We start from the raw sequence: 72,089 nt of genomic DNA on the forward strand, positions 1-72,089 counted from the left end.
GGTGGGAGTAGTAGGGGTCGGTGAGGCCTCTGAGGCATCACAGCCGGCCACGGGAGGCAGGAGCACGCGGCACGACCGGCGCTGGTTTGGGCGGCTTGAGCAAGAAGACCAGAGGTTGAAGAAGAACTACTGCCGTTGGATGAACATCGTACGGTAACTGGAGCTAGAATCGTTCATATTGACTAAGTTGACAAAGCCCTCCGTCCCCGTCCACCTGGTAGGCCCACAAGTCAGCCTCCCACGATGTTGGGTTCTAGCTGGCAGGGGGAGTATTCATTTATTTGTGCGTAATAAGGAGGCACTTCCTTGCGTGCAAAGATAGCTGGTGGTACCGACCTGTCAGCGGGGGGCACATTTTTTCGCGAAATACAGAGGCCCTTCTGGTGGGTCCCAGATGTCAGCTGGAGGAATCAAAGACTTGAGAAGGCATACAGAACAAGCTAGTGTACCAGTTGTCGGTGTCAAAACCGGTGGATCTCGGGTAGGGGGTCCCGAACTGTGCGTCTAGGCGGATGGTAACAGGAGGCAGGGGACATGATGTTTTACCTAGGTTCGGGCCCTCTTGATGGAGGTAAAACCCTACGTCCTGCTTGATTAATATTGATGATATGGGTAGTACAAGAGTAGATCTACCACGAGATCAGAGAGTCTAAACCCTAGAAGCTAGCCTATGGTATGATTGTTGTTCGTCCTACGGACTAAAACCCTCTGGTTTATATAGACACCAGAGAGGGCTAGGTTTACACAGAGTTGGTTACAATGGTAGGAGATCTACATATCCGTATTGCCAAGCTTGCTTTCCACGCCAAGGAAAGTCCCTTCCGGACACGGGACGAAGTCTTCGATCTTGTATCTTCATAGTCCAGGAGTCCGGCCGAAGGTATAGTATCGCTATCCGGACACCCCCTAATCTAGGACTCCCTCAGTAGCCCCCGAACCAGGCTTTAATGACGACGAGTCCGGCGTGCAGATTGTCTTCGACATTGCAAGGCGGGTTCTCCAAATTCCGTGTACCTGTTGAAAATGTCCGGTTTCTTGTAGCGCTCCTTGGCTTCTACGCCCAATAATGGCCGTCTTCCACGTGTCAAACGAATACGAAAAGTCAGGGTGTTTTTTTATATTTACACCCCTAGTCGCGTGAATGAGCCGCCTATTTAAGGGGACGAGGATTTAGATCCAAACCACACCTTCCCCCCCTCCGCGAGTATTCATCAGAGCGTATCCGACAGAGGTCCATTCTATCATGGTCGGCCGCCGCAGCTCCTCTCGCCCTTCCAGCCCTCAGCCTAGAGATTGGACGAGGTGCTCCATCCCGCACAGTGAGCTAGCGACGCTCCAGACCAAGGGATTTCTCCCCCCGGTTCGAGCCGGACTTGTGTAGCGACCAGACCTCAAACAGTCTGATCTCTGTGCTCCGGTGTCATCCCTGGATTAGTAATGCTGACACCACACAGTACTCGGAGGATTTATATAGCAATCACACACTTATTACATCGAGTGTCTCAAAAGAGAACTTATTACAATAAATATGGCTTAAGGCCATCTAATAACGATAACAGCGGAAGGCTTGGAAGATAAGTGAGTCCATCAACTCCAACGGCATCACTGAGTATAGAACCACGACCTAAAAACTCCTTAATTGTCGTCCGAAAAGTTTGCAACATTAACATTGCAGCCCGAAACGGGTCAGCACATGGAATATGCTGGCAAGGTAACACATAGAGAGTAATGGAATGATACGGCTATACTATATGCATATTTGGCTGGTGGAAAGCTCTATGGTTACAGTTTTGCGTAAAGCCAATTTTTCCCTACTTCAAAGGAATAAAATTTAATTACTATCATGGTGGTTGTTAAACATTGAGAATGGTTGACAGCATTCTCAATCCCAATTAAGCATCATCATTAAACATAACCCCACAAAATTAATTTAGAGTAACATGTTGAGATTCACATGATAATCCAGGTACTAGATACTCAAGATGTCCATAACTGGGGACACGGCTAACCATGATTAGTTTATTACACTCTGCAGAGGTTTGCGCACTTTTCCCCACAAGATTCGATCGCCTCCGTTTGGTTTCTCGCACTACAGGGTGTTTGAGAAGACGGATGACCGAGACATAGTCTTTCAGAGGCGCTAGCACCTTACAATCGGGTAGACCGTACCACCTACATCCCCTACATCTGCTAGTCTACCACTGTAAGAGTTTGCACAACTTAGTCAACTATGCTAGAGCCCATAATAGCTTGTGGCTGCACACGGAAGTTTCTAGTATGAATAGTCTCATGATCCCTTTGAGCCTGGGTGGCGGTCCAAAAGAAAACAGGCAAGTCCTGGAATACCCAGGTGCCTCAATCCACCCAGATGTGTGTTTAAGTTGCCACCTTAGATAAACCATTAATTAACAATCTCTCACCTTTCATGGATATCACTCACCCAATCCACGTCTACTAGCATAGCATGGCATAATAAGCAAACGTAGAAGTAACTCCCAAAGGTTTGATAATAACAGGTAATAGGTACTACCTCATCTACTTCCCATCCCACAATTTAATTAGGTCCTAATCATGCAATGTGTGAGGATTGATCTAATGCAATAAAACTGGGTAGTAGAAAAGGTATGATCAAAGTGTTACTTGCCTTGCTGATGATCCGTGAAACCTAACGATTCGAAGTAACAGGCGGCGCACTCCGGGTATTCTATCGCAGACAAACAAACAAGCATACAATAAGTACTCATCTAATGCACAGGTAAAACTCAGATAAAAGATCTAACCAGAAGGTTCAACTTAAGAACTCCGGTTGGCAAAAAGAATCAAATCGAACGAAGCAACGAAAGTCAAACGGCGAAAGAAAACAAATTCGTTCTAGTAATCTGGATCTAGGGCAAATTTTACAGTAGCAAAATCTTGTTTAAGTTTGTTGAACGGATAGAGGGGTTCGAGACGAATCTCTAGGCGCTTGAATCGCCTGATTCCAATAAACGAGCGAAAAGTTATACTAAAACGAAAATCGGATCAGGAATCGCGATCAGAAAAATCGCGGATTTAATCCGAGAAAAAGAAAAACGACGAACACTCGCTAGAACGAACGAACGGACGAACGCTCGCTATTGAAATAAACCGGAAAAACCGATCTATTTAAAAAAACGAAACTTAAAAAAAACCCGACGAAAATAGATTTTTTTACAAAAACATTGGCACGGAAGTCGAGGCGGCGGCGGCAGCGCGGGGCGGCGCGGCGGCGGCGGCGGTGGCTAGGGCGGGGGCTAGGGCGGCGGCTGGCTAGGGTTTCCCCCGGGGTGGGCTGCCCCGGCTTATAAAGGCCCCCCCTCGGGCCGGAGTCCTAGTCGGACACGGCTCGTAGGTCGGTTCGTTTTTTTAATTATTATTCCGCTCGGAAGAAAAATAAAAAGAAATACTAAACAGACTCCAAAAATTCCGAAATAAATTTTCACGGGCTTCTAAAATCAAGCCGCACAAGGTGAACATTTATTTCGGACCTAAATGCAATTTTGGAAAATGCACATTTTTCCTAAATTTAAAATAAAACACCGAAAAACTTCGAAATAAAATCTTATTTGATTTTATTATTAAATCCTCAATATTTCTTTATTTTGGGAAAGTCATTTTATTCCCTCTCGCATATTTTTGTAATAGAAATAATTGACGATAAAATAAATAAAATCAAATGATCCTATTCTCAAAATTTGAGAAAACTCAAATATGAAAATAACGAAATCCCCAACTCTCTCCGTGGGTCATTGAGTTGCTAGAATTTCTAGGATCAACCAAAATGCAGAATAAAATATGATATGCATTGATGATCTAATGTATAACATTCCAAATTAAAAATTTGGGATGTTACAAACCTACCCCCCTTAAGATGAATCTCGCCCTCGAGATTCGGGTTGGCTAGAAAATAGGTGAGGGTGGTCCTTGAGTAAATCTTCCTCTCGTTCCCAAGTGCCTTCATCCTCCGTGTGGTGGCTCCACTGAACTTTGCAAAACTTGATAACCTTGCTGCGGGTAACTCGGCCGGTAAACTCGAGGATCTTAATTGGTTTCTCCTCGTAGGTCAAATCTTTATCCAACTGAATAGTTTCCAATGGCACTGTGTCTCTCAAAGGTATGTCAGCCATCTCCGCGTGACACTTCTTTAACTGAGAAATGTGGAACACATCATGAACTCCTGACAATCATTCGGGTAATTCCAACTTGTAGTCCACTTCTCCCATACGCTCCAAAACTCGATATGGTCCTACAAATCGTGGCGCTAACTTCCCTTTAACTCCAAAACGCTTTGTTCCTCGAAGTGGAGATACTCGAAGATAAGCTCTGTCTCCAACTTCGTAAACTGTCTCCTTACGTTTAGAATCTGCAGAACTCTTCTGTCTGGACTGGGCTACCTTGAGCCTATCGCGAATCAACTTCACCTTCTGTTCAGACTCTTTAATCAAGTCAGGACCAAACAACTGGCGGTCTCCAACTTCGTCCCACGATAACGGTGTCCTGCACCTCCGTCCGTACAAAGCTTCGAAAGGGGCCATCTTTAAACTGGTTTGGTAACTGTTGTTGTAAGAAAACTCTGCATATGGCAAATTATCGTCCCAACTAGATCCATAATCTAGCGCACAAGCTCTCAGCATATCCTCCAAAATCTGATTGACTCTCTCGGTCTGTCCATCTGTCTGTGGATGAAAAGTTGTACTGAATTCTAGCCTGGTACCCAAAGTTTCGTGCAACTGCTTCCAGAACTTTGAGGTAAACTGGGTTCCTCTATCTGATACGATACTCCTCGGGACTCCATGCAGACATACGATCCTGGTCATGTATATCTTTGCCAACTTAGCACTGGTGTAAGTGGTCTTTACTAGGATGAAATGAGCTACTTTTGTCAATCGATCGACTACAACCCAAATCGAGTCATAGCCTGAACGAGTCCTGGGAAATCCTGTGATAAAATCCATGCCTAGCTTATCCCACTTCCATTCGGGTATCGGCAATGGTTGTAACAATCCTGCTGGCTTCTGATGCTCTGCCTTTACTCTCTGACATACATCACAAACTGCTACATACTCCGCAATATCCTTCTTCATTCCGGTCCACCAGAAAATATCTTTCAAATCCAGATACATCTTGGTATTTCCTGGGTGAATCGAATACGGTGGATCATGTGCCTCTTGCAAAATCAACTTCCTGATCTCTGGGTCATTGGGCATATAAACACGGTCTTCAAACCATAGGGTGTTGTGCTCATCCTCACGAAATCCTTTAGCTTTTCCTTTGCTCAGTTTCTCCTTTATAGCGGCAATCTCTTTGTCAGCTTTCTGAGCTTCTCTGATTCTATCCATCAAAGTTGACTGAATCTCCAATGCTGCTACATAGCCTCTCGGAACTATTTCCACACATAGTTCGCGAAGATTTTCTGCTAACTCCTTTGGTATTTCTCCCGTCATTAATGTATTGACATGGCTCTTACGGCCTAATGCGTCAGCTACTACATTAGCCTTTCCGGGGTGATAATGCAATTTCATATCGTAATCCTTGATAAGCTCTAACCATCTCCTTTGTCTGAGATTTAACTCCTTCTGTGTGAAAATGTACTTCAAACTCTTATGATCCGTGTACACCTCACAATGATTTCCAATGAGAAAATGTCTCCATGTTTTCAAAGCATGCACTACGGCTGCTAACTCCAAATCATGTGTAGCATAATTCAACTCATGAGGCTTCAGTTGTCTTGAGGCATATGAAACAACTCTCCCTTCCTGCATAAGCACTGCTCCAAGTCCTCGACGTGAAGCGTGGCAATACACCTCATAATCCTTGGTCTGGCCTGGCAAAATCAACACTGGTGAGGTAACCAATCATTTCTTCAACTCCTGGAAACTAGCCTCACATTCCTCTGTCCATATGAACTTGGTATCCTTCTTTAACAACTCCGTCATAGGCTTCGCAATCTTTGAGAAATTCTCAATAAATCTTCGGTAGTATCCTGGGAGTCCAAGAAAACTCCGGATCTCTCCAACTGTTGTTGGGGCTTCCCACTTGGTCACAGTTTCCACTTTAGCGGGATCTACTGCTATACCTTCTCCGGATATAACGTGTCCGAGGAATCCTACTTCCTTCAACCAAAACTCACATTTGCTGAACTTGGCATATAATTGATGTTCTCTGAGCTTTCCAAGTACCAAACGCAAATGTTCCTTATGCTCCTCTTCATTCTTCGAGTAAACCAAGATATCATCAATGAACACTACGACGAACTTATCCAAGAACTCCATAAACACTTTGTTCATCATGTTCATAAAATAGGCAGGTGCGTTAGTCAGACCAAATGACATAACAGTATACTCATATAGCCCATACCTGGTGGTAAAAGCTGTCTTCGGAATATCCTGTTCTCGAATCTTCAACTGGTGGTATCTTGATCGCAGATCGATCTTGGAAAATACCTTAGCTCCTTGCAATCGATCAAATAGATCATTGATCATTGGTAGTGGGTACTTGTTTTTGATCGTTACTTCATTCAATCCTCGATAATCAACCACCATCCTCAACGATCCATCCTTCTTCTCCACTAGAAGTACTGGCGATCCCCAAGGTGAAGAACTTGGGCGAATATATCCCTTATCCAGTAACTCCTTAATCTTCTTCTTAATTTCCACCAAATCCTTTGCTGGCATCCTATATGGTCTCTTTGATATTGGCCCTGTGCCTGGCAATAGCTCAATCAAAAACTCAATATCTCTATCCGGTGGCATGCCTGGCAACTCCTCTGGAAATACATCAAGGAAATCCCTTACCACTGTTACTTCCTCCTGCACAACTCCTGTTAAGCAATTTACTTGAGTCCTCTTTGGCACATGTCGGGATACATACTTGATCCTTCTCCCTTCTATGGTGGTAAGCAAAATTGACTTACTAGCACACTCAATATTCCCTTCATACTTTGATAACCAATCCATGCCTAATATCACATCCAATCCTTGAGATTCCAATACAATTAGGTCTGAGGGAAAAACATAGTTACCAATCCTTAATGGTAACCGATCACACCATAGACTAGCCACATACTCTGCTCCGGGCGAGGTTACTAACATGGGTGACCTAAGGGCTTGGGTTGGTAGGTTATACTTATCCACAAATCCCCTTGAGATGTATGAATGCGATGCACCAGTATCAAAAAGAACGAGTGCAGTAAATGACTTAACCAAAAACTTACCTATTACTGCATCGGGCTGAGCTTCAACCTCCTCCACGCTAACGTGGTTCACTTGTCCCCTGTTGAAAGGGTTCGGCTTCTTCCAGAACTTCCATTGCCATTTTGGCCTTCAGGACATTCATTGGCATAATGTCCGGTCTTCTGACACTTAAAACAAGTGACTTGGCTTAGGTCCTTCTTGGCTGGGGTTGGTGGGTTGGTGTAGTTCTGGCCGTTGCTTCCTCCATTGCCATTACCATTCTTGGTGCCATTGTGATTGTGCGAGCTACCTCCTCCATGGGTATGCTGAAAATGTCCTCCCGGTCTAGGGGTAAAACGTGGCTTCTGCTGAGCTCCTGAATTGTACTTTCCTTGTCCATACTTCCTCTTGCGATTCTCAATTTGCTGCTGCTTCCCTTCAATCATAAGAGCACGATCTACCAACTCCTGGTAGTTGTTGAAGGTTGCTACCATCAACTGCATGCTCAACTCATCATTCAGTCCTTCCAGAAAATTCTCCTGCTTAGCTGCATCCGTAGCAACGTCATCTGCGGCATAACGTGCTAGATTACTAAATTCCTCCACATACTGGCCAACTGTCCGTCCTCCTTGGCGCAAGTTGCGAAACTCACGCTTCTTCATGGCCATAGCTCCTGCTGAAACATGTGCAGTATGAAAAGCCTGCTGAAACTGGTCCCATGTGACAGTGTCGACAGGGAAAGTGGCTGTGAAATTCTCCCACCATGATGTTGCGGGTCCTTCTAACTGATGTGCGGCAAACTTCACCTTCTCCGCATCTGTGCATCCTGCTGTGGTTAACTCCCTAGCTGTCTTGCGGAGCCAATCATCTGCTACTATCGGCTCGGTGCTACTGGAAAACACCGGCGGATTCAGCCTAAGAAAACAGGCTAAGTGGTCAACAGGTGGTGGTGGTGGTGGTGGGTTGTTGTTGTTGTTCCCCTGATTCTGATTCTGGACTAGCAACTGCATCAATGTGTTCTGCTGCTGGATCAACTGGGTGAGCTCCGGTGGAAAGGCAAATCCGGGGTCACGTCTCGGAGGCATCTGAGGGTTTTTAGAAAAGATGAGATATAAGAATAGAGGGGGTCTAAAGAGAAAACACTACACATATGCACATGAGGCAAAAGCAAACAATTCACTTCAATCAATCAAACAAAGACATACAATCGATCTAACTATCGCAAAAGTGCTCAGACTACTATATTTACATGGTGGACTACTACTACTAATGGGGTGGTCTACTAGAAATATTCTTCGGTTGCAGACTCCATGATATCTGCTCCAGCTTCATCAACATAGTCATCATCGCTACTATCTAGTTCCGAATCGGTGCCGTCGATGATGATGTAGTCTTCTGGGCTAATCTCCTTGGGTTCTTCATCTTCATCTACTGGCGTAGGGTCTCCCATAAATATTCCAATCTTCTTGATCAGGTCGTCATTTTTTCTCCACCAATACTACAATTTCCTCTTCATAATCTTCACGTGTAGCCTTGAGTTCGTCCTCCAGTTCCTTGATTCTAGTCTTAGCCTTCTTCAGATCTATCATGTCGGCGCACATCTGGTTCTCTTGTCGTCGAATGTGCTGATTTAACTCCTGGATAAAAGCTACGATTGATCCATCCTTCCTGGTGCTGATCATCTCCCAGTGCTCATCTCGGCGCCCACAAATCTGGTAGATATTATCCTTGAGATCCTTGCGGTAGACTTCTCCAATGCATCCCATGGCGATGTGAGCTGCCATGCTCATTCCTAGACTCCAAGTTGGTGCATCAAAAGAAAACTCTATGGGCTCGGTGACTGGCATGAGCGTCCTTCCTGGAACTTGAACTTGAATCATCCAGCGCTCTTCTTCAGGTAAAGTGGCGTTGTAGGTTCCCGTGAAGCTTGGTACTCCTATGTTCAGATATCTAGTGACTTCCTTCAAGTGTCATCCAAAGGGTGTATCTTCATCCGGTTGTGTGAACTTGTTCCTTGCATCCGCCATCCTAAAGAGTAGAAAAGACGAGAGGTCAGAAGAGAAGAGAGTGAATAGTGATCTAGGTCTCTAACTTAGTGGTCGTGTCCTACAGTCAACCTGGCTCTGATACCATTCTCTGTAGCGACCAGACCTCAAACAGTCTGATCTCTGTGCTCCGGTGTCATCCCTAGATCAGTAATGCTGACACCACACAGTACTCGGAGGATTTATAGCAGAGTAGCAATCACACACTTATTACATCGAGTGTCTCAAAAGAGAACTTATTACAATAAATATGGCTTAAGGCCATCTAATAACGATAACAGCGGAAGGCTTGGAAGATAAGTGAGTCCATCAACTCCAACGGCATCACTGAGTATAGAACCACGACCTAAAAACTCCTTAATCATCTTCTGAAAAGTTGCAACATTAACGTTGCAGCCCGAAACGGGTCAGCACATGGAATATGCTGGCAAGGTAACACATAGAGAGTAATGGAATGATACGGCTATACTATATGCATATTTGGCTGGTGGAAAGCTCTATGGTTACAGTTTTGCGTAAAGCCAATTTTTCCCTACTTCAAAGGAATAAAATTTAATTACTATCATGGTGGTTGTTAAACATTGAGAATGGTTGACAGCATTCTCAATCCCAATTAAGCATCATCATTAAACATAACCCCACAAAATTAATTTAGAGTAACATGTTGAGATTCACATGATAATCCAGGTACTAGATACTCAAGATGTCCATAACTGGGGACACGGCTAACCATGATTAGTTTATTACACTCTGCAGAGGTTTGCGCACTTTTCCCCACAAGACTTGATCGCCTCCGTTTGGTTTCTCGCACTACAGGGTGTTTGAGAAGACGGATGACCGAGACATAGTCTTTCAGAGGCGCTAGCACCTTATGATCGGGTAGACCGTACCACCTACATCCCCTACATCTGCTAGTCTACCACTGTAAGAGTTCGCACAACTTAGTCAACTATTCTAGAGCCCATAATAGCTTGTGGCTGCACACGGAAGTTTCTAGTATGAATAGTCTCATGATCCCTTTGAGCCTGGGTGGCGGTCCAAAAGAAAACAGGCAAGTCCTGGAATACCCAGGTGCCTCAATCCACCCAGATGTGTGTTTAAGTTGCCACCTTAGATAAACCATTAATTAACAATCTCACACCTGTCATGGATATCACTCACCCAATCCACGTCTACTAGCATAGCATGGCATAATAAGCAAACGTAGAAGTAACTCCCAAAGGTTTCATAGTAATACAGGTAATAGGTACTACCCCATCTACTTCCCATCCCACAATTTAATTAGATCCTAATCATGCAATGCGTGAGGATTGATCTAATGCAGTAAAACATGGGTTGTAGAAAAGGTATGATCAAAGTGTTACTTGCCTTGCTGATGATCCGCGAGTCCTAGGGTTTCAAAGTAACAAGCGGCGCAATCCGGGTATTCTATCGCAGACAAACAAACAAGAATACATATGTACTCATCTAATGCACAGGTAAAACTCAGATAAAAGATCTAACCAGAAGGTTCAACTTAAGAACTCCGGTTGGCAAAAAGAATCAAATCAAACGAAGCAACGAAAGTCAAACGGCGAAAGAAAACAACTTTGTTCTAGTAATCTGGATCTAGGGAAAATTTTACAGTAGCAAAATCTTGTTTAAGTTGGTTAAACGGATAGAGGGTTTCGAGACGAATCTCTAGGCGCTTGAATCGCCTGATTCCGATAAACGAGCGAAAAGTTATGCTAAATCGAAAATCGGATCAGGAATCGCGATCAGAAAAATCGCGGATTTAATCCGAGAAAAAGAAAAACGACGAATGCTCGCTAGAACGAACGAACGGACGAACGCTCGCTATTTAAATATACCGGAAAAACCGATCTATTTAAAAAAACCAAAACTAAAAAAAACCGATGAAAACCGAATTTTTTTAAAAAAAATGTTGGCACGGAAGTCGAGGCGGCGGCGGCGGGGGGGCGGCGGCTGGCTAGGGTTTCCCCCGTGGTGGGCTGCCCCGGCTTATAAAGGCCCCCCCTCGGGCCGGAGTCCTAGTCGGACACGGCCCGTAGGTCGGTTCGTTTTTTTATTATTATTATTCCGCTCGGAAGAAAAATAAAAAGAAATACTAAACGGACTCCAAAAATTCCGAAATAAATTTTTCCGGGCTTCTAAAATCAAGCCGCACAAGGTGAACATTTATTTGGGACCTAAATGCAATTTTGAAAAACGCACATTTTTCCTAAATTCAAATAAAACACCGAAAAACTCCGAAATAAAATCTTATTTGATTTTATTATTAAATCCTCAATATTTCTTTATTTTGGGAAAGTCATTTTATTCCCTCTCTCGTATTTTTGTAATAGAAATAATTGACGATAAAATAAATAAAATCAAATGATCCTATTATCAAAATTTGAGAAAACTCAAATATGAAAATAACGAAATCCCCAACTCTCTCCGTGGGTCATTGAGTTGCGTAGAATTTCTAGGATCAACCAAGATGCAGAATAAAATATGATATGCATTGATGATCTAATGTATTACATTCCTAATTAAAAATTTGGGATGTTACAACTTGCCACCTACAATGGCGGAGAGCAAGCGGAGAGCGCCCCCAATCCCTCCAAAGGAGAGCGGGTATGCCTTGTCCCTTACTTAATAAGAGGGCTCGGATTTCTGATTCATCCGTTTCTCCAGGGGCTCCTGGAGTTCTATGGCCTCCAGCTGCACAACCTCACGCCTGCCTCCATATTGCATATCGCGGGCTTCGTAGCCCTTTGCGAGCTGTTTTTGGGCTGCGAGGCTCATTTCGCGCTGTGGAAAAGCCTATTCTGCCTTGTGCCCCGTTCTAAGAAGGGGTCAATATATCAAGTGGGCGGAGCCGAAGTGTGGCGCATCGCCGGGACCGGATATCTATCCGGAACCCCAAAGATGGAGTCCGAAGACTGGCCTTCGGAATGGTTTTATATAGAGGACGTCCCGCTGCCGGATCCTGTTCGGATCGGCCTCCCTGAGTTCGACAGTGCTCCCCTAAAGAAGCGCCTCAGCTGGCGTCCACGGAGCCCTCAGAGGGAAAAACGACAAGGACGGTCTTTACCTGATGGGCCGGATAAGATTGTTAGCTCATTCCGGACTTACCATGATCGGGGTCATGGCCGCATGCATCATGCGAGGGGTGCAGCCACTTCAGTATAGAGGCCGCCCCATGTGGGACTTCAACGGGGAGGACGACGCCACCCGCCACGGCCGAAAGGGGCCGGATTCGGCTGCCACTCTAATAAAGATCTTGTAAACTTTGTACAAGGGAGAAGAGGAGGAATTTCTCCGCGTCAACCCTCAGGGTGGATTTTCTATGTACAATCCCCCAAGTTGGGTAAGTGGACACTTTTACTGGACCATCCGTTCTATATTCCCATTGTTAAATATTCAGTCTAATGACTTCAACGCAGGAACTGCGCCAGGTTGTTAAAGAAATAAACAGCCCTCCTCCACAACCCGAGGATCTGGGACGGTTCCTCGACCCGGCCTGTCAAGAGGATCCAGACTTGTCTGTGGAGCTGATTGATGGGGTGTTCCATCAATTGAGCAAGGACAACGCCTTGGTGGCCATTACGACCGATTACCCAGGGCTACTCCCAGCCTCACAGGTAACTGAGACCGAAGTCCCAGCACTTTGAAAAGAGATCTATCCTCACGTGTTTTCGATTGCCGTATGACAACCGTGTTTTGCAGGGGAGGTCCTTGAGACGGGAGGCCGAGCCTGCGGCGACTAGCCAACGAGGGGCGGCAAGGCCCCGCGGGTTGAAAAGAAGTGCGGTCCGGACTGAGACGCCGGCGCAAAGGCATAGCGCGCCATCTTATTCCTAGGTGTTATTCCTTCAAGGCATACTAACGCTCGTGCTCTCTTCAGGACGAAGAGACCTCGCCGGACTATATCCGGAGAGGTTGGCAATCACGCCTCCACCAACCAGGCTCGAAAGCCTAGTCCGGACGCGGAGGCGAACACGAGGCGCGCCCCGGACGCTTCTCCGATAGAGGTTGCGGACAGGCTGTCTGCCACTAATTCCGAGGTGGAGAGTGCCATGAACCACAGGCGTCGCCGGACAGTTCTTCGCGACGCTTGTTTCTCCCAAGAGGCATTGGATGCCTTCAATTCAGGAGATGCGTACCTCCGTGCCGCTCAAAATGGTCTAGCCAGAGCCACGGAGCAATATGTAAAAGACATATGGGTAAGAAAATTTTGGTAATTATATATATACCAGTAGCCCCCGAGACTTGAAACAGTTAGAATAACTGATTTAAGGATCATTTGTTATGCAGGTTCTTACAGAAAAGAATACCCTACTGTCCCAGGAGCTGGAAGAGTGCAAAGCCCAACTTGAGGCCGCACTAGCCGCGGCAGGGGAGCCCAAGGAGACCCCCTCTGGTAATATACGCTTCGAAAGATAAGTATTTTGCGAAGTGTGGCGTGGGTGCAAATCTAACAAATGAAATTGCAGATGGGGCCGGATTAAATCCGGAAGAGCAACAACTCCGACGCCAGCTAATGGCTGGTGAGAGCGTGCTGACAAAGGTCAGGCGGGAGAAGAACGATCTCCAAGATGCCAACACCAAGCTGGGCGTTGAACCGAAGGATGTTCGTGCCCAGCTGTTGGACTCCGTGAAGGAGAATCAACGGTTTCGACGCGTCATATATAGTAAGTGCTTAAACGAACTCTGAAAAAAGAGTTCGGCGAGGAAGTCGACTAACAGAGTAATGTGTGTAGGTATGCTAACAGGTCGTCCTGCGGAGGAAATGCCCGATTCTATGGGTGACCTTCTTCCCGAGCTCTCACAACTGCACGAGCGAGTTCGGCAGGTGATGCAAAGCGTCGCCCAGGCCTTGTGGCCATCCGTCTCCATGCCCGAAGGCCTTGGAGAGCTTGTAGAGAAGCTGAAGGGAGCGTGGCGGCGCTTCCGATTGTGGAAGATGTCTGCCTGCCATCAAGGCGCCAGGGAGGCCTGGGCCATGGTGAAGACGCGGTACACGAAGGCTGACCCAAACCACATGGCCGAGGTCGGACCCGTGGGGCCCGATGGGGCCCGATGGGAAGGAGATCCCTGTGAGCTTAGTATACGGCCAAGTAGAATTGGCCGCAAAGTATGCCCAACAAGATTGTAAACTAGACAGCCTGTTAGATGGTATTGAAGAGGAATACAATCAGTCAGATTGACTATGTAATTATAATTGACATGTGTAATGCCTTCTAGCCAGATTGTAGATCGTTTGTCATGGCCGACCTTTTCGCTTCAACCTCGGGACCTGACGGTCCGGAGTGTGTCCGAATACCCTCGCGGTTATATAAGAACCGGGGTATGCATGGAGACCAGGCGTAGGGGTCATTAGTGCTTAACAGACAAGTGCCCAACTAGTTATGTTATATTACATGGTTAGTAAGAAACATCTTCCAAGGAGAATAGTTCCGTTAGGGGTTCCTTTCCCTGGGAGGCATGCCCTAAAGTGCATGTCCATTCTGCGGAAAGAGACGCGGGAAAAACATATGGGGGCATATAGATAAATAAGTGAAAAAAGGATCATCTTTAGTTCACCGACCGAATATTCCCTTAAGAACGCTATCTTTCGGCTTCACCCAGTCTGAGGTACACATCCGGCTGACCCGGCAGTAACAATCGCAGAGGTGCTCCCTTTACCACCTAGCCGAACAATCGGGAACGTAGGGGTAAGCACAGGAGCCAGGCAACCCAGCTTGGCCAAAACTTAAGTCATATCGATGCATATAATGGTGAATAAAAGGTACATGCGGAAGTGTGACACATGTGTTGGGCATGAAGCCCGTATAAATAAGCTTTTGTTTAAGGAAGCCCCCAGGTTTAATGAGTGTGGATAGCGCATCACTGTATGAGCCTTTAAAGGCTATAAGAGAGAGAGAGAGGCGAAGGAGAGAAATGTAAGACAAAAAGTATATAAAAAATGGACAGAGGAAGGAGACGAACACAGAGTCCGGCGCTAGGCTTAGAATATTCGGAGACGGGATGCGTTCCATGGGTTTGGCTCGAGTCGATTATCCGATGCATCTCGCAGGCGGTACGCTCCACCAGTCAGGACTTGGTCAATTATGAAGGGACCTTCCCACTTGGGCTTGAGTTTGTCCTTTTTCTTATCCAACAGGCATAGAACTAATTCGCCACTGTTGTAATTTTTGGCCCGTACTTCTCTGCTTTGGTATCTTCGAGCCTGCTGTTGATAAAATGCGGAACGGGCTTTTGCCACGTCACGCTCTTCCTCCAAGGCGTCCAAACTGTCCTGCCGATCGAGCTTGACTTCTCTTTCTTCGTACATGCGCACTCGAGGTGAGTCATGAATTATGTCGCAGGGCAAAATTGCCTCTGCGCCGTACACCATGAAGAATGGTGTGTATCCGGTGGTGCGATTCGGCGTGGTCCGCAGCCCCCAGAGTACGGAGTCGAGCTCCTCTACCCATTGCGTATTAGATTCCTTAAGGGACCGCACTAATCTGGGTTTGATGCCGCTCATGATAAGACCATTTGCACGTTCGACCTGACCATTAGTTTGTGGGTGATAGACGGAAGTATAATCGAGCTTGATGCCCATGTTTTTGCACCAGAGTTTTACCTCGTCGGCCGTAAAGTTCATGCCGTTATCAATGATGATGCTGTGGGGGACGCCGTAACGGTGTACAACCCCGGATATAAAGTCTATCACCGGTCTGGATTCGGCCGTCTTAATAGGCTTGGCTTCTATCCGTTTGGTGAACTTATCCACCATGACCAGTAAGTATTTTTTCTTGTGGGTTCCGCCTTTAAGGGGTCCAACCATGTCAAGCCCCCAGACCACGAAGGGCCAAGTGATGGGGATAGTTTGGAGGGCGGTGGGTGGCATATGGCTTTGGTTTGCAAAAGGCTGGCAACCGACGCATCGTTGGACTAAGTCTTGGGCGTCTGCCCGGGCCGTCGGCCAATAAAAGCCTGTATGGAAGGCCTTGCTTACAAGGGACCGAGCTGCAGCGTGATGACCACCGAGTCCGGCATGAATTTCAGCCTGGAGGTTCCGCCCTTCCTCTTCGGAGATGCACCTTTGAAGGACTCCGGTAGCGCTTTTCTTATAAAGCTCTCCCTCATGGACTTTATAGGCTTTAGATCGCCGCACTATGCAGCGTGCCTCATTTTGGTCCTCGGGGAGTTCCTGCCTAGTAAGGTAGGCGAGGAATGGTTCTGTCCATGGGGCGATGACGGCCATTATTACGTGGGCTGAAGGTGTTATTTCATTGGTAGAGCCTCCAATTATGTCAGAGTGTTCGGTGTCGGGCAGTGCGGTTGGGTCCGGGCTGTTATTGCCGGGTTCCCCTTCCCATACTACGGATGGCTTGAACAGCCTTTCCAAGAAGATGTTGGGGGGGGACTACATCGCGTTTTGCGCCGATGCGTGCTAGGACATCTGCCGCCTGATTATTTTCCCGGGCTATATGGTGAAATTCGAGCCCTTCGAACCGAGCTGACATTTTTAGGACGGCGTTGCGATAAGCTGCCATTTTTGGATCCTTGGCATCAAAGTCTCCATTTATTTGGAATATTGCGAGGTTCCAGTCCCCGCGCACCTCTAGGCGTTGAATGCCCATGGATACTGCCATCCGGAGACCATGTAAAAGGGCCTCATATTCAGCTGCATTGTTGGAGTCTGTGTACATTATCTGGAGTATGTATTGAACTGTGTCTCCTGTGGGGGACGTCAAAATGACGCCAACCCCTAGACCGGCCAACATTTTGGAGCCGTCGAAGTGCATGACCCAGTTTGAATATGTGCCGTACTCTTTAGGGAGTTCGGCCTCCGTCCATTCTGCGACGAAGTCAGCCAAAACTTGCGACTTGATAGCTCGTCGTGGCTTGTAAGTTATGTCGAACGGGAGGAGCTCAATGGCCCATTTTGCAATCCGGCCCGTCGCGTCGCGGTTCCGAGGCTGCTGTTATTGAACACTCTTGAAAGTAGTGTCGCAGCTTTCGGGATGCCATAAATACCGCGTACGCAATCTTTTGATAATGCGGGTACCGTGACTTGCACGGAGTAAGGACAGTGGACACATAGTAGACCGGCTTTTGAAGGGGGAATTTGTGTCCGTCCGTTTCTCGTTCGACGACGAGCACTGCGCTTACGACCTGATGGGTTGTTGCGATGTATAATAGCATTGGTTCGCCAGTGTTTGGCGCGGCCAGGACTGGGTTAGTTGCCAAGATGGCTTTTATTTCGTTGAGTCCGGCCGTGGCTCCATCCGTCCACTTGAAGTGTTCGGTGCGCCGAAGGAGGCGGTAAAGGGGTAGGGCCTTTTCTCCCAAGCGGGAGATAAAGCGGCTTAGAGCCGCCACACATCCTGTTAATTTTTGTATTTGTTTGAGGTCCTTCGGGATATCCAATTGTGATAGAGCTCGGATCTTGGCTGGATTTGCTCCAATTCCTCTACCGGATACAATGAAGCCCAAGAGCTTTCCGGCTGGAACGCCGAAAACACATTTTTCTGGGTTGAGCTTGATGTCGTATGTTCGGAGGTTACCGAATGTTAGCCTCAAGTTGTCTACTAGAGATTCGACATGTCTTGTTTTAACAACCACATTATCTACGTATGCCTCCACCGTTTTGCCGATCTGGTTTGCCAGACATGTCTAAATCATGCGCTGATATGTTGCGCTGACGTTTTTGAGCCCGAAGGGCATTGTGTTGAAGCAGAATATGCCGTATGGTGTGATGAATGCCGTTGCAGCTTGGTCTGACTCTGTCATCTTTATTTGATGGTAGCCGGAGTATGCGTCGAGGAAACACAACGAATCGTGTCCTGCGGTGGCGTCGATAATTTGATCGATGCGGGGGAGAGTGAAGGGATCCTTTGGGCAAGCCTTGTTAAGGTCTTTAAAATCAACACACAGGCGCTAGGATTTGTCCTTCTTTGGTACCATCACCAGGTTTGCTAGCCAGTCCAGGTGTTTTGTATCTTTGATGAATCCGGCCTCTAGTAGCTTGGCTAGTTCCTCTTCCATGGTCTGTCTCTTAGGTCCGGAAAAAGGCCGAAGAGCCTGTTTGACTGGCTTGAATCCTTTTAGGATATTTAAGCTGTGTTCAGCCAGCCTGCGTGGGATTCCTGGCATGTCTGAAGGGTGCCAGGCGAAAATTTCCCAGTTCTCTCATAGGAACTCTCGCAGTGTGGCGTCTACATCAGGGTTTAACTGTGCTCCGATGGAAGCTGTTTTATTGGGGTCCGTTGGATGGACCTGGAATTTGACTATTTCAACCGTCGGTTTAAAGGAGGTGGACTTGGATCTTTTGTCGAGTATCACATCGTCCCTATTCACCATGGAGCGCAGCGCATTCAGTTCCTCAGCCGCTAGGGCTTTGGATAGCGCCTCGAGGGCCAGTGCGGCTGTCTTGTTTTTGGCGCGGAGTGCTATGTCCGGATCACTAGCGAGAGTGATGATTCCGTTAGGCCCGGGCATCTTGAGCTTCATGTACCCGTAATGGGGTATTGCTTGGAAGATTGTAAACGCTAACCTCCCTACCAGAGCGTGATATCCGCTACTGAATGGGGCCACTTGGAAGGTGACCTCTTCGGACCTGTAATTATCCGGCGTGCCGAACACCACATCTAGTGTGATTTTTCCTGTACAGCGCGCTTCCCTACTGGGGATTATTCCTCTAAAGGTTGTGCTGCTTCGCTCAATGCGGTTCCAGTCTATTTCCATTTTTTGAAGGGTTTCCTCATAAATGAGGTTCAATCTGCTGCTGCCATCCCTGAGTACCTTGGTAAGACGAAAGCCGTGCACTATTGGACTGAGGACCAATGCGGCTGGTGCACGCGCTGTTTGGAATTTAGGTTCATCACTGGCATTAAAAGTGATAGCCGTGTCACTCCATGGGTTTATTGTTACTACTTGGTAGACTTCGGCAAGGCCGCGGAGTGTTCTTTTTCGCATATTATTTGATGCGAAAGTCTCGAAGACTGTTGATACCGTACTGGTGTCTCTGGGATGGCTTTCTGTGGCTTCTGGAATTAGAAGATCTTCGCCAATTTTTGCCACCTGCCGGAGTATCCAACATGCTCTAAGGCTATGAGTTGGTGTGGCGCCCTCTGCACTGTGAATTTTACAGGGTCCATTAAGCCATCCTTCCAGCACGGTTTCGTGCCCTGTAGAGGGCTTTTGCTTTTTGGTATTGAACCCGTGTGTCTGGCGATGATGCACCCTTTTATTTCGGACTAGGTTTGTATTCAAGGCTGGATTGTCCCAAAATTTTATTTCGGTTTTCCAGGCGCTTTCCATCGCACAGTACTTTCATACTATGGACGCCAAGTTAGCGAAGCGTGTAATATCACGACGACTTATGGCATTGAGGATTCCCTTGTCCGTGCAATTATTGCAGAAGAATGAAATTGCGTCTTCCTCGCGGCAGTCCTTTATCCTGTTCATAACCAGGAGGAATCTGGCCCAGTAATGATGTACTGTTTCTTCGGGCTCTTGCCTAATTTGAGATAGATCGCTTATGTACGGGTGGGTGGGTGGAATCAACTTCGAAACCTCACCCAATCTGAGACCCAGGGGCCAAGGAGTTTTCGAACTCGGAAGTTTGGATTCTTGGATGCTGTCCAATAAATCTAGCCCGTCGCCCGACTTTAAGTTCAGGTCTTGAGTGATGTCCTCACCTCCGCGGGTATCCGGCTTGGAGGGATCGGGAATCCGGACATAGCTAGTCCTTAGGATAGATGAAGGGTCGCCGCACCGTCCCTCTACCATGGCGACGTGATGGGTGACCTGGGGAGAGTTAATCTCTCTCAGGTCGGGTTTAGGCCCAATCTGGTCGTAATCCGTAGCGACTCCCAGGGCGCCGAAGCGATCCAAGAGCTCGTTTAGGGAAGAGAGCTCCATTGGATCTAGCTGCTCGGTGAATTCGGTGCTGACGTGAAGATTGCTTTCGATGACCCGAGAGGTCATCATCGGCGCAGCAGCCGAACGGGCGGTCATAAGGAAACCACCTAGCCTGAGAGTCTGGCCGACAGCCAAAGCTCCCTTAGCAATGGTGCCGTCTTTAAAGACGGGATGAGGCATCCTTCCTGATGGGGACGGCACAGAGGAACTCTCAATGAAAGCACCAATGTCGGTGTCAAAACCGGTGGATCTCGGGTAGGGGGTCCCGAACTGTGCGTCTAGGCGGATGGTAACAGGAGGCAGGGGACACGATGTTTTACCCAGGTTCGGGCCCTCTTGATGGAGGTAAAACCCTACGTCCTGCTTGATTAATATTGATGATATGGGTAGTACAAGAGTAGATCTACCACGAGATCAGAGAGGCTAAACCCTAGAAGCTAGCCTATGGTATGATTGTTGTTCGTCCTATGGACTAAAACCCTCTGGTTTATATAGATACCGGAGAGGGCTAGGGTTACACAGAGTCGGTTACAATGGTAGGAGATCTACATATCCGTATCGCCAAGCTTGCCTTCCACGCCAAGGAAAGTCCCTTCCGGACACGGGACGAAGTCTTCGATCTTGTATCTTCATAGTCCAGGAGTCCGGCCGAAGGTATAGTCCAGCTATCCGGACACCCCCTAATCCAGGACTCCCTCACTAGTAAAGAGACGTTGCTGAGTTTTAGAAACAAGAGAGACGTGCTCCTATAGCTGGTTCGAATCCAAACCTAGACTATGACTATATATGGTGCTATGCTACTCTACAAGTAATGAAACTGACATATCCAACGTTCGCTTCTCCTCTTCTCTACTTACTCTGCCTAGCATCAGAAGCTCTGGCCGCAGCAACCATGTTCGCTTGCTGCTCGTCCACCTGCTCGTCAGCAGGCAACAACCAAATATGCGCCAAGTCGCCACCAGTACCATTGCATGTGGGTCTCATCATACCCCCGCCGACACGCGCACCGCAGTCGGTTGCTCATCGCAACCCGTTGCCGTTGGTGTGGTGCCACTGCTGCAAATAACGCAGAGTTATTCGTCGCGTCTCAACCACAATCCTCAACCCTGGCCGAGTCTTCTACAAATGCCCGAATGATGGGGTAATAATATGTTTAAGTGTTGTTCTGCTGCTTCCAATTTGATTCATGCAGAAAAGGCAAGATTCGTGTGATTTGTATTTCTAGGAAGTTGATAATGTGGGGGAGTGCAACTATGCTGATTATTTGGTTAGCTGAGGAATCCCAATACCAGCAGGTTGGGATGTTGGACAAGTAACTGAAGGAACAATAGAAGAGGAAGATGCAGAGCAGAAGGTTAAAGATGATGTTCCTGTGATCATGGACAAGCAATAGCTTCTGAACGTCCTTGACAACAATGAGGAGATCAAAGAGCTTGTGAAGATAATGGGAAAAATCGATCTGCTCTCTAGGATGAGTGTCTCCTTATTTGCAGTGTATGTAGCACTCGTGATGTATTCAGTGGCTATGACATGAGCACTTTGCTGAAACTAGTAATGAATGAAACCTGTGTAGCAGACTGGGCGTAGTGTTGTGAACATCTAATGATTTCTATTAACGGAAATCAGGGGGTATCCCCTTTTGCTCATAAATAAATAAATAGCAGAGGCCCTTTTGGTAATAAATAAATAAATTAGCAGAGGCCCTGTCGGGTCAGCTTTGTTCTCATTCGAAGACATCGAGCAAATTGCAGTCCAACAGCAAACTATGTCATCAAATTCAAGTTTCACAGCCAAATATGAGTGCAACTAAACAACAATGTCATCATGTTTTAGTCGTCATACAATCACCAAACACAAATCAGCATACATAACACGTGATATTCTCACAGGAAAAATACTAAACAACATGTTCATCAGGTTTAAGTTGTCATAGCAAACACAATTTCACATAGTAGATAAAAAACGTCTTCTGACAGGCAAATACGACAAAAGTAATGTAATCATCATCCGCAGTAGCAGCGTCAACATCTTCGCCATGTGTATCAGTCTGAATCGTAATTCCCCATGGTGTCATCTTCTTCTTCGTCCTCAACGTCCTCGAACGTTGGCTTCTTCTTGATCAACTCTTGTATGTCCACAGCATGATAGGCAATCTTTTCGCCGGCGTCATTGACGTGATGGTTCTCAAAGATATTAGGAACATCTATGTTATCTTGTACATCAAGAGCAGTGTAAGCATCATCTTGTTGTGCAACTTCATTAAACGAATTCCTCTGCTCAAACCTTTGCAATACTCTCCAGTCATCGCTACGTGCAAATGTGTCTTCCAAGAAAAATATCTGTGTTGCTTGATTTGCCAAAATAAAAGGCTCGTTGGTCTGGTACGCCGCCTTGACATTGATGGATTTGAAATAATCATCAGCTCTGGGTTTTGCGATCCTGGAAAACAGGTTATACCAATGACAGCACAACAGAACCACACACCGATGATCCTCAAAACTGTAGATATACTGTAACTAAACAATGTCTGCTATGTTAGCATACATTTCAGTTGTCTCTTTGTCATACGTATCCATGCTCATGATGGCACTGTTTTGTGTCTTCCTGCCTTCGTCTCGTGCAAGGGTGTTGTAGCGCACATCTCCAACAACGCAACATTCATAATGTCTTACCCGAGTATCAGGACCCATTGTTAGTGAGTAAAGGGCATCATCAACTGCCTGCCCATCCTCCCGCATCTTCTTAACCTATGGTTAGAAAATAGACAAGTTGGTCATCTTATGTACTCAATATATTTAAAAAACTGACAGTGCAATTCAAAAGCTTACATGGCTCTTGAACCACTTTGCAAATCCTGCCATAACCAGTTTGTGAATGTTTCTTGAATTTTGCGGCAGTAACTCCTTTTTGTAGATGCTGCACAACACAGTGATCACGTCAAACATCTAAATATATAAGAATGTGCTGCAAGTTTAGTAGATTACAATGTATAAGCTGCAGTACTTAGCACTTACTTGATATAAGGTAGTATCTCAGGACAGTTATTCAACACATACCAAACCATTTTGTCAAAATCTTTAGGTTTGTCCTCTTGTTGACTCTTCCCTGTAACTCGAACAGAATAATCGAAAACATTGAGCCCGGGATTGTCTTCATCCACCTCTTTGCTAAGCTGATCAGCTGTTTCACTGTATTTTGAGCAGAATGTCAACACTTCTGTAGCAATGTAGGCCTCTGCAATGGAACCCTCGGGTCTAGCTCTGTTCCTAACATAGCCCTTGAAAGTGCCTAGCCTCCTTTCAATAGGGTACATCCAGCCATATTGTACTGGACCTCTAAGTAGTGCCTCATCAGGTAGATGAACAACCAAATGCACCATCACATTAAAGAAGGCTGGAGGATATATCTTCTCAAGGTCGCATAGGATAGTTGGTATCTTTTCTCTAAGACGCTTCAAAGCATCTATCCTGATATTTCTACTGCAGAGTTCCCTGAAGAATTGTCCCAACTCTACAACTGCTCTGTATAAGTCAGGGTGGCACAATCCTCTAAGGATAACAGGTAAAACCCTTTGAAGTAGGACGTGGCAGTCATGAGTTTTCAACCCTTGTACCTTGTTTCCATTTGCACTGACTCTCCTTTCAGGGTTGGAAGAAAATCCATGTGGGAATCTCACATGTGACAGGACCTCGCAGAATTCTTTTCTTTTTACCTTGTCCAAGACGTACACAGCTAGTGCCATATCCCGTGGTTTTCCTTCATCTTGCACCTGCAAATCTTGTCTGATACCCAGGTGTGTCAAATCAATCCTAGATTTTAAGGTATCATTCTTCTTGCCTTCAATATTAAGAAGTGTGCCGATAATGCTGTCACATATATTTTTCTCGATGTGCATCACATCAAGATTTTGCCGCAGATCCAAATCTTTGCAATACTCCAAGTCCCACAATGTGGACCTGCGGGTAAAGAATAATCTCTCTTCTTCCCTGCCACGCTTCCTTTTCCCGCTACCATTATTAGCATGGTTTCCTGGTGTAATATGCCAGACCTTCTCTAATTCCACTTGCAAGTCATCGGCAGTGAGCCTCTTTGGCGCATCACGGTTTTCATGCTTTGCATTGAACACATGTCTTCGGTATTTTCTAGGATGTGGCTTGTCATTGGTAAGGAAACGGCGGTGTCCAATGTAACAGATCTTGCTAAGTATTGCGTATGACTGCAGATTCCTGTCACAGCGAACACATGCATTGTAACCATGTGTCGTTTGCCCTGACATAGTGCACAAAGCCGGATAATCATGGATGCCCCAAATTATAATAACACGCCGAAACAAATCAGCTGGTGGGTTGCTATATAGGTCTCGGGTGACAACACCCCTCCATAGCTGTTGAAGTTCCTCCACAAGAGGCTCCATGAACAAATCAAAATCCTTTCCAGGACTTTTTGGACCTGGGATGAGCAAGGCCATCATGTAGTTTGATTCTTTGGTGCAGACATTTGGAGGCATGTTGTAAGGGATAACAAGCACTGGCCACATGCTATATGTGGCGCTCTGGTGGCCAAATGGGTTAAATCCATCTGAAGCTAAGCCAAGTCTAATGTTTCTCGGGTCAGCAGCAAACTTTTCGTGCTTCTGATTGAAGATTTTCCACTCACTACCATGTGATGCATGGCTCATTACATTTTGATCTCTATACTCCTGGTTCCTAGAATGCCACAATACATCCTCTCTTGTTTCAGCATCATGAAACAACCTCTGCAATCTTGGTGTAATTGGAAAGTGTCTCAGAACATTATAAGGAATCCTCTTCACAGCATCGCCATCTTTCCATCTTGATGATTTGCATTTCGGGCATTCACTTAAGTTGGCATAATCCTTCCGGAACAGAACAATTATTCTTACAAACATGGATCATATCATATCCAATTCCAAATGCACGAAGGAAATTCTTCATTTTACTGTAGGTGTGTGGCAGCTCAGACGCATCTGGGAAAGCTTTGCGGAAAGCAGCCAACATCGCATCAAATGATTTGTTGGTCATCCGCTCAGATGTCTTCACCTGAAGAAAGGTGACCATAGCTGAGAATACTGACAGCTTATTTCCTGGGGTGACAGCCACATTGCATTGTTCCAACATGCGGGCCCACCGTTTTTCTTATGCAGGTGAAAGTTCACGGAATGCACGAGCATTTCGTAGCATTGTTTCAATGTTGGTCAAACTCACTGGCTCCGCCACCACCTCCTCCTCCTCCTCTTCCACCTGAGCATCAGGCAGATCAAGATGGTGGTCTGCTGCTTCCACGTAGTCAATAACATTGACGTTCACAGCTTCACCATGATGAACCCACCTAGTATATGTGACCGACATCCCATACAAGTGTAGATGATTTTGCATAGTTGACTGGGGTCTTGTAACTGAATTCATACAACTGCTACACGGGCAGAGCACATCTGATTTCAGACCAACGTACTAAGCTCTAATAAAGTTCATGAAGTTTTCAACCCCCTCGACATATGCAGCGGAGAATCTTCGAGCAGAAGTTATCCAAGTCTTATCCATCTGTTACAAATTAGTTCTTCTACTAGATATTATAGGAAATACATATATGCTTTTTTATGAACTCAGAAGAAAATACCTAGGTCGATGTTTAAAGCTATGGCAAGATATTTGGACGAGCAGATCTAAGTAACGAAATATATGTAAAGCTAATTCAGCAAATAGATTTGAGTCCTAAATTATGGCAAGCTGTTTCAACAGTCAATGAGGCCGAGCACACAACCATCGAACTATCGAAGGCCATCGCAGCAACAAAGATCGAGTATAACACGGTGTAGAGCTATTTCACCTAACATATTGGCAACTAGACCATGGCAATCTACGTCACAATAAATATATGGCAGGATATTTTAGCAACTAATCGGCCTTGGCATGCCACCTCAGCTAAGAAGATTGAGTGCAGAATAGGGCAAGGAAGCTTCTTAAGTAGAGCACATTGACTGTAAACTACTTCGGCAAACAGTGAGATTAACAGCGTCTATCAGCTAACATTCAGTGCTACACCGACATGCACGGGGCCTCAGTCTAGAATGTGCGTACCGTGGGAGAAGCTGACCGCCGTGCGTCTCCACACGAACGTCGCCAGCGGTGGCGGCGCTGAACGCCGTGCACCTCCACAAGAACGTTGCCAGCGGTGGCGGCGTGACTAGAGGACGACAGTCTACGAGAGCGTACTATGGGAGCGAGAGGATCGTCGTGCGTCCCCTCGACGAACCACGGCGCCAATGTATCGGCATGGCAGGGAGGGCGGCTTTGGCGGTGCGAATGGAGTGGAGGGGGACGGAAGGGAGGGGGGTTTGGGGAATATTATTGTCTAGTTGACCGAAGGGCGGTTGAATCTAGGATTTGGGGGGAATTTTTGGGTGGGCGGAGGATTTTCGCGTGGTGGGTGGGGGGAGTTTGGCGCATGGTCGGTTTCTCCAAGTGCAGTCCCACGTGTTAGTGAAGATGCAAGCCGAAGCGCGTTCCGTTTGCGTGAGCTGTGTGTAGGACCGAACGTGTGTGGGTGCAATGCGACCGCGACAAGGGTGCTGTGAGTGTACCGCCTTTTTTCCTTTTAAACTAGGTGCTTTGCCCCCTAAAAAACTTCTTGCTTCGCGTGATCCATTGATACTACTACGAGTAATCCGGTAATCCCGACTAAAACGGCGCGGCCGGGTCTTTTCCCGCGCGATATGCAGGGAGGTTAGCTTAGTTGGGTTTTTTAGGATGAGTAATGCTACACCTACGTAGTCCCAGTTATGTAATTAACATAATGTGAAACGTGTTAGCTGTTGATTCTAGATTGGGGGAGGGAGGGGCCCACCACCATGAAAATCAGGGGAGGAGCGAGATAGGCAATTTACGTTATCCCTTTCGTAGGTTCCCGTAGATGTAGAAAGATGTGAAATGCGTGAATGTGCATTTGCAGATAAGGCCTTCCCTTGTTCATCCTTTTCTCCCACAAGATCTTGATCTTCCGTGCAACGCACGGGCATCTTGGTAGTACTCCTACAATATACTATATTATTGTGAAAGTTCATATACACCGGCCGAGATTAATGCAAACATGGAAGATTTTCATTACATTTCAAACTTTTATAGGACAGAAAAATAAAAGAAACCCGACCCTAAACCTATTCTACGGCGGCGATCGACGTCCTCCATCTACAATCTCCATGTACGGGGGCGGGGTTCAAGACCCGTGAAGTGAAGGTGCGGTCTCCGGCAAGGAAAAGTAGAACACGGGAGATGGACCGGCCAGTTGGCACACCATGCCCTGCCGCCTCCCATGCCCTACTCATCCTCGGAGGAGTCCCCGACCTCTGCGGTGCCGGACGTTGGACGGCGGCAAGTAAGACGCGTGGCTGACGGTGCTCCCGTCGTCGGCCGCCAGCGTGGCCACCGCATGTGCGGCGACTTGAGCGAGGGCGGCGACCTCGAGCTCCATCCCAAAAGACAAGCTCTCCCGCAGAGCGTTCGCGCTTGCGGTCATGGCGGATGTGGTTCCAGGTAGGAGGATGATACGCTATGGTGTGGAGGTTAGTTGGGCGTTGCCGCTTTAGGTAGCACATTCGGGTGAGGTCAAGCATCCTGGTGCGTCATTAAGTCACCGGAGTTGGTTCCTCGGGCACCGAGCCTCTTAACGACGGCATACGGACGGACGGCATGAATGCGGGCAACTGGCGCCGGCTGGGAACGCACCGCGTGACGGCACGAGGGACGAGGGTTTTTGGTGTGCCTGGGTAGTCAGCCGCGGTCGTGGCAACGTTGGAGATTCCCTTTGCTCACATGCGATCGACGCATGTCATTGAAAAAGCAAGACGACCGTGTCTAGCAACGATGAGCGTGTCGCTCACCCGGTCGCCATGTCCAGAGGTGGTGCTGGAGCTGCGCCACGTTGTTGGCCCCCACGACCCACATGAACGGTTGCCGGTGGCGAGGAGGTTGTGGGCTAGCTCCTCCATTGGACTAGTTTGCGCTACGTCGTCCCGACAGGTGTGCCTCACATGTCGGATTCCCAGTTTTCCCAGCCATATTCGAGCGTTAATGCTCCGGATTGCGCATTAGGCCTTTCACTATGTAGGCCAAGTGAGACAACTTATTGTTTATTTGAGCCGTTCAAGTATAATCATGTGGCGTTTTCTTATTTCTCATTCCTCTCCAACCCTCTTCTCCATCGATCATGTCGCCCTCCGGTCGAGTCCATCCTCTCGCATGCCTCATATGAACATTCCGTTGAGTATCATTCACGTGTGTTCCTAGACCATGCTTGTATTACAAATGTTTATTTGTAATTAGTCCGACATGCATACAAACAAACGGTTCGTTTAAAGTTTCACTTTGCCTCCACTACGTGTCGCTTCGCGTCTTAGTTTTGACATCCCATTCGGTTCATGCCCCGACACATGTTGACGAGATCGATTGATGTTCAGAGATCAATTGTGTATTGTAGAGATAAAGGTTTGGTCTGTTTCTATGATAGAAATGACCTGCGGGGGGGGGGGGTCTGTGGGGATCAGAGGGAGTATATTGTACGTTCATAAGAGAAACAAACATATTGTACCCTGAGATGAAATCGGGAGAGAACGAGTTGGGGCATGTGTGATACCTAAGGTGGATCCAAAATTTTGAACCGGTGATCATAGCATCCGCAAATCATATATAAAGGGTATTCAATTTTCGTTTCATTTTTGAACATACAATATACTCCCTCCTATCCTTTCTAGTTTACATATAAGTTTTATGTGTAGTCAAAGTATCTCTACTTTGATAAAAAAAAGTATCAACATTCAACAACGCCCAATCAATATTGTTAGATTCGTACGTACTCCTAGATTTGTACTCGAGATGGTTTCCAATTTGTTTTCAACCACGTGAATGTGCTTGTTCTCGCGCATGCTCTTCCTACTAGGATTTCGCCACGTATAGCCAGTCCAATAGTAACTTTTTAAGCTCCCTGTCCAATAGTACTAGTGGAGTACTGACAACATCTGTACTAGAGTATGCAGTGCTCATAGTTGTACTCCCTCCTGCCATTTATATAGGGCCTATGTGGAGGAGAGAGATGTGAAAAAGTAAGGGGAGTGAGCTCTCATGCAAGAGCCTAGCTATATACACATTCCTAGTTAAATACGTACAATAAATATGAAGAAAGAGATGGATAGGATACGGAAAAAAGTACTAATACAATAGCCAACCTTACAAAATTTTTTGCGGGAAATAGCCAAGCTTATAGCCCACACTACTGTATGAGTGCATATAATAGATGATGACTATAGATGACATGGCAGTTCCTTATAGCCATCGACTCGCTATATTATTAACCATGCTCTAATGCGTTTTTCAAAACCGCATTTGACTATTGACAAGATTAATAGTACATGAGATGTATAATGTGAAAATTATATCATTGGAAGCTCCTTTCACATACGTATCCCTGCCTTACCCTCCCTTTCAGTCACTTACTGGCGGACCCCATGCTTGCTAGGCCCCGCATGTCAGTTACTCAATGGGTTCGGCCACGTCAGGGGATCCTCAGCCGTAGTATATTCCCACTACAAAAAAAATATACTTCCATGATGATACATGTTTGTCACAGTAGGTCGTGTTTTCTGTCATGCATGTACATCCATGACGATTTTATGACAGAATCAAGATAGTCATACCTGTGCTGTCATAGAAGTGTTCCATGACATTACCAAAATTATCATCACGGAAGTTTCCACTTCCATGACGATAAGTCGCGCGTCACAAAAGTGCTTTCGTCAAGGGTGACCGACACGTGGCATCCACCGTAATGGAACGCCGTTAAGCTATCGGGTCGGGTTTTGGATCTGATAACCCGTTAACAGCACCGACCAATGGGGATTTTCCACGTGTAAAATCATCATTGGCTGGAGGAGACACGTGTCAGGTCCTCGTTGGCACAGGTGTCACTCATCCAATGGGCGAGACGCGCCTATGATATGTTGACACGTGGACCGGCCCATCAAGTTTAAATGGGCCGGCCCAACTGAAGGCCCACAAGATTTTGCGAACCATAATGGGCCGCCCTAGCTAAAGGCCCACGAGATTTTGCGGACCATAATGGGCTATCCCAGCTAAAGGCCCAAAAGATTTTGCGGGCCATAATGGGCCGGTCCAGGTAAAGGCCCACAAGATTTTTGTGTGCCATAATGGGCCGACCCAGGTAAAGGCCCACAAGATTCTTGCGGATTATAATGGGCTGGCCCAGCTAAAGGCCCACGAGATTTCGCCGGCATTAATGGGCCGGCCCAGCTGTAGGCCCACAAGATTTTGAGGACCCTAGTAGGCCGGCCCATTAACTGGCTGCCATGTTTTGGGCCAAATGCCGGCCCATATTTGATCCAGTCCATTAATGGCCTGCCACGCTCCAGGCCTAATAGTGGCCCATATGAGATCCGGCCCGTTAAAAGCCTACGACGTTCTGGGCCAAATTACGGCCCAGATTAGGTCCGGCCCTTTAAGAGGCTTTGGGCTCAATTATGGCCCATATCAGATTCGGCCCGTCGACTGGACACTATGCTTTTGGGCCCACTTGCTAAAGGCCCACTTAGTAATTCGGCCTGATATTAGTTTTGACCTGTTAAGGGCCCGTTTAACATTTCGACCCTATATTAATTTCGGCCTGTTAAAAGCCCGTCATATAGTTGGGCCTAACTACGGCCTGGTTTGCATCCGGCCTGCTCGCAGCCAATATCTGATTGGGCCAAACAAGAACCAAGACAATTTTGGCCTGTTAAAAGCTCGTGATTTGATTCGCACAATCATGGGTCGGGGTTCATTTCGGGCTGCTGCCGGCCCATGAGCTGTTCGGCACTTTTCAGGCCCAACCTACATCGTGATTGCATGACGGCCCGATTATGTACCGTAATTTTATGGTTTGGCCGGTTTACTGCGAAGACATGATATATATACAGTAAAATAACTGCAGCATCGTGAATAAGAAAAAACCTAGACTATACAATAAAGAAATGATGGCATATTACATCCACTGGGCATCAAAATTTGCCACTATGATAATAAAGCACAAGCAGACAGCAGATTACATACACGGGGCATCAAAGATCGCCACCAGTGCAAATAAACATGCCAACAAAATAATATACAAAACCGACAGCACTTCAATAGAGTTCAAGAAAGGTTAGCCCTACTGGGGAGCTGCAGCGCAAGCAGCTGAGCAAGATGATGAGACTGCGCTTGTTCAACACTTATATCTTCCTCACTCTGAAAGATAAACAAGCAGACAGATGATAGGTTTTGCACATAAAAGTATCAGTGCTGACAATTCATCACATTTCTTACTGACGAATAAAGTGAGACAGTTTAAAATTGCATTAACACAATATGGTATTGTTCAGGTCAAGACATGGCAGGAAATGACATTGTGAAGGAGTTGGCAGCTTCACGACACCACTGGATTACAGATCAAGAACTCATAAGTATCAATGGTTAGTGTGTTGTCAATTTATACCATTTCAGATTGGCAAATAAAGAGACGGTTTAAATAATAGTAGAATTATATGACATTTTCATAGTTAAGACATTGCAGAATATGACATTGTGTTGTAGTGGGTAGGTTCACCAGACCAATGGATTACGGATGAAGAACAGAAGCATATATGCAGTGCAAAAGAAGATCACTTGCTCTGTATAGTTTAATTTACATGGTATGAAGAAGGAACTTGGTTGTACAACTGAAAACTTAAATCGAGAAAGGACAACTTTTGTTTATGAACTACATAAAAACTTTAAACAAGCAATTTGATGCAAACACCAAAAATAAACAACTGTTGCAGTCATGCCTAACCAAATATATACAACAAAGTTTAAAGGCTTGAGATGGACAAACTTACATTATTGGTGAATACAGGCTCTATAAAGGCCTTGTCCATGCTAATGGGGGGGCAATTCAAGAAGTTTACCACGGAACCTTCTTCAAAAGCATTGCCTTTATTCTACATTTTGTTAAGAGTAAATATAGATGTGATAATATACAAAAAAATGAAGAATATTTAAGATAAGATGAAGAGTGAATCTACATAATCAAGTAGCTATAAATGTAAGTGCAGCGATACAGGCAAAAGGTACATCCAAGAGCAATGCACAGCTAAACTTCTTCAGTACCAACCTTATGGTAAGAGTAAATATAGATCTGATGTGTAGAAAATGGAGGGCAAAGGAAAATAAGCTGTAGAGTGATGGTACATAAACAACTACTTGTCATTATAAGTACACTGATAAAGGACAGCATGTACTTACAAGAACAATGCAGAGCTAAAAAAACATTGGCATTGGATATATTCTACACTAATGTAACCATTCATACAGATCAGATAATTTGGAGCGAACAATTGATAAGCAAGCTATCATGCATACTGCTGTCACATAATGAACCAGGTATGTATGCAAGTACAGTGATACAGGACAACAGGTACTAACAAGAGGAAAGCAGCGGGAAGCACATTTGTGATATCCTGTCGTTCTTGTCAAACCGGAATTCTTCTTCGAGCAGATTTCCTGCAAAAAAGATCCGTAAGGCACATGCGGAAAAGTAGAAGTTCAAATTTTCATGTGATTTCATAGATAGTACCTCATCCTAGGAACGAGACCAGTGCATAACAAGGTTTTTCCATTCAATGTCTTCTAAATTTAGCACATGAGACTTCACCGGAAATTCTTTTATAGACTTGCCATCAAAGTGTGATTTCCTCAGGTAACACCGATACTGCTGCAATGCTTCCTTGAAAAGCACAAGCAAGCTTTGCTCGTCATGACTATCCGGATTGACCCTCGCCTAGTTACAACAATGTAATGTAAATCATTGATGTGTACAATCAGTAGAAAACAGGAAAATAATAACCATGAATAATAGCACTTACATGTAAGTTGGACAGGAAGATGTGAAAATGGTGTTTGTCTTCACAATAATCTTCCCATGATGGGAATATATGCACGTAGTCCCTAACAACATTGAAAGCATTGTCTTTTAAACTGGGAATAAATGGAATGGGGTTCCAATCTGCAGGAATTGACCGTCTCTGCAGTTGGGATAGGTCTTCGGCCGGTGGACTTGCTGTACTTTTTGCTGGAGTGGGATTTTTCTGTGGTACAACTGGTGCTATGGCAAATGAAATCGGTATACCTTTTGCTGGAGTGCAGGTCCTGTGTGGTGGGGCTAGTGGTGTGGCCAGTGAAGTATGATTACAGTCTGCTGGAGTCGGTCCTACCTTTTGTGTCACTGGTTGTACAACCAATATAAGTGGGGTGCTGTCTGATTTCTCCGGCACCACCACATTTTTCAAGGACTTTGCTGGTGCTCCTTCAGCTTCGGCAATCACCCTCTTCCTTTTTGATGTCTGATGCACAAGAACAGCATTTGAGTGGAAAAACATGGTATGATGACAGATGGAATATGTATTGATAATGGATGGGCAAACTAAGCATATGGCGGTGCAACAAAGTATAAGTTATGCAAGGAAACATATGCAAGATACCCGCAATCAATAAAACATTGCCAAATTAGATTAGGAACCTTGATGGGTGAACATGACAGGCCATCTGCCTTTGACTTCTCGAGGTTAGAATAGTCATTAGGATCATATTCTGAACAAGAATCTACAGGTGGGCAGCGTATGAGTTTTATTGCATCCAGAATGGCACTCAATGCCTTGGTGCCAATTTTGTAAGTCATCGCAGTGTTTAGCTTCACGAGTGGACTGCTGCTAGTGCGACACAAAGTAGCTACACAGATCATAGTGTAGATATAACGGGAAAACCATAAGCATCAGAGTAAAATCAACAAGGTGGAACTTGCTGGAATATATGTGCTAGTAATGCCGGTACGGCTAGAAAGGCTTCGGATACCAGCTCTCTTCAAGTGAAGGTGCAGTACTGTTAATATCAGTGTAACTCGCAAAGGCGACACAGCTCCTCGCATTTCCTTGCTATTCTTATAGGATTCAAGTGGGCAGGCCACTACAAATCCTATTCCTATGTTTACAAGATCCTACGAATCAAAGAGGCTCAAAGTGTCCATCACAACCGACTGTATAGACCTCTACACTGCAAATGTCCCTGCTCATCTTCAGTACAAGGAACATACTGTACTACTATCATACTCCCTCCGTTCCAAAATATAAGTCTTGGTAGAGACTTCCACTATGGATCACATAGAGATGTATCCAGATACATTTTAGAGTGTAGATTCACTCATTTTGCTCCATATGTAGTCCATGGTGGAATCTATACAAAGACATGTATTTAGGAACGGAGAGAGTACGTATTAAAGAAGAACGGAAGAGGAACATGGTAAAGAAGAGCAAGGAGATTTTGGATAATAAAATGTTGGTTGCGCAGTGCCCACACATGATGAACCAGAGCGCATTAAGAATGCAACTCCTAGCTGTCTCTCGACCATTTCAGGCGGTTAGATGAAGATCCTACCTCTCCTAACCCTTCTTCTTCCTCGTCTCTGATTCTTCCCATACAGAACAACGCACGGGCCGCCGGCCGGACCACCGGCCCCCACCGCCTGTGTTCCTCCGCCACCCCCACCCCCACCCCCACCCGCGTCGAGCTTTCTTCATTCGGCGAGGCCCCACAACAACCCGAGCCCCTTCAATCGCACCGGAGAACTCCGGCGAGCTCTAAAAAATCAACTGACCCAATTTTGCAATTTAGTCTACTGTGATTTAACTAGTGTGGAATATAAAAGGGGAAAACCATAAGCATTGGGAGTATAGTGTTGAGCGTGCCATGGCGGATCTGAAGGTGCAAACCAGAGAAAGGCAACTTCACAACCAAGACAAGAAATCAGAGTAAAGCAGTGGCGATCTATTTTCTTGCTGCGATAAATAAGTTGAGCAGATACGAAAGAGTACCGCCTCTGGTGCGGCGCCGTGTACGCATCTGCTGAGAATTTGACAGTGTTGCGGTAGCGATGGCTGTCAGCAGCGTGGAAGCAGATCCAGGAGGGTAGACGGTGGCGGCGGGGCGCGGTGGACGAGACGGTCATAGGGGCGGTAGAGAGGAAGGGGGGAACCATGTATTCAGGGCGCGCTTGTCTCAAATGCGAGGAAATTTACAAACTTAGCCCCCGTTTCAAATTTCTACTACATCACAGCAACATTAGTCGGTTGGGGATAGGACGGTAATCTCGCATACACCGAATATTTGCCGACAAGAATTTGTTTTTGGCGCCCACCGTGTATGAATATGAATCGGGGAGGGAGTCGATTTCGGTCGAGGACACACTGGGTTTTGGCGCCCACCGTGTATGAATCCGGGTGAGAGGAGGTTACGTCATGTTTGGGTGAAATTACAAACCTACCCCTATCGAAACCTATAGAAATCCAGCAGATAGGCTTTGCGTGGCAGGGATAGGCAATAGTGATTTCCATCTCGCAGATTTTGGTTTCGGGCGGTTACTGCGACTTTCCCCGCTTCGTTCAAAATTTGCAGAGTGCACGTTTACCATGCCAACTCAATTCGAATCCCGTTTGTATTCTATTTTTTCCGGGCGGGATCCATTTTCAATTGGAATTACATTCTATATACATCATTTTTTATATATACTTTCAAAAGCACAACAAAGAATTCTGCTCCTTTATATGTATAATATGATTTACAAATACAACGATCTCGAAATCTTAAGGTTGAATTTGAAAAAATTTAACCAAATTATGTTCTACTAAAATGTATGGATCAGTAATATCTACATATTAAATAACATAGATGTGCGTGAATTCATATGAGTATGCATGTTTGATAGATCAATTTTGGTTCGAGTATGGATTACATGTATCATCATCTCGAATTCAAATATTTGAATCCCTTTTTTGTTCACTCCTTTCACGCCCATCTCTCTCGCATGCATGCTCCTTCAGGTAGCTATCACTCTCTTTTCTCGAACTCACCCGCACGCTCACTTCATGTTTCTCCTATCCTCGCAAACATGGTCTCTCGACGTCTCCCTTGAGAAGTGTCACACTCTCCCTATCATTATACATTACACAGTTTTCATTATCTCTCACGTCTCTACTGTTCTCTCGTATCACTCGGTACCTAAGATTTCTTTTTCACTGCCACACACACAGTCTCCACTCGTCTTTCACTTTGTCTTTCTCTCTATGGGATTCTCTCACACACCCTATATGTCTCTACATATGACTCATACCACTAAAATTACTCTCTCTCTCTCTCTCCTATAGACACAACATTTGTTGCGGTCTCCTTTTCGTCTCCATCCCAGACTGATATTATTCATTTGTTCACCGATCACACAACCCCGACTATCGTCTCTCTCTCTCTCTCACACACACACACAGACACACACACACAACTCCTGCTTCCACTCCCCTTCCCGACTACCGTCTCTCTCTCACACACAAAACTCTCGCTTTCGCACCCCGACTCGTATTTCTCTCACAAACATTGATCGACTATCTAGCCTCTAGATAGGTTTATACACCCGCACACTCGTGCTTCCACCATCACATACATGTCTCTCTCCTGCTCCTTGTATCTATGTAGATTTTTCTTCCCTTCTTGAGACACGCCCTCTCGATCGTGCACACACACACTATCGCCTCATTTTAAGCTGATACCTATCGCACATACACTCCTTGTGTCTTTGTCACACATACACTCCGTCCTCCTCCACTCTCCCTCTCTCTCACACACACATGGGCTTTTTGCAACAACTACCAAGATGCCCATGCGTTGCACGAAACATCAAGATGCATTTGTATGAGTAGTTTATCTTGTGGGGGGAAAGGATGAACGAGGGAAGGCCTTATTTGCAAATGTGGAGAGGGGTGTGGGTATCTTTTTGCAAAATTGCCATAGTTTCCTTCCCATCCGTCAGATAAAGATTGGACGTCCTATATTGCAGGATGGCAGGCACACGATCATCACCGACAATGCTTTTTATAAGAGTAGGGATAAAAAAATAGAGCTGGTGATGATGGTGGGCCTGCCATCCTGCAATGTAGGTCGTCCGATTTATATCTGACGGATAGGAAGGAAAATATGGCAATTTACCCGCACTCTTCACCACATTTGCAAATAAGGCCTTCCCCCGTTCATCCTGCTAGTAAGAGTAGAAATTAGACATATACCGCTTCTCGAATCTTGAAACCAACAACATTCCTCCCTTATCTCATTAAAACCGCCAAAGGAATATATTTTGAGTGAAACATAACATATTTTTAGTGATATACGTATTTTAAAACTAGACTTTTTTCTATCAAATCGGTGAATATGTATTAATCTACTTTGATCATGTGGCAATGCATTGGCACATTGCTAGTAGTTATTATAATTTTTTGGACACCAGACAAACGGTGGAGTACATATACGAAGAGAAGAGGTGCACGCACGCAGTCGGCCCCTCGCTGTCTCGCACACATGAGTGTTACGTAAAGGCGACGTTAGCAAATAAACTCTAAAACCCTAGGTGCACGATTGCTGCATTCGCGGGTACCGGGTACGTGGTGGAGCACCTTTGTAGGAATAGTCAGCTCGTGTGATAATTTGATCTGTAGGAGTTGATGGTCGGGACCACAGGTGAACGACTCGGAGCGCGGTGGCTCGCCAGTTGCCACAGATCGAGTAGCCACGTTTAAACTATCATTTTTTTAGCGGGGTTAAGAGTTCCGATTTTCAATGGCGCGTTATAAGTAGTAAGTAGTCTTTAGAACGATTGGTATGGGGCGAAAATGGAATTCATAGTACTACATACCTCCTTGGCGTATGGTTGTATGGTTTTTTTTGCGATGGAGGTTGTATGGGTTTATGTTGCGAGATGTTGAACCTGGTAGTTCTAGGGCAAATACTATGGTTTAGATCTAACCCCCCTCTCTTCTTTAATTCTTTGCCACATAAGCATGTTTGCTATTCCCGTGTGCATGATACCACCTAAGATACCACCATTATGGCCAGCCTTAATCATCGCATGCAATAATTTAGTGGACCTTGAAATATGAACATGTGTGGGGCTTGTATGTTTTTAATGACTTGAGGCTATACCTAGCCCGGCATGCAAGCTGACTTATTATGCACCGTTCCCCATACCTGCAGGAAGCCCGTGTGAAAAAATCTGCATGCATGACTCTCCTCCCCCCACGCTCGTCCTATCCGTTGTGACCAGCAATATTTCCACCCCTTCGCTCCCCCGTAATTTAATCCAACAAATATGCCCACGTAGTTGTTACTTAACTGCAGGTGCATTGGGTCACTGACATATGGGCCCAACAGGGGTCTAGCCCACATGTCAGTGACGCAACTGGACCTGCAGTTAAGTCAGTGCAGCTCAGTCCATATCATACGTAGGTGTGCCATTGCTCGCTATAAATACTTCCCATGACATTGCTATCTCCTCCCCCTCACGTTCACGTTCATCGCTATCTCCTCCCCCTCCCTCTCACATCGACCACCATGGCATCGCCCCTCCCAAGCCCTAGGAGCCCCTCGCTACACCGCGCGGACGGTCATGCGTCGCCGTTCCGTTCCTCGCCGCCACTAGTCGAGGACGCGTCGGTGTTCCGCACCTCGCCGCTACGTGACGCGTCGCCGTTCCATTCCTCGCCGCCACTAGTCGAGGAGGACACATCAGCGTTCCGCTCCTCACCGCGACGCGACGCGTCGCCGTTCCGTTCCTCGCAGCCACTAGTTGAGGAGGACACGTCGGTGTTCCGCTCCTCGCCGCGACGCATCGAGGTGGACGTGTCGGCGTTCCCAATCTCTCCAGCACGCGCGCCGGAGGATGCGTCGGCTCCCCGCTACGAGGAGAACGCCGCGCTGCCCGCCGAGCCCCCCCCCCCAACCTTGAGGAGCTTTGGAAAGAAATGAATGTCGCCTTGTGGGAGGCTTTGCCTCCAGCAGAAAGCCAAAATAGATGCAGAGAAGAAGGCCGAGGAAGAGAAGCGCACCGCGGAACAAGCTGCCTGGGAGGCCTATGTCGCATCCGACAGAGTTAGGCAATTTGCGCTTTGGCAGAAGGCTCGTGCGAGGGCCATGAGGGTGGCGGAGGACGCCCGTGCCGACGCCCTGAGTGCAGTCGGGCCCAAGCGCCTCATCTACGCTTGGCGGTACGTGGACCGGGTGCACGCTTCCAGCGAGGAGGAGTACCTGTTGGCGCCGGATCACCACACCAGTGAGATCACGCTCGCCCGCCGGCAAGCCGCCAATCCGCACCTCGCGAGTTGCGAGGCTGAGGAAGACGCGTTGTGTTGGCGCGCTGGGAAATGGCCGCGCACCAGGGCACTCATGGCGTGCCGCAAGCGCTCCTGCGAGCGCCATGGCTTTTAGGAGGAGTATAATTTTTGTTTCGTAAGGTGATCTCATTAGTTTTGGGACGCAAATGATAAATCCCGAACATTCAGGAAATTTTAGCGTCCTTAATTAAGTATGTAAAAGGGAAAGTTTGGAAACCTTGTGTATTCATACGCATTTTGCAAGTACGTGTATATAGCACAAACTTTACTATATACTATCGCACTACACGTCTCTCTCGATATATGCTTGCAGACTGTGCTACTCCCTCCGTCCAGGTCAATAAGTCATCTTTGATTGTGCACCGTGACCAAGAAGGAGGGAAGACTTATACACCTAGACGAAGGGAGTACTACGGCCTCTCAGCATCACAAGCATGTCCCCTTTTATAAGGCACCGCATTGGAAAGGTTCATGCATGCAACCATTTCATTGGTTGTATTGAAAGCTATTGTTGTTGGTGCCATGGCTGAAAAGTTAATACACTTCATGTGTGATTTTTCATTGGTTGCATGCATGTGAGAGAGTGCATTGGGAGTGGAATGGAATAATTAATGTGAGAAAATTACTATGTGTCTTGGTCTAAGAGAAGTTGTCTTTAGGCCTAATAAACCCGGACCGAGGGAGTACGTGCAAATGCACGTTTTAACATTACGATGCGGTTTTTGTAAAAGTAGAAAAACAACACTAGTCAAGCTTGTGAAACGATTCAATGCAAAACAAATGCAAAAAATGCTCATTTGATTGTTTACTTTTAGCTTCCTTCTGTGTGGTTATTTCTCTGTCGTACTTTGTACGGAGATTCTCATTGGTTGGAAAGGCATGCAAATTCCCAAACCGCTTCCTACACCCTGTATCGAATTTTTTGCCTAACAAGTTGTGCCGTGCAATTGGAATTCCAACTTGAGTACTACTAGTAGTAGGAGTACCAGGGGCCAGTTCTTTTAGGCTTCTAGATTAGTAATCCCATAACTACTACCTCCGTCCTGGTTTATTGGTCCCCATTGTAATCTATGTCAAATTTTGATCATAAATTTAACTAATGAAATGTTAGTGCACCGTGACCAAGGAGGAGGAGAAAACGAGAAACGTTAATGTTTATTTGCTAATTAATAGTATTGCATGCAATGAACTAACCACTGCATGTCGTGTTTGATATCGCAAGTCATTAAAAGCATGCACACTCTTTATCTCTTATTGATTGATATGTCAAGAAGCAAGAAATGAGGTAGAAGTTAATGCACCGCGCCTAAGTGTTTTGGGATTATTTGGTCTTCGTAAGATGACTTACACACCTAGACGGAGGGATTACAATGGTGAGGAATAAACCAGTTAATTCTTTGGTCAAGATTTAGAACAAATTACAATGGTGAGGAATAAACCAGGACAGAGTAGTAGTTTAGAAGCCCAAATAAATGAGTAGTACTCTCCACTGTGACTAGTCTTGTGGGAAAAGCTGGGGAAGCCGCCAAAAGAACTGGCCCTAGGAGTAGTAGCTAGGGATCGAGTGTGCGAGATGAACCGGAGAAAGTAAATGCAGAGAGATGAAATGCAAAAGAGACGGAGGGATGTGATGGTTGCTTGTCCGTTTATTTTACCAGGCCACTTATTAATGGGAGTGGTTGGGTTTTGTGATATGGCGGCTTTACTGCCGCGCCACGAGCACGCGTACATCGGCCTCGTGTCAGTGTCAGCGTCAGCGGCGTCGCCCCTGACACACATTACAGAGATGGGGTGGCGGCCTGCGCGGGCCTCGCCGGTGCCCACAATCAAGAGGAAGACGATGCCGTCCTCCTCCGAGACTAGCAGGCGGCGGTGATCCTCCAGTGACTCCGACATGGTGAACGGGTAGCACGTCTCGTACTTGATGTTCTCCGCCAAGGGCCAGCAGTGACCGTTGCACGCATCCGTGAGGTGATGCACGATGTCCGCCGGCGAGCCACAAAACGGCATCGGGCATCATAGCAGTGGACGAAGGGCTCCTTGGAGGCATCGACCAGGCCGTCCATGAAACAGGAGTGGCTGTAGGGGACGTTGCGCCAGTTGAATATATGAGCAAGTTACTACGAGATATAATTCGAATAAGCACAAAATAAATCATGACGGCTATAACAGAGATGAAACTAATCATGTGGACTAGCATAGTAGTAGGATACAGAGTAGAAACATGAATTCCACCACGATTTTGAACAGGAAGGATAGAAACACATACGGTGCAACGGGAGCAGCACCGTTGGCGTTGAGGTTGTCGCCCATGTCCAAACACCACATAGACACTGTCTCTGAGCACGATTCGTAGTCGTTCCACGCTCCGGCATTGAAGTTTGTAACTATTTTAGATTAGAATATACTACTCCTCTGGTGCTAGTAGTAGAGTAGAGTCCTACTCTACTGCTCTAGTCAAGCAAGTTAGGGCATAGCACTGTAGGGAGTACCAGTACAGTGATCACTCAAGCAAGTTGTCTGGCATCGACATGACCCTACGCTATTGGTATGTGTCTCGTAAGTCAAGCGGCGTGCTGTAGTTATCATCACCTGTCCACTTCCCGCAGCACATATTTGCTTCTCCATCTTTGTCCGCACGTAATCTCGTCCAATCTTCCATCCTCGCTAAGGCGCCTCCCCCCCTCGTGCAAAACCCAAGCACTAACAATGGCAGAACCGATCAGCGTCCGTCGAAAGAGTGGCTGGAATTCGCTCCCCATAGAGGTAATCAAGCTCATTCTTTCGCGTGTGGACAATCTCAGTACCATGCAGCTCATCGCGTGCTCGTCGGGGCTGTACTGTTTACTCAAAGCCCTCAAGTCGGAGCTTTTTAAGCCAGCTCCTTGCTTGCTGATGCCGCTTGATCTTCAGAAACGGCGTGTCACGTAGCATAACGATCGTAGGGTGGCGAGCATCAACCCCCTTGACTGCGATCCGATCCCCGTCAGTCTCAACTACATTAACGGTATGTACTGGGTCAGCATGAACACGTCTTGGATGGTGCTCGTCGACGGTCGCGGCTGCTGGATTCTCGTGGAGGTCTACACCCAGCGATTGATCCCCCTTCCTTCGATTAACACTGCACTGCTTTGGCATCGCGGCCCAGAATACTAGGAATCTTACAGTAGCCAACATGATACCGAGATTGATTTGCTCAAGGTTGTAATCTGCCAAGTGCCCACAAGATCTGCGAATTATAAAGTCTTCATGATAATTGCGTTCTTCAACCGCGGTCTCGTCTATCTGACAGGTCACTGCGGTAAGTGGATAAATCTGCACGTCCATCGCAAGATCATACATCCTCCATGGTTCTCTGATGCCATTGAACACAAGGGCTTCCTTTACGCTGTCGACTACTTCTATGGCTGGACGTATTGCTGGCCTACTCCAGTCATCGCTACAAACGGCTGTTACAGCAGTATGTTACTTTCCTACGATATCATGATGGCTTGCTTATATTACTGTCAACATTTGCTGAAAAAATATTCATGCTCATAACATGTTGTTCTTAAGATTGACTAAATCAAGAGCCCTTTTTTTATTTGGCTCCAACTTGATATGATGTTGTAGGTCACCTGGTGTCCCTACCCTTCCTAATCCCAGAACCTTTCAAAGAAAAGTGACATGGCAGTTGCAGGTGGTTCTTGGCTTGATCATAGGACGGCGAAAGATTGATGATCGTTCGCACGTACCGGACATGATGTTTCGCGGAATACAAGCACAGTCATTGCAAGGTCTTTGAGCAAGATCCCAGCTTCTCTGGGCCTTTAGGAATTTTTGACTGGAGGCTGGTAAGTAGCTGTAGCGACCCGACCCGAATGGATCAAGTCTCTGTGCTTATGTGTCATCCCTGGATCAGTATGCTGACACACACAGTACTCGAAGGATTTATAACAGAGATAAATCATATGTATAAAGTAACGTAAATACTATTACCTCAATCCATATAGCGGAAGCAACAAGGTTGTGGTTTCCCATCAACACCAACGGCAAAGTTGAGTGTAGAAATCGTAACCCTAAAGTATCACTTACTCGTCGTAAGAAACCTGCAACATAAGACGTTGCAGCCCGAAACGGGTCAGTACATTGAATGTACTGGCAAATTCACACCATAGAGAATGATGAACAATGGCTATCACTATATGAATATTTGGCTGGTGGAAAAGCTCTATGGTTATAAGGTTTTTGCGTAAAGCCAATTTTTCCCTACTACAAAGGAATAAATTTATTTAACTATCATGGTGGTTGTGAAACATCGAGAATGGTTGACAGCATTCTCAATCCCAATTAAAAATAATTAAAACCCAACAACATTAATTAGAAGTAACGTGATGAGATTCACAATGATATTCAAGTACTAGATACTCAAGTTGTCCATAACCGGGGACACGGCTAATCATGATTAGTTTGTTACTCTGCAGAGGTTTGCGCACTTTTCCCCACATGACTCGATTGCCTCCGTTTGTTTTCTCGCACTACATGATGTTTGAGAAACGGATGACCGAGACATAGTCTTTCAGAAGCACTAGCACCTTACATGTGGGGTAGACCGATACACCTACATCCCCTACATCTGCTAGTCCACCCCGTAAGAGTTCGCACAACTTACTCAACTATGACAGAGCCCATAATGGCTTGTGGCTGCACACGGAAGTTTCTAGCATGAAAGATCTTATGATCCCTTTGAGCCTGGGTGGCGGTCCAAAAAAAACAGGCAAGTCCTGATAGACATCAGGTGCCTCAATCCACCCAGATGTGTGTTAGGTTGCCACCTTAGATAAACCATTGAAATTATCAATCTCACATCTGTCATGGATATCACTCACCCAATCCACGTCTACTAGCATAGCATGGCATAATAAGCAAACGTAGAAGTAACTCCCAAAGGTTTCATAATAATACAGGTAATAGGTACTACCTCATCTACTTCCCATCCCACAATTTAATTAGATCCTAATCATGGAATGTGTGAGGATTGATCTAATGCAATAAAACATGGGTTGTAGAAAAGGTATGATCAAAGTGTGAACTTGCCTGCAATGTTGATGAAGATGATGCGCACTCAAAACTCTTGATAGATCTACTCGTCACACTCCGGTCAATCTATCGTAATCAAGCAATTGTAACCACACAATAAGTACTCATCTAATGCACAAGTAAAATTCGAACAAGAGAACGAACCAGATAGTTCAACTTAAGAACTCCGGTTGCAAAGAAAGAAGGAACCGAACAAAGAAACGGAAAACAAACGACGGAAGAAAACAACTCGGTTCTAGCAAGTTGAACTAGGTCAAAATTTTACAGTAGCAAAAACTTGTTCAAGTTGATTAGACGGAACGGCGGTTTCGAGATGAAACTCCAGGCGCTTGAATCACCTGATTCCGATAAACGAGCGAGAAGATAAACTAGAACGAAGATCGGATCTGAGATCGCGATCGCGGAATAAATCCGACGAGAAGAAAAAGAAGAACGGTTAAACGAACGGACGTTCGTTAACCTAGAAGAATCCGGTGATCACGTTCGTTAGGACGAACGGTCCGGCGAACGGTCCAAGGCAACTAAATCGGAAAAGAAAACGAATCCGATCTAGGGTTTCGGAGAAGAAAACCGAAACGAAAACCGATCTAGAAAACCGGAACGGTTTAGCGAAGAATCGAAGAGAAAACGAATCGGTAGAGAAGAAAAGAATCGGAACGGTTTATAAGAAAAACCGAACCGAGGGAAAGAATATACGCGGCGCGGTACCTCCGGCGAAAGGCGGCGACGGCGGCGTTGGGCGGCGGTGGCGGTGCACAAGGCGGCGGCGGCGGTGACGCAGGGCGGCGGCGGCGCGGCAAGGTGCGGCGGTGGCGGTGACGCAGGGCGGCGGCGGCGCGGCAAGGTGGGGCGGTGGCGGTGACGCAGGGCGGCGGCGGCGCGGCAAGGTGCGGCGGTGGCGGTGACGCAGGGCGGCGGCGATGCGGCAAGGTGCGGCGCAGGGCGAGAGGCGCGGCGCGGGTGAGAGGCGCGGGGTGGGGCGTGGCTTGGAGAGGAGAGAGGGGCTTGGGATTTTGTGTGGGGAGAGGGGGGTGTGGGAGTATTTATATTGGGGAGGGGGAGAAAACTTGGTGTAGGGGTCAAGGAATTGGACTAGGACTAGGAAAGAAAAGAGGGAAAAGATCTAGAAAAAAAAACGAAAGTAGATGAATCCTACTAGGAATCCACAAAGGACGGCGGCTCCCTGGCGCCTTGCGCCTGGTGCGGCTCCTCCCTGGGCGTGGCGCGCGATGGCCTCTGGCCTGGCTGGCTCGGTGGCTTGGGCCTTTGGCCCAAGGCGCTGAGTTTTTTTTTCTTTTTTTTAAACGGTTCCGCGCTTGGAAAAACACAGAAAAACAAAATCTATCGGACTCCAAAACTAATAAAGTAAATTTTCCCCGACTCCTAAAAATGAGCCGAACAAAATGAACTTTTCTCCGGGCCTAAAATAAAATTTTCAAAAACGTGCATTTTTCCCTATCCAAATAAAATGCGAATAAACACCGGAAAACAAAGTTTGATCTATTTATTAAATCTTCACTTTTCCTATATTTTGGGAAAGTCATATTATTCCCTCTCTTATATTTTTTTGATAACGGAAAAATTATTGAAGATAAAATAAATAAATCAAATGATCCTATTTTCAAAATTCGAGAAAACTCTCAAATATGAAAATAACGAAATCTCCAACTCTCTCCGAGGGTCCTTGAGTTGCGTGAAATTTCTAGGATCGACCAAAAAGCAAGAAAATAAGATATGCATGATGATCTCATATGTAACATTCCAAATTGAAAATAAATTCAAAAGAGCTTTGAATTTAATTCTTTGAAACTCCCAACTCAGATTTCATATAATTTGAAGAAGTCATTTTATCTTCTCTCGTGAAAATCATTGAGTCGCATAAAGTTTCAGAATTGGAATATTTTCAAATGAAATTCAAATATTTTCAACAACCCTTTTCATTTTTTAAATGGAAGAAGTCATGTCATCTTCTCTCTAGGGTTTTGTGTTTGAAAAGCATTTGAATTCACGAAGATCAGAAAACCAATATGAAAGTTTGGGAAAGTCCTTTTATTCCCTCTCATTTAACTTTCAAAAAGAATTCGAATTTCACTCAATTCACGCAATCAATCAAACAATCAATCGATCTATCTATGTGTTTATAACATTCCAGAATTTAGAATTTTGGGATGTTACAGTAGCCTTGGTACACGCTCTCTGTTTGTCGGACTGAATTATCCGATTAACCAGGAGATAACCGACGACAAGGATCATGATGGCAGCGCGGTTTCGTTCATCAGGCAAATCTGTGTGTACACAACGTACCATGCGTCTCTGCATGCACCATACCCTGATATGTGCCGCCACGCTCTGCAGCCCAAAGTAGGAGAGAGGGTCATAAGTATCAGACTTTGACCTACTGGCTGGAGTTTCCCCCGTCAGGCACCCATCTGGTTCAAGCCGTCAGCCAATCTCCACAGCTTAATAAATAGTAACGTCTAACTGAGCCAGTTAGTTAGATGCATACACTTGGTGTAGTAGGATCTTTATTTAGTTTGATGCATACACTTGTTCTTTTTTGGTAGCTCTTTTGTAATGATGGCTGATGTTTGGTTTGGAAGAGAGAGCTGTGTCTTCACTCTTCTGGCCTACTTACTGCTTCTGTTGCACCCCTAGCCCTGGTTGCTGCTGCTGCTGTAATCAATGTACAATCAGTAGTATATTTCGTCTATTGGTTGAATAAATGTGTTGTTAGAACGACAAACACAATGTTTTGGAAGTCGTTGCACGGTTCGATCCTTTAGTGCCCCGTACCGTACGTAGCACATACTATTGTTCATACGGAACACATTTTCCACTTGTTGATAACATGCAGCCCACTGATGAAGGCCCAATAGAGAAGCCCATAATTAACTGGAAGCGAGGCTCTCACATGAATCCGGCCCAGGTACATGCTCATGGTCCCCTAAACATAAATAAGTAAATAAATAAAGCTAAATGCTCATGCACCAGTTCTTTGGGAAAATAGGTAGCCCAGTATTTCTTTTTGAAGAATACCCAAGCTAGGCCTATTTGTTTTCTCCGAATTACCTGGCTGCAAATCTTTCAAGATGAGGAGGGATGCATTCCGGCCTGGCTTAAGAGTATGGTCAATGTCTGTTAAAAGTAATATCAAAAGGGGTTGAAAATTCCAAAAAATTTATAGCAAATGGGATATAAGTTTCTTTTTATGTTTTTGTTCTTCACTGATATCTTATACGTATTTCATTGGATTTAACATGACATAGTACTAATTTATTTTTAAATTTGTTTTAGTATGGCTATTAATTTTTGGATTAAGAATATTTCGTTCCTCAGCAAAAGTTTGCGAATTTTCAAAATTTCCCACATATTTAGTTAATTTTTTGACCCTGGTACTGACCAGAAAATGGCCAGCAATTCTAAAAATGGAAAATGGGCTGCAATAAATTCCATATGAATTAGAAAATGAGTAAAAATTATAAAAATAATAGAAAATGGGCTGTACACGCCACAGATTTCGAGGCTGGCTTGTTTACGCAATGCTTTGTTAGTGAACACACGATTCTAGCAGCAGTGACTGTTGGATGTCCATCCAACGGCCGACGTGCTTCTTCAATCTCTGATCTTCCTACTCCAGCCGGCTAAACTAGCGCCGGCGGGACTGCCTGCTCCCTCCTCTTGTGGCCCGCTGTGATGCCGCGCAGGCTTCCCCGGCCCACCCTACTCGCTCCACTGGCCTGGTCGCACGCAATCAACTACCTCCTTATTACGCGAAAAAAATGATTCCTCCCACTAACATCTGGGGTGCACCGGTTGGGAGGCTGACCTGTGGGCCTACTAAGTTGACGCGTACACAGGGCTTGTCAACTTAGTCAACAAACGTTTCTAGCAGCAGTAACCGCTGGATTTGAATCGAACGGTCCTGTTGCTTCTTCAATCGCTGCTCTTCTTGCACTAGCCGCCCAAACCAGCGCCGGGGAGACCGCCTGCTCCTGCCTCCAGTGGCCGGCTGTGCTGCCGTTGAGGCCTCATCGCCCCCTACTACACCCACCGCTAGCCAGGCCCTGCGGCGACCGCAGCCTCACACCGCAGCCGAACCAGTGAACCCTTGTACTCCTCTCCGCGTGGGCATCCACTGTCGCGTCTTCCCCGGCTCCGCGTCGTCCCCTTCCTAGGCCTCGCCGTCGTCCACCGCCTTGGTGCTCTCGGCGCGGCATGGTCAACGTGGTCAACGACATTCCATCGGAAGAGTATTGTACGTGGAGAGGCTGACAGCTGGGTCCACGGCCACAACCCAGTTTTTTTGTGATTTGCCAAGTAAATCGCTTTGTCAGGCCTGTTGGGCTGCAAATCTTTCAAGATGAGGAGAGCTCTCATTCGGCTGGCCGAGAAAATGGCCCATCAGTAATGAGAAATGGGCTGTACATTTTTAAAACACATCAAACCGGCAATTAGTTTCAAATATTTTTTTTTTCATTTCGAGATTTTAAATTACATTAATTTTTATGTGTGGAGAATTTGTTGGATTTTATATTGATATACATTTATTTTTAAAATCAGTTTGAATGTGAGTCGAAATTTCGGGATTAAAAATAGTTTGTAGCGCACCGAAATATGCAAAATTTCGTATAATTTTTTAACCGTGGCCACAATATGGGATGTAATGCTAACAAAAAGAATATGGGCTCCAGAAAAAACCTTAATAATTAGCAAATGGGCTGTAAATTATTAGAAATAATGGCAGATGGGTTGTATGCTGTTTTCCACAGATTTGAGGCTTTCCTAAAAAAAAATGGTTGATGCACAAGCAGTGACTGTTGGATGGCCATCCAACGGCCGTCGTGCTTCTTCAATCTCTGCTCTTCCTGCTCCAGCCGCTCAAACAAGCGCCGGCGGGACTGCCTGCTCCCTCCTCCCCGCGGCCGGCTCTGCTGCTGCGCAGGCCTCACCGCCCCACCGTACTCCCATCGCTGGCCTAGCCATCCCTCTACTCACCCACACCTGTTGTTATTCTCCGGCGACGGCAGACGAACCAGTAAACCCTCGTATAGTCGTACTCCCCTTCGCGTGGGAAATAAATGCCGAGTCTTTCCTGCCTCCGTGTCATTCCCTTCCTAGGCCTTGCTGTCGTCCACCGCCCTGGTGCTCTCGGCGCGGCCTGGTCAACGTGGTCAACGACCGACATGCATCTGAAGTGGACTGTACGTGGAGAGGCCGACAGCTGGGTCCACGGCCGCACGCAAGGAAATGCCTCCTTATTACGCGCAAAATAATGATTCCTCCACCTGACATCAGGGACCCACCGAAAGGGCCTTTGTATTTCGCGAAAAAAACGTTACCACCGCTGACAGCTCGGACCCACCAGCTATATCTTCGCACGCAAGGAAGTGCCTCCTTATTACGCACACAAAAATGAATACTCCCCCTGTTAGCTGGGACCCAGTATAGTGGCAGGCTGACTTGTGGGCCTACTAAGTTGACGGGGATGAAGGGCTTTGTCAACTTAGTCAATATGCATGATTCTCGCTCCAGTGACCGTACGATGTCCATCCAACGGCCGTAGTGCTTCTTCAACCTCTGGTCTTCTTGCTCCAGCCGCCCAAACCAGCGCCGGTCGTGCCTCGTGCTCCTGCCTCCCGTGGCCGGCTGTGATGCGGCGGAGGCTGTTGACACCTGATTTTGGCAAGATACAGATTGCAATGAAGATGGTTGCGGGAGTCCTGGATCAGGGGGTGTTCGGGTAGCCGGACTATACCTTCAACCGGACTCCTAGACTATGAAGATACAAGATTGAAGACTTCGTCCCGTGTCCGGATGGGACTTTCCTTGGTGTGGAAGGCAAGCTTGGCGATGCGGATATTCAAGATCTCCTACCATTGTAACCGACTCTATGTAACCCTAACCCTATCTGGTGTCTATATAAACCGGAGGGTTGTAGTCCGTAGGCAATCAACTCTATATACAACAATCATACCATAGGCTAGATTCTAGGGTTTAGCCTCCTTGATCTCGTGGTAGATCTACTCTTGTACTACCCATATCATCAATATTAATCAAGCAGGACGTAGGTTTTTACCTCCATCAAGAGGGCCCGAACCTAGGTAAAACATCATGTTCCCTGCCTCCTGTTACCATCCGGCCTAGACGCACAGTTCGGGGCCCACTACCCGAGATCCGCCGGTTTTGACACCGACATTGGTGCTTACATTGAGAGTTCCTCTGTGTCGTCGCCTTTAGGCCTGATGGCTCCTTTGATCATCAGCAACGATGTGGTCCAGGGTGAGACTTTGCTCCCCGGACAGATCTTCGTCTTCGGCGGCTTCGCTCTGCGGGCCAATTCGCTCGGCCACCTGGAGCAGATCGAAAGCTACGCCCCTGGCCATCAAGTTAGGTTTGGAAGCTTAAACTACACGGCTGACATCCGCGGAGACTTGATCTTCGACGGGCACGAGCCATGGACAAGCGCGCCGCACTATCTCGAGGGGCATGATCTAGCTCTGCCCCCGGACAATGTCCTGGAGGCCGCACACGCATCGGTTCCGACCCCTAACTCGGAGCCTATTGCGCCAATCGAGGATGAGCGGTTGGACGTCACCTCGGGGGCTGCGATCCCGAAAGCGATCGAGCCGAACGCTAGCCCCGCACTCTGCACGACCCGTGACTCCGAGGATCCGGACCCCTCCCCGGACTCCGAACCCCCCGCGCCCCTGCCAATCGAATCCGATTGGGCGCCGATAATGGAGTTCACTGCCGCAGACATCTTTCAGCATTCGCCTTTTGGCGACATCCTGAATTCTCTTAAGTCTCTCTCTTTATCAGGAGAGCCTTGGCCGGACTATGGTCAGCGAGGGTGGGATACGAACGATGAGGAAATTCAAAGCCCACCCACCACCCACTTTGTAGCCACTGTCGACGATCTAACCGACATGCTTGACTTCAGCTCCGAAGACATCGACGGCATGGACGACGATGTAGGAGACGAACAGGAACCAGCACCTGTAGGGCACTGGAAGGCCACCTCGTCATATGACATATATATGGTGGATACTCCAAAAGATGGAGATGGCGATGGAACAGTGGGGGATGACGCCCCCAAGAAACAGCCAAAGCGCCGGCGTCAGCGGCGCCGCTCTAAATCCCGCCAAAGCAAAAACGGTGATTCCGGCATGGCAGATAATACTACCCCGGATAGCGCCGAAGAACACCCACCTCAGCAAGATTCGGCACAGGAAGATGGAGAAGCCAGCCCTCATGAGAGAGCGGCAGACCGAGAGGTCGAGGATGATAACTATACGCCTCCCTCCGAAGACGAGGCAAGCCTCGATGACGACGAATTCGTCATACCATCAGACCCCGCCGGACAAGAGCATTTTAAACGCAGGCTTTTAGCCACGGCAAGCAGCCTCAAGAAAAAGCAGCAACAGCTTAGAGCTGCCCAAGATTTGCTAGCTGACAGATGGACTGAAGTCCTTGCGGCCGAAGAGTATGAACTCGAACGCCCCTCCAAGAGTTACCCGAAGCGTAGGCCGCTACCCCGATCAGAGGAGGAAGCACCTACATCACCAGTGCATGACATGGCAGACCGGCCACCTCGCGGCCGCGACAGAGAGGCTTCTCGGCCCTCCACCCAAGCCATGCCCCGACGCCGCTCAACTAAGGCACGGGAAAATGCGCCCGACCTGCGAGACATACTGGAGGATAAGGCAAGACAAACAAGATTGATCTACGGATCGCGCAGGCGCCCTACGGCATGTGACAATGATCTTCACTCCAGATACAACAAATCTGGCCGGGCCGAACACAACAGACATAGTCCGAGCTGCGTCGTGATATAGCCCAGTACAGAGGCGCCGCACACCCGCTATGCTTCATGAATGAAGTAATGGATCATAAAATCCCAGAGGGTTTCAAACCCGTAAACATCGAATCATACGATGGCACAACAGATCCGGCGGTATGGATCGAGGATTATCTCCTTCACATACACATGGCACGCGGCGATGATCTACACGCCATCAAATACCTCCCGCTCAAACTTAAAGGACCAGCCCGGCATTGGCTTAACAGATTGCCAGCAGACTCAATCGGTTCTTGGGAGGACCTGGAAGCCGCATTCCTCGACAACTTCTAGGGCACTTACGTGCGACCGCCGGATGCCGATGACTTAAGCCACATAATTCAGCAGCCAGAAGAATCGGCCAAACAATTCTGGACATGGTTCCTAACAAAGAAGAACCAGATAGTCGACTGTCCGGACGTAGAGGCCCTAGCAGCCTTCAAGCACAACATCCGCGACGAGTGGCTTGCCCGGCACCTGGGACAGGAGAGACCGAAATCCATGGCAGCCCCCACGACACTCATGACCCGCTTTTGCACGGGAGAAGACAGCTGGCTAGCTCGCAGTAACAACTTATCAAAGAACCCTGGTAATTCGGATACCAAGGACAAAAGTGGCAGGACACGTCGGAATAAGCAAAAACGCCGCGTTAACAGCGACAACAATGAAGACACGGCAGTCAATGCCGGATTCAAAGGCTATAAATCCGGTCAGCGGAAAAAGCCATTCAAAAAGATTACTCAGGGCCCGTCCAGTTTGGACCGAATACTCGATCGCTTGTGCCAGATACATGGCACCCCCGAAAGGCCAGCCAATCAAACGAACAGGAATTGTTGGGTGTTCAAGCAGGCAGGCAAGTGAAGGGCCGAAAACAGAGACAAGGGGCTGCACAGAGACGACGAGGAGCCCAAGCCGCCGAACAACAATGGACAGAAGGGCTTTCCCCCACAAGTGCGGACGGTGAACATGATATACGCAACCCACATTCCCAAGCGGGAGCGGAAGCGTGCACTATGGGACGTATACGCGATAGAGCCAGTCGCCCCAAAGTTCAACCCATGGTCCTCCTGCCCGATCACTTTTGATCGAAGGGACCATCCCACTAGCATCCGCCATGGCGGCTTCGCCGCATTGGTTCTCGACCCAATCATCGACGGATTTCATCTCACAAGATTCCTCATGGATGGCGGCAGTAGCCTAAACCTGCTTTATCAGGATACAGTGCGGAAAATGGGCATAGATCCCTCAAGGATTAAGCCCACAAGAACGACCTTTAAAGGCGTTATACCAGGTGTAGAAGCCAACTGTACAGGCTCAGTAACACTTGACGTGGTCTTCGGATCCCCGGACAATTTCCGAAGCGAAGAGTTAATCTTCGATATAGTCCTGTTTCGCAGTGGCTATCACGCCCTGCTCGGACGAACCGCATTCGCAAAGTTCAATGCGGTGCCGCACTACGCATATCTCAAGCTCAAGATGCCAGGCCCTCGAGGAGTAATTACGGTCAACGGAAACACCGAACGCTCCCTCCATACGGAGGAGCATACGGCGGCTCTCGCAGCGGAGGTACAAAGTAGCCTTCTCAGGCAATTCTCCAGTCCGGCCATTAAAAAGCCAGACACTACCAAGCGCGCCCGGAGTAACCCACAGCAGGACCGCATGGCACACTCTGAGCAAGTGTAGCAATGCGGCCCCAACCCCAGCTTTCGCGACATAGCGAAACCAGTATCTCGCGTACATAACTACGGCCTTGAAATACCATGGGCACAGGGGAAGGGGCACAATAACAGCACGCCCAGGATACGGCTTAAAACGTACTAGGGGCTGCCGGATTCTTTTTTTTCTTATTTTCAGGACTCCATATTTCGGACGACCTGTTCGGCAATTCGACTGCCGCACAAACGATGCAAGATCCAGGGAGGCAGACAAGCCATGCCGCATTATGGAACTCCCAGGTGGTCTCTGTTACGAGCGGTATACCTGTTTTAAATACAATTCCGCGGCCTTCCCCTGGTCAGGACATACTGAATAGTCCAATATCTTTTGCTTACCGCACTATTTGTATCGTTCGGCTTTGATAAATAGCCTCTCTATAAACAATGCTTAGCTTCTTGTCTATTTTTTGCATTATCTTCTTTTCACATTTATGTTTATTAAATGACATGATTGCACCCATACACCATGGTACGGCAAACACGCCAGGGGCTTCAGTACCCCTCATAATGGTGTGAGAAGTCCGTACACTTTCACAAGTGTGGCACCCCGACTTATAGCACTATATGCATCGGCTCCGAATCATGATTTGGGTCAATAGTTGGGTTTGCCCGGCTCCTATGTTTTGGTGCCTTACATTCCGCTCTATCGGCTAAGGTAGCACTAGGAGAACCACTGCGATTGTGCCCCGGTTCAGCTGGGTTAAGCTGGCTGTCATGATGAGGCGAGAGACCGGTCGCTGTTCGAGAGGTTTTTCGAGTCCCTAAATACTTATGCCGCTTCGAGCGAGAAGCTGGCTTTGTCCGGCCAAGGCGTGGATAGCGCCCCGAACTCGGTCTTCCGAACTAGGGGCTTCGCCGAAATTTAAAATTATAGAGTTCTATGGCTAAGTGAGAGTGTTCAAGCATTATAGTCTGATTGCCTGGTTCGTTGTGCTGAGCGCCTCCCTCGAAGGACCCAACTATGGGAAAAAGAGCGCTCAGGTTTATCCCGAACACCCCAGCACTAGTGGCATGGGGGCAGAAGCCGACGACTGGCCATCTCTCAAATTTTTGATAAACGGCCGCACAGAAAGTAATAATTTAAATTCAATAAGCATTGCTTAGCGCATATGAACAAGTTTTCAGCGCACAGGATAAACACGAGCGAGTTCATTCAAAAATCACATCCTTGGTACATTCATCCGCCACAAGGCGGGCACCTACAAGAACATCCTTGTAGTAGTTCTCGGGCTTGCGATACTCCTTCCCCGGCGGCGGCCCGTCCTTCACAAGCTTCTCACCGTCCAGCTTACCCCAGTGCACCTTTGCACGGGCAAGGGCCCGACGGGCACCTTCGATGCAGACGGAGCGCTTGATGACCTCGAGCCTCGAATAGGCCTCCACCAACCGCCGCACCAGCCCGAAATAGCTCCCAGGTAGGGCCTCTTCGGGCCACAGCCGAACTATGAAGCCCTTCATGGCCTGTTCGGCCGCCTTGTGGAGCTCGACCAGCTGTTTCAGCTGGTCGCTCAAAGGCACAGGGTGTCCGGCCTCAGAATATTGAGACCAGAACACCTTCTCCGTCGAGCTGCCCTCTTTAGCTCGGTAGAATGCGGCCGCGTCGGATACGCTGCGGGGAAGATCTGCGAATGCCCCTGGAGAGCTCCGGATTCGGGTAAGTAACAAGTAGTTTACTTTTATATTTCTGCTTTGCATGAAGAATGCCTTACCCGCTGCTATGTTCCTCATCTCCTCCAACTCTTGGAGGGCCTTTTGGGCTTCGGCCTTGGCAGACTTGGCAGTCTCAAGGGCCGTCGCGAGCTCGGATTCTTGCGCCTTTGACTCAAGCTCCAAACTCTCATGTTTTTTCATGAGAGCCTGAAGCTCTTGCTGCACCTCGCCGACCTGAGCCCCAAGTCTGTCTCGCTCGGTGCGCTCCGCGACCGTTTTCTTTTCGGCCTCAGACAGCGCCTGCTTAAGGGTCGCCACCTCAGTCGTGGCCCCTACAATAAGCAGTACAATCCTGTTATTTTTTTTGCAATCACGCCTTTTTATAGGCCCTTTTTCTGTAAGGTATTTCTTACCTTCTCTCTCCTCGAGCCGCCGCTTGGCAAGGCCGAGCTCTCGCTCGGTCCGCTCGAGGTCCTGCTTCAGGACACCCACCTCCGCAGTCAGTGCGGCAGTGGATAGCAGCGAAGCCTGCATACGCATATTGACTCTTTTTTGTTAGACTCCTGCGATATTTAATAGATCCTCTATTCGGCTTTTCTTTCCGAACGCCAAACAGAGCATCAGGGGCTACTGTCTATGCGGTAATATTTTTACATATTTTTACTTACCTCGAAGCCTGTTAGAAGGCTAGCGCAAGCTTCAGTCAGTCCTCTCTTGACGGACTGAACGTTCTGGATCACCGTACTCATAATAGTACGGTGCCCCTCGTCGATGGAGGCGCCGTCGAGCACCTCCAGCAGATTGTCCGGCACCTCCGGTTGGACGGAGGCCGCCGGCTCAGAAGGCTTGCTCCTCTTGGAAGGAGTTCGCCTACCACGGTCCGGAACTGTGGAAGATGCCGGCGCGGTGTCCGGCACAAAGCCAGACTTGGAGCCCTGGGGGGCCTTATCCCCTTCACTCCTGGAGTCCGGGAGGTTGCCTTGCGGCTCCTCCGGGACCACCTCCTCCTGCCCCGGAGCTTGTCGCGACGCCACTTCATCGCCGTCTGCAGTGCGGGGGGAGACAGCGGGCGGAACTGAGTTCACGTCCGATGAGTCCAGGGAGCCGCCCGACGATTCGTCAAATTCGGCCCGGGGCGGACTGCATAATTACATTCGACATTAGGGAAAGCTGTGCAACAAAGGAACATCATGAATTATTCTGATATCTGAACTTACGATTTCGCCAGACGCTTGGCCCTGTTTGGCCACTCCTCTTTTCCCTCTTCGGCGTTGGGGGCGTAGTCCGGCGGAGGGGTCTTCCTTTTCCTAGACCCCTTGGCCTCCCCCGTTGGGGCAGCCTTTCTCTTCTCTCCTCCCTCCGCTGGGGGGGAGAGTTTTCTTCTTCCTCCTCCTCGTTTTCACGGGAAGAGGGCGTCTCGGACTCGTTGGATGACGAGTCCGACACCACCATGTTACGGGCACTCTTTCGAGTCCCCGTGGTCTTCTTCTTCTTGGCCTTCTTTTCCGGCACCACATAAGGTGCCGGAGCCAGCAGCTTCACTAGTAGAGCTGGGGTTGGGTCTTCGGGCAGCGGATCCGGACAGTAAATCGGTCTGGATATCGCCCGCCAAGCCTGTCAAAGGTAAGGGAGTTTAGATCCCGCATAGAGTTAAACTATGAAAAAAGCTAAATATCCTGTAAAAGGTGAAGATAGCTTACCTCGCTAGCGTGACGCTGCGAGCTGTATCCGCGGTCCTCGGAAGCGGATGCGGGAGCCTCGGCGCCCTTGAATAGCACCTTCCAGGCATCTTCGTACGTCGTGTTGAAGAGCCTGCTAAGGGTTTGGTGCTGCGCCGGGTCAAACTCCCACAGATTAAAATCCCGTTGTTAGCACGGGAGGATCCAGCGGACGAGCATAACCTGGATTACATTAACAAGCCGGATTGGCTTGTTCACAAGGGACTGGATGCATGTTTGCAATCCAGTCACCTCTTTTTCGTCACCCCATGACAGGCCCGTCTCTTTCCAGGACATAAGTCGCGTGGGGGGTCCGGATCGGAACTTGGGGGCTGCGATCCAGTTCGGATCGCGTGGCTCGGTGATGTAAAACCACCCGGATTGCCACCCCTTTAGGGTCTCCACAAAAGAGCCCTCGAACCATAGGACGTTGGCCATCTTGCCCGCCATGGCGCCTCCGCACTCCGCCTGGCTGTCGCGCACCACCTTGGGCTTGACGTTGAAGGTCTTGAGCCAGAGGCCGAAATGAGGGCGGACGCGGAGGAAAGCCTCGCACACGACGATAAACGCCGAGATGTTGAGGATGAAGTTCGGGGCCAGATCGTGGAAATCCAGGACGTAGTAGAACATGAGCCCCCGGACAAATGGGTGGAGTGGAAAACCCAGTCCGCGGAGGAATTGGGAAAGAAATACTACCCTCTCATGGGGCCTTGGGGTGGGGAGAAGCTGCCCCTTTTCGGGAAGCCGGTGCGCGATGTCCTTAGATAGGTATCCGGCCTTCCTTAGCTTCTTGACTTGGCCCTCCGTAGCGGAGGAGACCATCCACTTGCCTCCCGCTCCGGACATTGCTGGAGAAGGTTGAGGTGGTAAGTGCGGGCTTGGGCGCTGGAGCTCGAGTGCGCAGGAGATAGATAGGCAAAGGAGGAAGAAGGCGTAGGTAAAAGGTGGATCCTTATCCCCTTATATGGGCGGATGCGGTTGTGCGTCCCCACCAGCCTAGTAAAACTCGCTTGCCTCCCAAGCGCCGTGATAAATGGCGCGGTTGGGTTACCCACGTCCGTATTGATGAGAATCCCGTAAAGGGGGTACATGATCTCTGCTTTGACAAGACGTGCCAAGGAAACCGCCTCGCAAAACATGCTGAGGTGGAAAAGTAAAAACGATTCGAGTAAAGGACTTGGCCGTAGTGTGATGACGCACTGTGGAATACGTCAGCAGATTCGATTTGTGTTAATATTATTCTCTCTATGGCAATATGTGGAAGCTTATTTTGCAGAGCCGGACACTACTCTTGGTGTTTACAATCTTCTATGAAGGACTTGGAGGAGGAACCCGCCTTGCAATGCCGAAGACAATTTGCGCGCCGGACTCGTCGTCATTGAAGCCTGGTTCAGGGACTACTGAGGGAGTCCTGGATTAGGGGTGTTCGGGTAGCCGGACTATACCTTCAGCCGGACTCCTGGACTATGAAGATACAAGATTGAAGACTTCGTCCCGTGTCCGGATGGGACTTTCCTTGGCGTGGAAGGCAAGCTTGGCGATGCGGATATTCAAAATCTCCTACCATTGTAACCGACTCTATGTAACCCTAACCCTATCCGGTGTCTATATAAACCGGAGGGTTGTAGTCCATAGGCAATCAACTCTATATACAACAATCATACCGTAGGCTAGCTTCGAGGGTTTAGCCTCCTTGATCTCGTGGTAGATCTACTCTTGTACTACCCATATCATCAATATTAATCAAGCAGGACGTAGGGTTTTACCTCCATCAAGAGGGCCCGAACCTGGGTAAAACAACGTGTTCCCTGCCTCCTGTTACCATCCGGCCTAGACGCACAGTTCGGGACACACTACCCGAGATCCGCCGGTTTTGACACCGACAATGGTCTCGAGTGAATGAGTTTTCAGCACAAAAATATTCACGTCACCGAGTGGAACCGCTTTGATGTTTCGGTTATATTCATTCGACTTTATCTTACGGACCGAAACTATACTCCGAGTGGCATAGTTCAATGTTCCGAGTGGTTTTTGGCCAATCACGTCTTCAAGATGACCTCGGATGAAGGAGCACTCTTAAGGAATTGTCTTCGTCTCGTCAAAGCAATCGATTTTGATATATAAATCATCTCAATCCGAGTTCATATGCAAAAGTTTGAGGCAATACACTTGTCTGATGGGTTGCGCGAGTAATTCGGCCATCCAGACGGCCTTGAATCGAAAAACCTTCAACACGGAAAAGTTTCGTCTCGTCGAGCCGATCGATTTTCATAAATAGTTCGTCTCAATCCGAGATCGTACGAGGCCTGGAGAGACAAATCAAAGTCGGGCTATGTTTTCAGTCGGAAATCTGAGTGAAAAGTTTACTATACGAGTGAAAGTTTACGGTCGAGTGAAAATTTACCGGTCGAGTGAAAGTTTGCTGACCGAATGAACTTATTATTATCCAAGTGGAAATATGATCATCCGAGTGAAATTGTCGTCCAAGTGAAAATATTCCGAGTGAAAAGATTACCATCGGGATGAAAACTTGCCGATTGAATAAGATATTGCTTTCCGAGTGGAAATATAGTTATCCGAGTGTAAATATAGTCATCCGAGTGAAAGATTGTCTTCCGAGTGAAAAAGTCCAATTGGACGATCCGAGTGAAAGTATCTGATATCCGAGTGGATGAGCTCAAGTCCGAGTGAAATTGAACATGTGCTGGAAAGTTTATCAAAATGACCTTGGATGAAGAAGTGTTCAATGCAGAAGTTGTGCGTATCATCAAGACGGTAAACTTTGATTTTGGAGTCATCATCATCAGATATAATATATAGCCTAAAAATTCACTACGAGACTCGGATAATCCAGTCTACTGCAAGACCGAGTCCGACTGGAAGATAAAGATGACCTCGAAAAGTATTCAAGATGGCCTTATTTGAAAAAGTGATCAACATGAGAGTTGTTTGTATCGTCGAGGCACACAAGTTTGATATTTGGGCCGTCTCGATCGAAGATCATATGCAAGCCCGGCAGCCCGCGCAAGAAGGAAGACAAAGTTTGGGCCAGATTCAGACTGAATCCGAGTTGGAATAGGATTAGGACTCTAGGACGTGAATTGATGTAATTTTTCTTGTAAGGAAAGCCTAGATGAATCCTTTACTTGTACGGGAAGTCCAGCCGCCTCTTATATATGTTGGGGGTGACGGCCGATTGAACAACACACAATCGAACAAATCAATATACTACTTTTTCATCTACGTTTTATCTCTCCACCGTTTTTCTCTCTCGTTCTTCGCTGTTCTTCGTGTTTGAGAGCTGCGAATTCCAAGGCTCTAGGGGCGAGCGAATCGACCTAGGGCAGCCCATAGCCGCCGCACTCCCTGACGGGGTCCCTCCCGGGGTGTGGGGTTTTCGGGTCTGCAAAACCGCCCGTCGACTGTCTTGCGTATCGCGCTGTCGGTCGGGTCTCCTTCGACGTGAGCTGCGGTGCATCACCCCCGGCGTCGAGGGTACATGTGACGTGTTCGTGTGTCAACACACTTTTTGGCGACTCCGCTGGGGACCGAAGATCAATCGTCATCATCCACCATGTCTGATATTCCCAAGCCATCTGAGGTAGACGCCGATAACATCATTAAGCCCAGTCTTGATGAGATATCGGCCGATCATCGCCAAGTTTATGAGGAGTACAAGAAGGCGCGTGAGGAGAAGGACTTGCAGGAGTTCCTTGCAAAGTTCAAGAAGGATCACCAAGGCAACATCACTCCGATTGAAGAAATCAAGTTCCCTCCTCTTCAAGCCGAGCAGGTTAAACCCTCTGTAAGTACTGCCTTTTCTCCTGAGCAGTGGGCTGAGATTGAAAGTCGTATTGCTGATGGTAACAATCTAGTCTATCAAACTTTTATAGAAAATACTAATGCTCAGAAGAATATATCTCAATCGTCTAATGGTAATAATGGTGTGGCTGCTAGTGTGCAAAACCCTAATCTGGCTTTACCTATTGCATCGGCGCCTCCCGTGCCGATGACTTATTATCCTACCCAAACAAATCAGATTGTGACTACACCCATTAATCCTATTATGAGCATGACATGTTCGGTGGAAACGCCGAACCAAACTCTACCTACAGCTACAACCACTCGACCACTACCAAATTATGGGTCGACATACATGCCACAATTCCTACCCACAACTAGCAACCCTACTCCTTCTATGCCACTGCCACAAGCTGCATCGTCCACTATGGATGATGGTCTAGCTAATCTTAGAGAGGAGATGGCTAAGATGCTTCGAGAAAATTTTGGAGTTGAGTTACCTCGGAATCGGATTTACCAAAAGCCATACCCCGAGTACTTTGATGCCATCCAGTGCCCTCCGGGATATAAGATTCCAGATTTTTGTTAAGTTCAATGGAGAGGGCACAAAAACCACATGGGAGCATGTTAGTCAATACTTAGCACAACTAGGTGAAGCAGGCTCACTAAATGAGTTGAAAGTGCGTTTGTTTCCTTTATCTTTAACTGGTACTGCATTCTCATGGTTTTCTTCTTTACCACATGGTTCCATTCGGGTTTGGTCACAGCTAGAGAAGAAATTTCATGATCACTTTTATAGCGGCGAAAATGAACTCAAGTTATCACATCTAACATCGGTTAAACAGAAGCATGATGAATCGGTCTCCGATTACGTCAAGAGATTCAGAGAAACAAAAAACTGGTGTTTTAGTTTGGTGATAACCGAGAGAGACTTGGCAGACCTAGTGCTGAGAGGTTTGATAACTCCCATTAGAGAAAAGCTAGAAGGTTATGAGTTCTTAAATATCAACCAAGTCTTACAAAGGGCTTTGGCTCAGGAAAGCCGAAGCAAAGATCTCAAAGAAGTGCATAGATATAAAAGCCGATCATCCAAAGATGAATATGGTGGAATATGATAGTGATCACTCGGATGATGAGGGTGACGTTTTTGCTACTGAATTTGTTTGGCCATCTAAGGCCAAACCCTTTACTTGCAATGATCTGAAACCGATTCATAAGAATCGTGATGAAGAGATGAAGTTTACTTTTAACATTGCTAAGTGTGATAGAATATTTGATGCTTTGCTGCAGGCTAAGGTTATTAGAATATCTCATACTTTACCGCTGTTTGAAGAGCTAAAATGGCGTGCTTATTGCAAGTATCATAATTCTTTTTCTCATGCTACTAACGATTGATGTTTTTTGAAGACAGATACAATCGGCCATTAATGACGGACGATTGAACTTTTCTGAGATGCAAGTTGATAAACAGCCTTTTCCAATGAATACCATGGATTTGGAAGGGAAGAAGCTACTCATTCGGCCGGAGGTAGCCGAATCTGCTAATAAAGCTAATGTCATTGTTGGTGAGCCCAGGAAAGACAAGGAGGACAACAAGGTCTTGGGGAGACAGGTTGTGCTTGGTAAGCAACCCGATGTCAAGGAAGTGATCAAAATCACCATCAAGAATCCTACACTCGGGGGGAAACTGCAAGTGCAAGAAAAAGCTCGTGTGAGATTTGTCAAGCCCAAGAGTCCAGAAATTGGCAAGTGGAAAAGGAATGAAGTTAAAGTACAGCACAAGCGGATCAAGCCAACTTTTGATATGTTGCTGTCCAAGTACACCAACCAGTCGGCCGGTTCTATCTTTAATCGGCCGACTCATCTGAAGCAACCAAGGTCACCATTAGCTGATATGTTCAGTCAGTATATGAAACCGAGTGGACCGAGGGTGCCGTTTCCAGAAGAGCATACGCAATCTGTTTGGGATCGACTTAACTATTCATATAGAGGCTGACTGAACATCGGTAACTATCGGTCGGCTGGTCAAAACATGCGACCGGATGGAAATTATCCGAGTGTAAGAATGCACCCAGGTGGCATGTGTTGACACCTGATTTTGGCAAGATACAGATTGCAATGAAGATGGTCTCGAGTGAATGAGTTTTCAGCACAAAAATATTCACGTCACCGTGTGGAACCACTTTGATGTTTCGGTTATATTCATTCGACTTTATCTTACGGACCGAAACTATACTCCGAGTGGCATAGTTCAATGTTCTGAGTGGTTTTTGGCCAATCACGTCTTCAAGATGACCTCTGATGAAGGAGCACTCTTAAGGAATTGTCTTCGTCTCGTCGAAGCAATCGATTTTGATATATAAATCATCTCAATCCGAGTTCATATGCAAAAGTTAGAGGCAATACACTGCAGACCGAACCTCAACGGAAATATGGCGCGAGGTCCCAGACACTTGTCTGATGGGTTGCGCGAGTAATTCGGCCATAAAGACGGCCTTGAATGGAAAAACCTTCAACACAGAAAAGTTTCGTCTCGTCGAGCCGATCGATTTTCATATATAGTTCGTCTCCATCCGAGACCGTATGAGGCCTGGAGAGACAAATCAAGATCGGGCTATGTTTTCAGTCGGAAATCCGAGTGAAAAGTTTACCATCCGAGTGAAAGTTTACGGTCGAGTGAAAATTTACCGGTCGAGTGAAAGTTTGCTGACCGAATGAACTTATTATTATCCAAGTGGAAATATGATCATCCGAGTGAAATTGTCGTCCAAGTGAAAATATTCCGAGTGAAAAGATTACCATCGGGACGAAAACTTGCCGATTGAATAATATATTGCTTTCCGAGTGGAAATATAGTTATCCAAGTGGAAATATAGTCATCCGAGTGAAAGATTGTCTTCCGAGTGAAAAAGTCCAATCGGACGATCCGAGTGAAAGTATCTAATATCCGAGTGGATGAGCTCAAGTTCGAGTGAAATTGAACATGTGCTGGAAAGTTTATCAAAATGACCTTGGATGAAGAAGTGTTCAATACGGAAGTTGTGCGTATCATCAAGACGGTAAACTTTGATTTTGGAGTCATCATCATCAGAGATAATATATATAGCCTACAAATTCACTACGAGACTCGGATAATCCAGTCTACTACAAGACCGAGTCCGACTGGAAGATAAAGATGACCTCGAAAACTATTCAAGATGGCCTTATTTGAAAAAGTGATCAACATGAGAGTTGTTTGTATCGTCGAGGCACACAAGTTCGATATTTGGGCCGTCTCGATCGGAGATCATATGCAAGCCCGGCGGCCCGCGCAAGAAGGAAGACAGAGTTTGGGCCAGATTCAGACTGAATCTGAGTTGGAATAGAATTAGGACTCTAGGACGTGAATTGATGTAATTTTTCTTGTAAGGAAAGCCTAGATGAATCCTTTACTTGTACGGGAAGTCCAGCCGCCTCTTATATATGTTGGGGGTGACAGCCGATTGAACAACACACAATCAAACAAATCAATATACTACTTTTTCATCTACGTTTTATCTCTCCACCGTTTTTCTCTCTCGTTCTTCGCTGTTCTTCGTGTTTGAGAGCTGCGAATTCCAAGGCTCTAGGGGCGAGCGAATCGACCTAGGGCAGCCCATAGCCGCCGCACTCCCTGACGGGGTCCCTCCCGGGGTGTGGGGTATTCGGGTCTGCAAAAGCGCCCGTCGACTGTCTTGCGTATCGCGCTGTTAGTCGGGTCTCCTTCGACGTGAGCTGCGGTGCATCACCCCCGGCGTCGAGGGTACACGTGACGTGTTCGTGTGTCAACAGAGGCCTCACCGCCCCCTACTACTACCACCGCTGGCTAGGCCATCCCTCTACTCACCCACACCCCCTGTTATTCTGCGGCGACGGCAGCCTCACACCGCAGCGAACCAGTGAACCCTCGTACTCCTCTACGCGTGGGCAACCACTGCCACGTCTTCCCCCGGCTCCGTGTCGTCCCCTTCCTAGGCCTCGCCGTCGTCCACTGCCCTGGTGCTCTCGCGCGCGGCGTGGTCAACGTGGTCAAGGAACGGCTTCCATCGGACGTGGACTGTACGTGGAGAGGCTGACAGCTGGGTCCACGGCCGCAGCAAGGAAGTGCCTCCTTATTACGTGCAAAATAATTATTCCTCCACCTGACAGCGGGGACCCACCGGACGGGCCACCGTATTTCGCGAAAAAACGTTTCCCCCCTGATTGCTGGGACCCACCAACTACATCTTCGCACGCAAGGAAGTTCCTGACAGTCGGGACCCACTTGGTCGAAGCATACGTAGCGTTGTTTTGGTCACGAACGCGTACGTACATATATACTGGTGGATGTAGAGGCGCGCACGTGTCGTAGTAGAGGCGCGTACGTGTCGTAGTGGAGGCGCACACGTAGCATGTACACGTACGTACAGCGGCCAGGGTTCAAGAAAGAAAATACGGCCACGTATGTGTACATACGGGCGGGGTCTCGAACGCCTACTCGCGCATACGTACGGCCACGTATGTGTACATACAGGCTGGGTCGGAACGGAGAAACAATGTCGTCGTCGTGTTCATGGGGAGGCAACGGAATGCATCGTGTTCATGGGGAGGCAACGGAATGCGTCGTGTTCATCAGGAGGCAACGGAACGCGTGGGAGCCAACCGGCTGTGTCGGAACGGAATGTGTGGTCATGTTCATCGGGAGGGCTTGGACGGAACAGGCGATGGAAACGAGGCCTGGCGTACCGCACAATGGAGGAAATGGACCTCCTACGTAAGGAACGAGGTCCTGTTGATCGGGGGGGTCTGGCATACCGCAAAACGGAGGAAACGGACCTCCTACGGTCGAAATGGGGGCCCTGTTGATCGGGAGGGGTGTGCCGTACCGCAAAACGAAGGAAACGGACCTCCTACAGTCGAAATGGGGGTCCTGTTAATCGGGAGGGGTGTGGCGTACCGCAAAACGAACGAAACGGACTTGTGTTGGAGCGCTACGGTCGAAACAGGGGTCCTGTTCATCGGGAGGGGTGTGGCGTACCGCAAAACGAGACTCCACGGGATACAGTTCATCTCCACCGTCGACCTCCTCCAGCCTCCACGGGCTACCGTCGACCTCCTCCAGCCTCCACGGGCTCCTGTTCATCCAGCCTCCACCGTGCGCTACTCCACTGACTACTGTTCAACCACCCCTCCACGGGCACCCCTCCACCGTCTACTGTTCATCCATCCCTCCACACCACGGGGTCCTATTCAACCACCCCTCCACGGGCACCCCTCCACCGTCTACTGTTCATCCAGCCCTCCACCACACCACGGGGTCCTGTTCATCCAGAGGCAACGCCACCGCTCACTATTCATCCACCCCCCAGGCAACGCTCACTGTTCATCCAATCTATCGGCGTTAGTTAGCAGCAGTAGCGAAGGAATCGCTCGATCGGGTTCAGTTAACAGCCATCGATCGATCGCTCAGGGTTCAATAACGCGTAGCCTGCAGTGCAATCGCTCAAGTTCAGTTAGAGCCCAACGCCTCGCTCGGGTTCAGTTAGAGCCAACGCCTCGGACACACGCGCAAACGTGTACGAGAGAAACGAGCATTGCTCGACCCCCAACCTCCCACCGTAACCGGGAACTCCCAGAAATTTTCCTCGCCCTCGGTTCTACCATGGTTTTTTCCGTCATGGACGGCCCAAAGAATGTCATGCAGCTGCATCTCCGGCCCGCCCAGGACGAAAAGCCCATTTTCTGTCATGATTTTTTGTCATAGAAGTAGGAGCCCACCACATCTATGATGATACCGGGTTTTGTCACAATTATCGTCATAGAAGTGTCATATGTATGATAGAAAAAAATTCGTTCGGCCCAAAATGTCACGGATGTGTCTTTTCAGCTAGAGCTACTGGCGCCCGATCTAGAGGTCGGCCGGGATTAAAGGGATGGCCTGAGGGCACTGCCAAGCACGGCGATGGTGTGAGGTCGAGAGGAGGGCGGGGCGGCGGAGGCAGGGGTCTAGGCCGGTGGTCGCTGGCGGTTCAAGAAAGATCGTCAATAGTGACTGGCGGGAGGTAGACGAAGGCTATCTGCCCGTTCCTTAAAGATCGGACGATTCATTAAAAAAATCGACTGACCTATTTATTTTCAGTCGACTGTTATCTTGATATGACCACATGTGGTGGTGTGCTGGAGGAGTACCTGCATTTCCTGTGCTCATATATTACAAAATCATACGGAGTAGAATCTAATTTTGTTTGCCATGCAATGTTGTAGAGCTATCATATGTCTCGTGTCATTTATTTTTCAGCCACCTGCTATCTGCTACTTTTACAGTGCACTAGTTGTACACACACTTCACCCATACTCTCACTATTGTGTTTTTATGCAAGGGTATTTCAGACTCTGCTGCTATGAGAGAAGCAAAAAAGAAAAGAGAGATGTCACTCCAGCTCGTACGCGGATAGGCCAGACACGTTTCAGCCTTATAATAGGTGCAATGTCAGCAGATGGAGAAGGTAAACATAGCTCCGGAGTTGATGACCTCGCTCGCAATGAACCACCATCCCAGGTGCTTGCTTTAACTTCGCGGTGTCATATGTGGTTTCATGTTCCATATGGTGTCTAGCTTGTATTCAAAAGGCCGAAGTCGGTCCTTATTAAGATAAGGAAAGATATTTTTTACATGAACCACCATCCGGTGAGCACCAGAAGACAAATAGCTAGTCAGGGCATTGGCCGAGCCAGTGACAAGCCGAGCAAAGAGAGGCATCACCTGGAAGCCAACTAAAAAGCCGCGATGGTGGTGAAGCAGCCCGCCTCCCACCAGGCTCTCAGGTCCTAGATGATCATGCTCCCCACTCCAGCCAGATGTCTAGCTTGTATTGCATCCAATTTGGTTAAATTGCATCTGCTTACCTTACACATTATACCTTTCAATATGACATTCCTTTCTGTTTTTGGTACATACTAGTACATCTGTGTATTAACCATGTTCTTACATCAAACTAATGTTCTTGTGTATCCCTCATCAATCACTTATGATGCGGCAGTCAAGCAAGTGGATTACTCCTCATTTAAAGAATGCAGCGTCAGCCTCCCGACATGATTCTCAAGAAACAACAAGGCTAGATGAAGATAGTGAACGTAGCTCTGTAGTTGATTACCGCATTTCCCCTACACTAGCATCGCTGGTGCTTGCTCTAACTTGGCAGCGTGATATGTGATTGCATGTTGCATATGGTGTCTAGATTGTAATTCTTCCAATCTGGTTAAACTACATGTGCTGTTCTGCTTAGCTTATACATTATGCCTGTTAATGTGACATGACTTCCTGTATTTAGTACATAGTACATCTGTCTATTAAGCATGTCCGCACATAAAACTATTGTTTTTTTGTATCCCGCATAAATCAATATGACGAGACACCATCAGTATATGCAGTGTGATATTAGTTGCATCTTTGATATGATTTATAGCATGCGTTGCTTCTAATTTGTTGAAATGCCATTTATGATGCGACACTTTTAACTTGGCAGAGTCATATTGGTTGCATCTTTCACGTGGTGTCTAGCTTGCATTGCTTCTTATCTGGTGAAATGGTTTCTGCTTAGTTTACACAAACAGTTGTGAATATGCCATGTCGTCCTGTTTTTCGTATTATTCCATCCTGGAATCATGTGTTTGCTTTACATCAAAGTAGTGATTGTCAATATCATGCACGAATGAGTTCTAAAGAGTGAAGTTTATTGCTTTTTCTTCTCGGTTTTACTTGACAATTCAAAATTAATAAAGCGGAAGGAAGTTATCAAGGCACCTAATAACCCACAAGTATAGGGGATCACAACAGTTTTCGAGGGTAGAGTATTCAACCCAAATTAATTGATTCGACACAAGGGGAGCCAAAGAATATTCTCAAGTATTAGCAGCTGAGTTGTCAATTCAACCACACCTGGAAACTTAATATCTGCAGCAAAGTATTTAGTAGCAAAGTAATATGATACTAGTGGTAACGGTAGCAAAAGGTAATGATAGCAAAAGTAATGTTTTTGGTATTTTGTAGAGATGATAGCAATAGCAACGGAAAAGTAAATAAGCGAAGAACAATATATGGAAAGCTTGTAGGCAATGGATCGGTGATAGAGAATTATGCCGGATGTGGTTCATCATGTAACAGTCATAACCTAGGGTGACACAGAACTAGCTCCAATTCATCAATGTAATGTAGGCATGTATTCCGAATACAGTTATACGTGCTTATGGAAAAGAACTTGCATGACATCTTTTGTCCTACCCTCCCGTGGCAGCGGGGTCCTAATGGGAACTAAGGGATATTAAGGCCTCCTTTTAATAGAGTACCGGACCAAAGCATTAACACATAGTGAATACATGAACTCCTCAAACTACGGTCATCACCGGTAAGTATCCCGATTATTGTCACTTCGGGGTTAACGGATCATAACACATAATAGGTGAATATAGACTTGCAAGATAGGATCAAGAACTCTCATATATTGATGAAAACATAGTAGGTTCAGATCTGAAATCATGGCACTCGGGCCCTAGTGACAAGCATTAAGCATAGCAAAGTCATAGCAACATCAATCTCAGAACATAGTGGATACCAGGGATCAAACCCTAACAAAACGAACTCGATTACATGATAAATCTCATCCAACCCATCACCGTCCAGCAAGCCCATGATGGAATTACTCACGCACGGCGGTGAGCATCATGAAATTGGTGATGGAGGAAGGTTGATGATGATGATGGCGACGGATTCCCCTCTCTGGAGCCCCGAACGGACTCCAGATAAGCCCTCCCGAGAGGTTTTAGGGCTTGGCGGCGGCTCCATATCGTAAAATGCGATGAATCCTTCTCTCTTATTTTTTTCTCCCCGAAAGCAAATATATAGAGTTGGAGTTGAGGTCGGAGGAGCTCCAGGGGGCCCACGAGGTAGCGGGCGCGCCCCCCTCCCTCGTGGCTAGGGTGTGGGCCCTCTAGTCTTCATCTTTTGCAAGGATTTTTTATTATTTCCAAATAGACGTTCCGTGAAGTTTCGGGTCATTCCGAGAACTTTTGTTTCTGCACATAAATAACACCATGGCAATTCTGCTGAAAACAGCGTCAGTCCGTGTTAGTTCCATTCAAATCATGCAAGTTAGAGTCCAAAACAAGGGCAAAAGTGTTTGGAAAAGTAGATACGACGGAGACGTATCAACTCCCCAAAGCTTAAACCTTTGCTTGTCCTCAAGCAAGTCAGTTGACAAACTGAAAGTGAGAAAGAAAAACTTTTACAAACTCTGTTTTCTCTCGTTATTGTAAATATGTAAAGCCAGCATTCAAGTTTTCAGCAAATATTATAAACTAACCATATTCATAATAACGCATAGGTCTCATGTTTACTCATATCGATGGCATAATCAACTAGCGTGCAATAATAATAAATCTCGGATGACAACACTTTCTCAAAACAATCATAATATGATATAACAAGATGGTATCTCGCTAGCCCTTTCTGAGACCGCAAAACATAAATGTAGAGCACCTTTAAAGATCAAGGACTGACTAGACATTGTAATTCATGGTAATAGAGATCCAGTCAAGTCATACTCAATGTAAACTAATAGTAATGAATGCAAATGACAGCGGTGCTCTCCAACTGGTGCTTTCTAATAAGAGGATGATGACTCAACATGAAAGTAAATAGATAGGCCCTTCACAGAGGGAAGCAGGGATTTGTAGAGGTGCCAGAGCTCGGTTTTGAAATAGAGGTGAATAATATATTGAGAGGTATACTTTCATTGTCAACATAACAACCAAGAGATGGCGATATCTTCCATGCTACACACATTATAGGCGGTTCCCAAACAGAATGGTAAATTTTATACTCCCCCTCCACCAACAAGCATCAATCCATGGCTTGCTCAAAACAACGAGTGCCTCCAACTAACAAGAGTGGCGGGGGAGTTTTGTTTGCAATTATTTTGATTTGATTTGCATAAAGCATGGGACTGGGCATCCCGGTGACCAGCCATTTTCTCGTGAGTGAGGAGCGGAGTCCACTCCTCTTGAGAATAACCCGCCTAACATGGAAGATACGGACATCCCTAGTTGATACATGAGCAATTCGAGCATACAAAACAAGATATTTATTTGAAGGTTTATAGTTTGGCACATACAAATTTACTTGGAACGGCAGGTAGATACCGTATATAGGTAGGTATGGTGGACTCATATGGAATAACTTTGGGGTTTATGTGATTGGATGCACAAGCAGTATTCCCGCTTAGTACAGGTGAAGGCTAGCAAAAGACTGGGAAGCGACCAGCTAGAGAGCGACAACAGTCATGAACATGCATTAAAATTAATCAACACCGAATGCAAGCATGAGTAGGATATAATCCACCATGAACATAAATATCGTGAAGGCTAGGTTGATTTTGTTTCAAGTACATGCGTGAACATGTGCCAAGTCAAGTCACTTAAATCATTCAGAGGAGGATACCACCCTATCATACCACATCACAACCATTTTAATAGCATGTTGGCACGCAAGGTAAACCATTATAAGCTCCTAGCTAATTAAGCATGGCATAAGCAACTATAATCTCTACTTGTCATTGCAAACATGTTTATTCAGAATAGGCTGAATCAGGAATGATGAACTGATCATATTCACAATAACAAGAGAGGTCGAGTTCATACCAGCTTTTCTCATCTCAGTCAGTCCATCATATATCGTCATAATTTCCTTTCACTTGCATGACTGAATAGTGTGAATAATAATAATAGTGCACGTGCATTGGACTAAGCTGGAATCTGCAAGCATTCAATAAACAGGAGAAGACAAGGCCATATGGGCTCTTTTTGTCAGATCAACAAT

This window comes from Triticum urartu, chromosome 4A (assembly GCF_056163025.1).
Source record: "Triticum urartu cultivar PI428250 chromosome 4A, HENAU_Tu73, whole genome shotgun sequence".
Classification (NCBI taxonomy): Eukaryota; Viridiplantae; Streptophyta; class Magnoliopsida; order Poales; family Poaceae; genus Triticum; species Triticum urartu.